Source organism: Asparagus officinalis, chromosome 6 (genome assembly GCF_001876935.1).
Source record: "Asparagus officinalis chromosome 6, Aspof.V1, whole genome shotgun sequence".
Taxonomy (NCBI): Eukaryota; Viridiplantae; Streptophyta; class Magnoliopsida; order Asparagales; family Asparagaceae; genus Asparagus; species Asparagus officinalis.
Genome location: NC_033799.1, coordinates 52772355 through 52829374, shown reverse-complemented (window position 1 = coordinate 52829374; position 57020 = coordinate 52772355). Strand labels below are relative to the sequence as shown.

Sequence of the window (57020 nt, the reverse complement as noted above, 5' to 3'; positions counted from 1 at the left end):
ATCATATTCTTGTCATGAGATGGCCCAATAGGCTATCCGAAATATGATGATTAGCACCGACTATCATGATTTGCACTCATCATGATCTATGTGTAGAGAAAATTATATGGTTTTGAAATTTTTAAATATTATTTTAGCTATGTGGAAAAGGGACGGCTATTAAGTTGTCTAAAAAATTAATATATTAAACTAGTTTGATTCGTATTATAGAAGACTTCAAACTATGTGACAACTATAGCATATATATTTGATGATATTTTGAATAAGATGTACAATACGTATCATGAATTTGATAACTCAATTAGTCCATCTTACAATTATAGATAGATAGATAGATAGATAGATAGATAGATAGATAGATAGATAGAGATAAAGAGAGAGAGCACAATATGAAGGAACTTGGTACTAAGTACTGTTATGGTATTCCCATTCGCCAAAATACAACTCCTCGTCAAATAACGGGTGGGTGTATTTCAGCAAGCAAAGCCCGAACTAGCTTGGTGGCCCAAGCCCAGCGAAGGTCCCAACTTGGCTGACTCGTCAAGTCAATACGTTTCATGACGACTCGAGAGGCGTGATCAGTTGACCCTCTTGTCGAAGTCGACTCGTCTGGAGTCTACTTGACCTTTTATTCAATGCCTTACCAGGACGACTCGATAGGCATTACTTCTCGGCTAAACTGGAGGATAATGTAGGCATTAAAAATGCCGAACTTCAAGATATGAGGAATGTTATCATAGGGACGAACCTCGTCTCAATCAAAGGTGAGACTCGCCACCCAGCAAGGATCCATATTAGGAACGAGACTCACCACGTAGCGAGTCTCGACGAAGCTCGTCATTAGAAACGAGGTTTGAAGCTAATCATTGGAAATGAGACTTGATATCAGAGATGAAGTTCGTCATTAGAAACGAGGTTTGAAGCTCATCATTGGAAATGAGACTTGACATTAGAGACGAAGCTCATCATTGGAAATGAGGTTCGAAGCTCATCATTGGAAATGAGACTTGACATCAGAGATGAAGCTCGTCATCGGAAACAAGGTTCAAAGCTCATCATTGGATACAAGGTTCGGAGTTCATCATCAGAGGTGAAGTTCGTCAATGAAAACAAAGCTTGTCATCAAGCTTAAAGCTCGTCAGTGAAAATGAGACTCATCAAAAGGAAATTCATAAGACTTGCAATGCAATTGGACTCACCTATCGAAAATGAAGTTCGTTAGTGAAAACGAAGCTCGTCAGACGAAGTTAGTGAAGACAGAGTTCACTATACTGCAAAGCTCGCCTTATAAGACGAACCTCACTGCATATTAAGGCTTGTCTAATCAGATGAACCTCGCCATGCAATGAGGCTCGTCGTCCATAGAAAATCTAGTTGTAACGGATTTGAAGACTTAGTCAGCCACGTGGGCTAAACTTCAGGAGCATGTTTCATCCCAGTAACTAACGTGGGCTAAATTGAAGGAGGTAGTTGCGCCCTCTACCGACAATTTTAGCACGTCGGTTACGTACTGAAACTCTATAAATAGCCATGAGTAGCTATGAAGAGAGGACTCTGGAAGATTTTTGGTTATCGCATAAAGAGAGATCAATATATGCATTCTCCTGATCTAAGCCGTCGTTAGAAGCTTTTGTGATCTTGATTTGATCGTCAACGAGAAGCAATCTCAGCTTGAGCATCGAGAGAAGCATCCTTTCGTCACCAAGATCCCACTTTTAAACAAAAGAGAAGTCAAATTAATCTTTTCTTCCTCTGTAATCGAGAGAGTGAGTGATTGTAAGGGATTCATACTAAGCGATCGAACACATTCTTAAAACAAGAAATTCAATCATAAATTTTTTAACCCAACAAATAATATCTGCCTTGGGCTTCTCCCTCCAGCCACGTACCAGCACCACGGTCAACACTGCATAGGTCCCATCATGACCCTAGCCCCAATAGCCTTTATGACTCATCGGACAACGTGGGTCACCGTCATATCGCCAATCACTCTCCACTCAATGCTGAATGCTGAAGTGATATTTCCCCCAACCACCTGCTAACATTTGTAAAGAGGGTGTTGGTGTAGCCACCAGCCCATACCTCACCATCACTTCTCTTACTCAAGCTAGGCATTCCAACCTACCTTCTCCCACAATATATATATATATTAATTAATTATATATATACTATTAATAATATAATATATATATATATATTATATATATATATATATATATATATTTATATATTTATACTATATATATATTCATTATAATATATATACGTATACTAGTAATATATATATATATAATATATATATATATATATATATTATAATATAGGTAACTTTCGCTTTCTACAGGGGAGGAGGGGGCTATTCGAAAAAACCATAGGGAGAAGAACTCTAAGTTCTGCTTCTTCTTCCACTCAAGTTTATCATCTAACTTGATCGTTGGAGGTACAACGGGGGAACCAATGTCCGTCCTCTCATGAGTTTCTACATATGTATATTTCTTAGTTTCCTAATTCAAGAATCAGACATAAAGTCAGAGAAGAAGGCGGTCCCTTCATCAATCTTCTCTACCTCATCGAAATAATTCTACCCTACATACTGATTGTGTATCACATATAAATCATCAACAGTTTAACACCCACTGTGGGGTCCCCTCTCTTTTTTTAGAAGATATGTCAAGTTCTGAACAAGGGCCTAATCAGTCTCACCCTATAGCTCGACCCCGAAGTTATGTCACCCAAGCTAAATAGAGCACAAATTTGTGTCACTCAAGCTAAGCAGAAAATGATCTTGGCTGAGAGGAATCGATATAATCGCGTCCCCCTACAGCTTTAGCAACCATTTGGGGGGTACCTATTAGCTAGCCATCTATAAGATGGACGAGCTCCATTACCTTCAAAAGCCTCTCGAAAGATGAGCATCATGTCATCTTTTTAGAGAGGTCTTCTTTGGTTGTCTTTTTAGAGAGAACAACTCCGACTCCTTGAATATCTTTCTCAGAACGAATTCCATCATCAAAGTTGCCTAGTATCAATTCAAGAACTCCGCATGACCCACAAAAACTTAAGTGGGGAGACTCTATTCAAGCTAGCATATGGTGTTGAGACAGTTGTTTCCGTCAAAGTAGGCATGTCGACCATTCGACTACAACACTTTGACAAGGATATGAACTTAGAAGGGCTCCGGATCGGCCTCGACCTCTTTGATGAGATCCGAGAGAAAGCACTCTGGACCCACGTCACCAATCAGCAAGGAATTGCCCGTTATTACAATAGCAGAATCCGACCAAGGAGATTCAACGATGGTGACCTCATCCTCCGCAAAGTGGCTTTTGACAAAGATACTCGATGAGACAAGCTAGCTCCCAACTAAGAAGGTCCTTACACAGTCCTAGAAGAGCTGCGAGTCGACACCTATCAACCAGCCCCAGACAGGAGAGATTTACAACATTCTTGCAACATCGAGCATTTGAGACGATATTTTCAATAACTCTATAAATTTTGTTTAGTCTTAATGAAATTCTTATTAAAACTAACTCAGTTGTTGTCTTGCACTCCTGTAGTGCTCAATCTAATGTAGGAATTGAAAGCCCTTTGTGCCTTTTCAGGAATAAACCCAAGGCACTCACCAGGTGGTCAATACCCATAGTCATCTTTCGACCACTTTGGTTATCTCGAAGACCCAGGTGTCTACATAAGACCTGGGCACCCAACCTCAGGGTTGCCATTTTACCATTTCCCCCCAGGGCAGCCCTCAGTAGGGAAAATGACCTAGTCAACTTCAGCAAGTCCTAGGCATAGCCTCAGGGTTGTTAAAGACCTACTCAACTTCAGTAAGTTCTAGGCATTCAACTTCGGTTGGTTATTAAGCCGTTGGTGCCTTTTTAGGAATAATCCCAAGGCATTAACCATAAGGTCGACTCCAACAGTTGCCTCTCAACCATTATGGGGACTCTGAAGACCCAGGAGTCTACGTAAGACCTAGGCACTTAACCTCAAGGTTGTCATTTCACCATTTTGCCCCCAGAGCAACCCTCGGTAAGGCAAAAGACCTAGTCGACTTCAGCAAGTCCTAGGCACAGCCTCAAGGTTATTAAAGACCTAGTCAATTTTAGTAAGTTAGGCATTCAACTTCGGTTGGATATTAAGTCTTTGGTGCATTTTCAGGAATAAACCCAAGGCACTAACCATATAGTCGACTCCCACAATTGCCTCTCGACCATTATGGGGATATTAAAGACACCTGGCGTCCACATAAGACTTGGGCACCCAACCTCAGGGTTGTCATCTTACCTAGACTTCCCTCAGTAGTTTAATGGCCCTCCGTAGGGTAAAAGACCTAGTTGACTTCAGCAAGTCCTAGGCACAGCCTCAGGGTTGTAAAAGACCTAGTCAACTTTAGTAAGTTCTAGGCATTCGACTTCGATCGAATTCAAAGACCTTGGTGTCTCTTCTCAAGGTAAACCCAAGGCACTCGCCATATAGTCGACTCCCACGGTCGCCTCTCGACCATCATGGTTATATTGAAGTTCTGGGTGTCTACGCAAGTCCTAGGCACTCAACCTCAGGGTTTTCATTCTACCGAATAGACTTTAGTGTTATTTTAAACAAACCCAAGGCTTGAGCTTAAGTGTTTGAATTTCCTTGACGACACAACTTTGGCCACACAATTTGCCAAGTCTCGACCATCTACATTTAAGTCGACATAATACAATAGGCTCATCACAGCCAAATAATGGGTTCTAGCAATTAGAGCAAAGTTGTAAACAAGTTAGTATAGTAAAAATATGGAGTGAAGACAGACTCAAAAATGAGAATAAAGTAAAGTTTTATTCTAGAGTGCAAACCTCATTACTTGTTCTTTACACAAAAAAAGAGAGTACAAATACAAGCCCCTAGACCTCTCGACCAGATCCAGGAGTAAGATTTAGGAGGCTCTCAACGGCAACAGAGTTCGCAGGGGCTTCAACGACAGAAGCTGAGGATGTGGGGGAATTCTCTTCAGGATCATCCTCTGGCTCGTCATCACCCCCAACATCCAGCACCAGATCCACGCCACCTCCACTCTCCTCGATCTCCTCTAAGAGATCAAAGTAGCAAGAGACACAAGGGGGATAACAACGATCGAGTCAGAGAAGAGAGCTAGAGGAGAGCAGCGAAGCAAGATAGTTGATGTTGGCCTTACAAGCCAATGCTACCTTAGTTTTTCCTAGAGGGCCATGGCGCCACTCGTCAACAACCTCCTTCATATGCTGTGCCGAGTCCAGATGAGCAAGCCGACCCTCCAAGTCCTTGACAATCATCACAGACGTCAGAGGAGTCGACCGCTTCTCAAGGTCCCGCCTTAGCTGCTCGACCGAAAGACGGCTTAATTGAGCGTCCTCCTCGGTCACCGCCTTCATACGCCTCTCGACCTTGACCTCCCTGGCCAAAGCGATCAGTCGACCATCCCACTTAGAAATCCCTTGCTGCAGACGACCGACCTCTCCCTTCAACTGGGCTACCTCCCACTAGATATCATCAACATAACCCAAGTGCTTGGAAACTTGGATATTATAGCCTGTCAAAAGCCTCTCCTTTTTTTTTATCTCCCGCTGCCAGACGTCCTCCTTGCCTCTCAGTTTGGCCTCTAAGGCAGCAATCCTCTTCTCTGTCTCTTCCTTGGCCGATTTCTTCTGGGCCAGCTCGGCATGCCACCTCTGTGCCACCTCATGCATGTGCCTTATCCGGTCGAACAGCTCTTGATCCAATAAAGCCCCTCAGACCAAATAGGCCTTGAGGGACAAATGCACGCTAGCACTTGGTATCTCCCTCAAGAGCCTCTTGCCCTTCAGGAGGGTAAACTGGGACACAACGTCGATCGAGGTAGTTAAGGACTGCATGACCAAGGACTCCACATCCATGGGTTCCTCTGGGAAAAACCTATCGTCATCGGTAACCTCTTTCCTAGGCGAGCTGGGGGTCAGCGGATCTCCCACCAACATGGTCCTCGCCCTCTCCCAGGACAGGTGAGTAAGCTCATCGAGCCCATGGCGGAATGACCAGAACTTATTCCGCACATCCACCATCTCATCCGACTTGAGCCCTTCCGGAGGTATTGTTTTCCCGTCAACACCCCCAGACATCGCGACAGGCTCCTTGCCAGGCCTGCGGAACTGTACGACTGTAGAACTTATCACGGCTGTCCCCTCGACAAGGGCCCCTAGAAATACCTCTTCGATAGTTGGGGCCACCCCCTCTGCCACATGAGGGGAAGAGTTGCCCATGGTGACGACCTCATTCGATCGATAAGCTTGGACAGACCTTTGCCGCCTCTCGGCCGATTGTGGTGCTTCAGCTTACCGCTGTATCTCATCGGGGTCGACCTCTGGCCCACTGGACCCTTGATCCTTCTTGGCCTTCACCTTCTTCAGCCTCCTTTGCTCCACCAATAGGGTGGCGACCTTAGCCACCCTTGACCTCAATCCGACCGCCTCTTCGGGATCGAGATCCCCTCTCAACCTTTTCTGAGGCCGAGAAGCCGAGCTTGATTCCTCCTCCCTCAAATTTCCCTTAATGCTTTTTTCGATGGGGAGAGCTAGCAGACTTGCCCTTGGTTGGTCGACTGAGGAGGACAAAATCATGGACACGACCACCGATTAGAGAGATGCCGTCTTGAAAAGATTGATGCTCTCCCGAGACCCAGGATAGGAGTGAATCTTGGCCCGTTGTCGTCTTTCCTCATTATTAAGAGGACACGGCCTCAGTACATCCTTAGCCACTTCGGGCCAATTAAGACAAGAAAGAACACCATCAGCCTCGAAGATCCACACAAAGCGCTCCTTCCAATCCCCCCTGGACTCTAGAGCGTCTGACACAATCTTAATATTTCCACTATAGTGGAAAAAGTAGTGCAGGTCCTCTTTCTTCGATTCGACGCCGACCAAATGTCCTAGCAGTCGTGTGGTCGGTGAGACTCCAACCAGGTAGCAAATAACAACAAAGCTCACCAGAGTCCCAATGGCATGAGGGGTAAATTGAAAAGGAGAAACTCTCAGAACAATGCAGACGTCCCTAATAAAGGGATGAAGCGGCAACTGTAGACCATACTCAAAATAAGCAAGGTAAAGCGGCGCCCGATCCCCACCAAGGTGATACACAGGTTCGCTCATACTCGGGGCGCCCAGTGTAAAATCCCTCGTAATGTCATATAGATTCTAATATGGCTCAAGCGTCCCCGTCAAGACCCTCGATCGGATGTTCCGAAGAAGAGTAATCCTCTCCTTATTGCGGCCTGCGGTGGAAGATAGGGAAACCATTGATTAATTTAGTTTGCAATGTAAACTTGTGAAAATTCAGAGAAATGTCGGAGATTTTTTGGGCAAGAACTCGTAAAGAATTCTTTTCCGCCCAGAACAAGCTATTTATAGTATCCCGAAGGGGCACAAGGATCAATTAGAATGGTTGTCTCATTTCAAAATAAACGAGCGAGATTCATCTCAAAATCTCAAACAGTTAGCTCAAAACTTGAAGCGATGTTCCTATTTACTCCATACCTCTCCACTCGAAAATTGAAACGACGCAATTACCCTAACAACTAGCAGCATCATTACATCATCCTCAGGAGTGACGTTTTGTCGGCCCAATAAAGGCCTTTGGAAGCTTGGTAACGACGACTACTAGGCAAAGTCTATCAGGCCCTAATCAACCCGCTACAGCTGACAAGTTGACATTAAGGATATATCTCGGACAACTCGTCCAATTTGCTCAAATGCTAAGAGCAAGAGCAGTTGATCAGATTGGTCTAAAACTTAGAAAAAATTAATCATTCGAAAGCTTACTTACTCAAGTTCGAAACGTCTCCTCTCTATAGAGGATGAGTCCTCTCGGGTTAATGCTTAAATCTATCAGTCCGCATTAAAACTAAGTCATCCGATAAACATTCTGAGATTATACAACACAAAAGTAATTCCAAAGTGATTCCTTATCATATTTCACTCTGACCCGACTAAAACCGACTCCAAGTGAAAGGGGCCAACTGTTATGGTATTCTCATTCGCCAAAATACAACTCATCACCAAACAACGGGCAGGTGCATTTTTGCAAGCAAGACCCAACCTAGCTTGGTAGCCCAAGCCTAGCGGAGGTCCTAACATGGCTGACTCGTCAAGTCAATACTCTTCATGACGACTTAAGAGGCGAGATCAATCGACCCTCTTATCGAAGTCAAGTCGCCTGAAGTCTACTCAACCTTTTATTCAATGCCTTACGATGACGACTCGATGAGCATTACTTCTCGGCTAAACTGGAGGATAATATTTGCCTCGAGCTTCTCTCTGGCCACGTGCCAGCATCACGATCAACACTGGACATGTCCCATCATGACCCTAGCCCCGATAAACGTTATGACTCATCGGACTACATGGGCCACCACAATACCCGCCAATCACTCTCTCCATTGGATGCTGAGACGATCTCTCCAATGCTGAAGTGATCTTTCCCCCAACCACCTACTGACACTCATAAAGAGGGTGCTCCCCCAGCCACTAGCCCATACATCACCATCACTTCTCCGTACTCGGCCAAAGTGTCCAATCTACTCTTCTCTCACAATATATATACAGGTACTATTCGTCTTTTATAGGGGAGGAGGGGGTGATTCCAAAAAAAACATTGGGAGAAGAACTCTAAATTTTGCTTCTTCTTCCACTCAAATTTATCATCTAACTTGATCATTGGAGGTACAACGGGTGAACCAATCCCCGTCCTCTCATGAGTTTCTACATGTGCAGATTTTTCAGCTCCCCAATTCAAGAACCAGTCATAAAATCGAAGAAAAAGGTGGTCCCTTCATCAATCTCCTCTACCTCATCGAAATGATCCTACCCTGGATACATACTGATTGTGTGATCATATATAAACCATCAACAAGTACAAATTTTTTGTGTTTGATAATGAGGTGGTTCATTCACATCCACTCGTGGTACCACATTCACATGGGCTGAGAGTGGATAAGAATGAGACGCCTCACTACTAAGCACAAAATTTATACTTGGTATCAAGTTCCTACATTTTTTTATTTTATTTATATATATATATATATATATATATATATATAAATATATATATATATATATATAATATATATGTATATATATATGTATATATATATATATATACAGTAGATTTCTCATGCGAACGAATTCGTACGAATCTCCTCCGTGTTTGTTAAAGCAGGGTGTTTTTTGAAAAATTGGCGACGACGAAAAATAAAAGGCAGGCACGAATCTCGAGCTGGGAATTGTTAAAGCAAGGGTTTTTACGAATAATTGGCGACGACGAAAGTAATAAGCACACAGCGCATTAATTTAATGATCTCGAGCTCGTGACCCCCTGCCTTCTTCTTCCCCCATTTCTCCCCCATTTCTCCCAAAATCAAAACTCCGTCTCCGTGTTGAATCAGCCGACTTTTTTATTTCGTCTCCTCCGTCAAGTTCCCCATCTCCGCCCACCACGAAAGCAGCATCGCCGCCGACGAAAACCGATCTTCCTTCGAGCTCGAGCGCTACAACGAGATCCCCATTTCGTCTCCTCCATCAAGCCACCTCCTTCCCCTAACTCAGGTAAGGATCACGGCCATCCATTTACAGGTTTTGATTAGGGTTTTTTTTTGATTTTTTTTTTCGATTTCCTGGTGCTTCAGCGTCCTCTCCCCCAACTCCGGGTCCAAGTCTCCACGGACGAGCTCGTGGTCGAAGGTACATAGCTCTGTCGGTCTTTTTTTTAGGAATCAATCTATAATCCTGGAAAATAAGCCAAAAACATGAGAGTTGGGATGTGTTGACGTTTTTTGAGTTTGGTTTTTATCCGTGGAAATTGTGTTATGGATCCTGATTGTATACCCGTTGCTAATCTGGTCTTTGATCAAATGCATTTTTGTAACGGGTATACAATCAGGATCCATAACACAATTTCCAGATTAGCACAAAAATGGGGATCTCGTTGTAGCGCTCGAGCTCGAAGGAAGATCGGTTTTCGTCGGCGGCGATGCTGCTTTCGTGGTGGGCGGAGATGGGGAACTTGACAGAGGAGACGAAATAAAAAAGTCGGCTGATTCAACACGGAGACGGAGTTTTGATTTTGGGAGAAATGGGGGAGAAATGGGGGAAGAAGAAGGCAGGGGGTCACGAGCTCGAGATCATTAAATTAATGCGCTGTGTGCTTATTACTTTCGTCGTCGCATTCATCCCGTGCTAAGCACGACATCCTTACAGATTATAATAATAACATCTCCATCACCTAAAACGTTTCAAAGTTCCTGATCACCGATTCCCATCCCACCTGAAAAAAAAATATCAATAATCGCAATACCAATTTAAGGTGTAAACATTGGGATAAACCATCGGTAATCACACACCCAAGCATTATCAGTTCACAAATTTTGCAAACTCGGTTTTCAAATGGTTCGGGTAATGAAGAGGTACACGGCCCACGACCCCTCATTGACGGGCGTCACCAAGCACCTTCATTATAAACAATTGACAATAGTGTCTCCGATGTTGGACTAAATTTTACAGCCTAGCATTCTCCTAAATCGGCAAGTGGCACTCAAAATAATTAGTACCCCGATAACAGACAAAAATTTAATTTACAGTCCTGGTCGGGGTCAAAACAAAATTCTCCCCTCATCCTACTCGTACTTCTGTGAGCCGTGTGAGGTGTGAAGAACACGTCAAAGTCTCACCATAAAAACCCCACCAAACATCCATTGTCAGTGGTACCTAACACGGTGGTAGACTTCAAATCCTTCTTTTTCTCGCCATCTAAACCCCCACGAACAAATTTTCACTGTAAACCCAATTGAAGTTTTAATTATCAAAATCGACCGTTTTTTTTAATTATCAAAATCAACTCGTTTTATGCCACGTAGGCTTAATCTCGTTTCCTAATTAGTCGGGGTTGCCAACCCAGACTGTTTAGAGCATTACAAATCGGGTTTTAAGGCTTCTAATTAAGGTTTAATAACTCCTAAACAGTCAGGGTTGGCAACACCGACTAATTAGGAAACAGGATTAAGTCTACGTGGCATAAAACGGATCGATTTTGGTAATTAAAAAAAACGGTCGATTTTGGTAATTAAAAGTTCATTTAGGTCTACAGTGAAAATTTGTTCAAACCCCCACTGCTTGTGGCATACGAAGCAGTAGCGGAACTTCCTTGAGAAAGTTTCATCTGGATCAAATCCAATAAAGATGGACTCTTTCTCAAGCGAAGACCAAGTGGGCTAGGTTCATCAAGCAAACCGCACTGTACAGATTGTGGAGGTACTCCTTCCAGTATTTGGATCCCACTGCCATGGAAATATAAGATTTGAGTATAAAACAAATGATAAAACAGCTTGGGAAAATTACTAATCATTCATGCTCTCATCACTAAGTACCACCTTATCCAATGAGGATAAGGAGAACCATAGAACATACCAAACACACAAATATGTTTATGCAAGATAACACTAAAAAACATAAATTTTACTTAAAAAGATTCAATGCCAAGCAAGTTCCTTCTTTAATATAAAACTTCTGTACATTTACATAAGCAATGTTCTTGGTGACATGAATAGGAATATGAAATAGTACTTATATAGTAAAAGAACCTTCAGAACCTTCAGAGGCCTCAAAGCAAACAAAATGTCCTTAAAATGACAATAACTATAAATAGTTAACTAAAATGAACCAAAACAGCTATATGTAAATATAAAAAAAAGCCTTTAAAGTGGTCAATCACCTAAGGGCTCTCAATATGTGCAAAATAAAATAAAGTAATTTTTTAGGTAAATTATTAATCGATCTCCAAGCTAGAGCTCTAAAGTCGAATAAAAAATCGAGATTTATAATAAGTTCCAATTCAAAATACAAATGTATGTTGAATTGAACTGGATGTCTTCATAGGCTTCTCCAAAAATATCTAGAAAAAAAACTACATAAGAAAAGAATCATTTTTTGTCCCTATTTATCCACTCTGCAGTCACGATCGTTTAATCATATAGTTATTTCAAACCCCAAAATTAAACCCCGAGAATCCTCAAAAGTGCAGTCACGATCGTTTAATCATATAGTTATTTCAAACCCCAAAATTAAACCCCGAGAATCCTCAAAAGCTAATCCCGATCCATATTAAACTAAGTTATTGAAAAAGAGAAAAGACCTAAGATTTTATCTTCTTGCTAAGAGGATCATGCTCTTCTTCCAATTCAAACCTACTATCGATCGAAAGAAGAGAAAAAGATGATGCTTCGATCGTTGTTCCGTCCTCTTCGGTCGACTGAGCTCCGGCGACGCCCTCCTATGGAACCTCGCCCTGAAGCATCGTTGTTCCGTCCTCTTCGGTCGACTGAGCTCCGGCGACGCCCTCCTATGGAACCTCGCCCTGAAGCTCCACTCCTCCGGCGACTTATCCATCGCCATCATCCAAGCCAACTCCTCGTAAGAAGACCAATGCCAGGTCTTTACCTCTCTTTCGGCGACCTACGTCGGCGTTTACGACGGCCACGACGGACCCGAGGCCTCCCGTTTTGTCAACTCCCGCCTCTTCCCCCCATCTCCAGAGTACGAACCCTAACCCTAACCTTCAAATTTCTCAGTAAAATGCGACCAAAGTTTCAAATTTCGTCAGCATCTCCTCCCCCTCCTTCTATCAAACCCTGAATCTGAAACAAAACCAATGAAACTGAGTAGAGATCGAGAGAAAGGGGTTAGGGTTAGGGCTTGAATTGGATCCAAGATCTGACCTTTGGGGGATCTGGAATCAGATCCGAGTTTGAGAGCGCGGGATCTGAGGTCTCGTTGCTCTCCCCTCTTAGAGCGCGGGATCTGAGGTCTCGTTGCTCTCCCCTCTTCGCTTCGCTTACACTCTCTCGTTTTATGTAAGCTTCGTTTTTTGAAGAAATTTTGAAACCGGCATGAGAACGTGAGAGTTACAGGAGGTGGGAGAGTTTGGAATTACCGGAGGTGGGAGTTGGTTATAGGAAACGTGGGAGGTTGAGTTACAAAGACGGTTGTGGGAAATTGATATTAAAATACGTGTAAAATGAAAAATTTTACTGTTTACAGTAAGATTTTCCTTTAGTTATAAAGGAAAGTATATATATATATATATATATATATATATATACATACATACATAAAAACCAATATAATGTGTGTGTATATGATATTGAGCTTAGAGTACTTAATACACATAATATAAAACCTAAACTAAATTGCCCAAGTTTGATGAAGGTCAAGACACATGAAGACTGGGGATAATATGCGCACCAAACAAACACGCATAGACAAGGAACCTGTTGGAGCAACTTTCCCCCCTCCTACTCCTTATATTTAGTCTAGGACATGAGATAGGGAGACATGCTCTATGTACCTTTCGTAAATCTCATGCCAAGTTTGTCATGTCTTAGTCCCTGCTGAATATGTCATGGGAGCATGTTGATGTCAACGAAATACTAGACTCCATAAAGACAGCCAAGCTTCGGTAAACAATCAGTAACAAAGTTTACTTCATTGTAACAACGAAACATGGTCATACTAGCATCCTGTAATTAATGATGCATCTCTCTCCATTTATCAAACAACTGCCAGTACTAGGGAGATTGCTTTAATTTCCAATCAAACTCACCAAACTTTTGAATCAAAATGGGCACTAGATGGGTACAAGCCACAGTCGGCAACGTGTTCAGCACCCATTGCTAGTGCATGTAAAGAGTTACTTGTTTCCATCCTATGAGCAGCAGAGAAATCAGATTTTGAGCCTTCAGATATGTTTATATCATTGTCCCCATGAGTAGATAGAATGTAAGATGGGTCTGAGCCTAACAGAGCATCAACATCGCCCTTGTTATGATGGGAGGCGGTCGAAACGGGAATCACATTGTGCAAACCCTACCTATGCTTTTGCTTTTTCGATCTGTGCAACTTGTTGGTTAGCAACTGCCCAAAAAAAGTCTCATTAGCTTCTACATTATATTGATCAAAAAGAGGACAGAAAAGGACGGAGAGAGGAAAAAAAAATTACGCTCTATGGGGTTATTTATTACCCCTGATATATAATTAACTTACACCCAAGTGTCCTTGTGTTGTATTTCGGGTGTTTTTATTGTTTTTTGTCCTTGGTTTTTTTTTATGAAAAATATGTGAAAATGGGTTGGCCGATGTTGTCAAGCTTATGTGCATATGAATGCTCATCTTGTAATTGATGTTTTTAAGTATTAATGAGAATTAATCTTGTGTTTGTTGCATATTTATTTTTTCTCATTTTAAAATTTAGCTTATTTTTGTTTAGTTAATGTCATCTTAGGATGTATATGAAAAAAAAAAATTGCTTGTAAGAATATGAATGCTTGTTGTTACTTGTTTTACGTGCAAAGTTTTATATGTGCAGTCAATAAAATAAAATGTTCTACAAGTGGGATCATTAAGGGTCTGTTTGGTTAGAAATTTTTTTCCATGAAAGCTTGTCAAAGTGTCACTTCTTTGGCAGGCTTTCAGCAAAATCGCCTCCTAAAAGAGGCGATTTTGCTTGAAAGCCTGCTAAAAAATGGCACTTTTGACAGACTTAGAGAGCATTTCCCTCAAAAACAGGGAACCAAACAGCCCCTTAAGTGAAAAGGTAGAACATTTAAGTGAAAAGGTTTACAAGTGGGGTCATTTAAGTGGAAAAGGTTTACAAATGGGGTCTTTCAAGTGAAAAGTTTTACAAGTGGGTCATTTAAATAAGAACTTTTACAACTGGAGTCATTTAGGGCATGTTTGTTTGCACGGAAGTAATTGTGAAGTAGCTGAAGTAAAAAAATTAGAGGCTACTTCTGCTACTTCCAAGCAAAAAAATGTGTTTGGTTCTCTGAAAAACTTACTTCCAATACTTCCCTAAATGCTTATGTGGCGCCTACGTGTCATCCTTACTTCCAAAATATTTTTCCAATCCTCAATACTCAGAAATAGCTCGGAAGTAGTTGAAATGCATATTAATTATGATATAAATAATTTTTTTATTAATATTTCCTTTATTAGTTACTTCTAACAACTTTTCATTGATAAAATTACTTCCTAATAATATTTTCAAATGTTATCCAAACAAAAAAAGTAAATGAAGAGGAAGAAGTTCTACTTCCATTACTAAGTAAATGAAGAGGAAGAAGTTCTACTTCCATTACTTCTAAAAATATATGAAACAAACAAAACAAATGTTATTTCCACTACTTCCTACTTCATAGCTTTGAAAGTTACTTCTATAACATACTTGTTACTTCTAATACTTCCATTATCCAAACGGGCCCTTAAGTGGAAAAAAACCCGTGAAACAGTAGGTCGTTTTTGTAATATTTAGCCTATTCAAATTTTCATGTTTGCACAATAAAGAGTAGTAACATGCCAATTTTAAATAAGTGGGATAAATAAATATTGTTAAAAACAATTGAGGGTATATATGTGCACAATGAGTGAAATTATTTAACATTTAAAAAAGATTATGGAAAACTCACTAGTAGTTGCTTTCAGGAGCAAGACTCCTCCAAGTATGAAGCACTTATGTTTGAAGAAATGTAGGATGGCGTAATGTATTTTCAAGGTCCACGTCATAAAATCCAACTAGGAGTATTAAAGATTCGGAACAAGAGGCTTCCTTGAAAAGTTCGGCCTAGCTTGTAGAGATTGTTGTTGCTTCGATTATCAAATGATCTGTTCCCACAGAGAAAAGCATCATGAAGCCGAAGTAGGATCCTTGTCACTTTGACATCTAAGTCGGTGATTTATAGGAGATAATCTAAAAAAATTCCTGTGTAGAGTTAGATCTGAATTCTCGTTCTTGGAACTTTATGGTTAATTGAATAGAATTATTTTGTATTAGGCGGGAAAGGAGCTTACTTATTGAGCATGATGTGATGAGGCAAGCTGTGAGATGGCAACGAGCACCCTGCCATTAGTCACTGCGTGTTAATCTCCATGCTTTTAAAAATGACGTAGAATGTTGGGCGTTGATGGTGTCGACAAATCAATCACACTAATACGGCGATTTGGACAGCACAATGTCGGCAGAGAGCATAGGATGATCGGTCCGGGGCATGCTAGGCTATTGTATTTGGCTTTGTAGGATTGTACATGTGAAATTTGAAGTTTTAACTTATTACACGCTACTCAGAGCGTCAAACTTGAGCTGCAATGACACTTGTACATCTTTGAAGAAAGATTGTAACGAAAAGAAACCAACTGCATCTATATGGAGAGAGTAAAAACATATCACTTCAGAACCATCCACATGCAAGCGGGTGGTTCTGTACCATTCTGGGGACAATGAAATTCTAAAAAAATTCTCACTGCCCCCATGAATGGTATAGAACCACCTATTTATGTGCGGTTCCCAAAATACCTGCAACCAAAAAATAAATTAAAAAAACCACTCCGACCGACAAATGAATTGTATAGAACACCCCACTTGCATGCGGGTGGTTCTAATGCAACCTGGGGTCAAGAGAGCAAAAAGAACCTTTTGACGATTGAGCCGATGAAAACCATCAATGAGCGAATCTTACAAATATGGCGAAGTCCAGTTAAAAAGTAAAGCCCGGGCAGCCACTCAACTAGTTATCAAGTGTGTTTTATAACTTCCCATCGAGTTGATAATCTGTACTTTATGACACTGATTTGGTACCCCCGTTAATATAACTAGATAAACCCCTGTATCTCATCACCATTTCGAAACAAAGTAAAATTCATACCGTTGGTCATCAATCTTGAGTACAAAAATATACATTTAGCATATCACATCTAAGCTTCCTGAAACCCACTACAACCGCTGCGAACCGTCTGGGCAGCAAAAAGAAGTTGCTATCTTCACATCTGTACATGCTACACGCAACCGTTCATAATCTTATCAGGCGAACAGATTTAACGGACAAGGTCAGCTGACTTCGACCAGAGAGAAACAAGATATGCTACAGGCTCTCCAATTTCATAATTGACATGTGCCGATTGTTTGCAATACAACTATAGCGCTATTATCCAGGGCGCACCTAGAAATTTCTTCAGTCCCTACTTCCAAAGTCGGGAGAAAAAAAAAACACAATAAGATGGGCCAACACGTGCAAAAGGATCGTGCTGAGCCAGAAACGGCGTTAATATATTCATTTTCCTTTATCATCAATATTCTCAGCACAACAGAAATTAACATGATGTCGTTGTTGTCCCCATGCCTATATCAGTTTATGTACATATCTCCAGGAACATGAAAGGAAAAAAAGAGAAAAGCTAACCATGGTTAAAAACTAGTGCTTTGCGCTGTTCACCGTCTTTGGTAACTTGGACTGCCTTGCTCTAGATAATCATCAGGTCCGTCTTCCTCATCAGAAGAGAGAAGAGAGGAGCCCATCCATGACTTGAATCCTTCATGTACACGTCTCTCCACTTCTGGTGTCACTTCTACAACGGTTTCTGCCAACTCTAACCCTAAATTCCTTGCAGAGAACTCACCCTCATCAAGAATGACTGCAGCTTTTCTTCTAAGAAAGAATGCGGTGAAGCCATACAACAACACCAAACCCAACGATGCAGTCTCATAGCACCAAAAGAGAGGGATTGAGCAGTTACTCCCAAGAGTGAGGAGGCTCGAACCAAGAAAAAGTGCCATGAGACCAAACACCACAGCAAACACAGTATTGAGAATGGATAGACATCGGACTCCACCTGCATGAATTTAATATAAACATTTAATAGAGTACACAGAACAAGGACAAGACAAACCACATGTACAGTAGGCACCAACTTTACTATGGGAATGCATTTTTATCTGGCTCTTTGGTTGCATCATTCTATAGAATGAATTTGGTTCCCTGTGCAGATATCTATCTTATCATCTCTTATTGGTTCAATCTTCTTGAATTTAAACTCATTACAAATCTAAGGGAGTTTAACACCCCTGAGTTACATGAGAATTGAGCTGAATGGTTTATCAGATAACAAATACTGGTATGCTTGGTAGTAAAAGAAGCTTCTTCTTCGGAGAGATTAGGTTAAGGGGATGCTGTTTGTTTATTTGTTAAGTTTCCAAATAGAGCCTTCAAAATCTGGAAACATCCCAACTTTGATTGGAAAGAAATTACACAATAATGCTGCTAATGGTAATTACTAGTTACAAGAAGTTACTGGGCCCATGATGTCTGGCATGGGGCTAAAGATCGGCTTGTAGGAGTGTCAGGTTGAAGTCTGGTTACGGCAAATAGGGGGAGACAAGGTGTCAAATGTAAGCTTATCCTTAAAATAAGGATTTAGCTAGTATACGCATTTGTCTGCAGGTAAACAATATAATATATATGACATCTATATGACTTCAAGCTTTTAGTTGGAAATTGCAAAATAATGACCACAATAATCAAAAACATATTCTGTAGACAATAAGGTGCTATAGCCCCCTTTGCACACCGATGGATTTGCCTTGAGATGCAAAAAGTCCATGCACTAATCTCTGCAGGTGCCTCTTTGTCTGATAATTTCTAGCTTAAGACATCAAAAAGTCCATGCACTGACCTCAGTGTAACTGCAGGCAAATCTTCGTCTGATAATTTCTAGCTCAAGACATCCTTGCAAAATCTATCTCATGATGTTATTCAAGGCAGAAAATATTTCAAGTGTACAAACTCATGCATGTCATTTTGGAGACAGATGGAAATACAATACTTTATTAAGTACTTAACACAGCATCATTCCACGTCCCTCTGATAGCTAAGATAAATATAGAGAACACATTATATAAGCTCTAGGTGATAATCATATTTTTATTACAATTTTATACCATCATTATCTATTTTTCATGAATAAATACACCACTAATAATTGTTTTTATCTTTAATTGTAGGTCAATGAAGAATAAAGCAAAAGAAAAAAAAATCTCTCTCAACAAAACCCATGAATTAATGAAGGATACAAGCAAGAGGCCAAGATCCAAAGCCAAAAGCCAAAGCCCAAGCCCAATAGAAGAGAAGAAATACGGATGACAATTCCAGCACAGATTGTGCTTTTTTGTATGAATATTGCTCATGATATGTTCCGATTTCAGAGATATCATAAATACAAAAGTTGTAGATCTCGTTCTCAGCTTTCCATAGAATGTTTATTCAGCCAAATCCGAGTTGATACCAGAGAGATATGGCCAAAACACCAGACATTACCAAGCTGTCCAGATTTGCATGATTTGTTTCCTTTTTCACCAAACTTCTTAATTTGTTCCTATAATTATCTTAGGGCTTACGTTTTGATCCAACGGCTCTCACTCACTATTGTATGCTATAAATAGGGGTAGATAGTAAGTGATTAGGGTGTGAAAAATTTTGTAACTCCTTTTTGAAGAGATGAGGGTTACTCTTGACTGAGAAGACCTTCCACTTTATAACTTTTGTTATAATTAATAAAATCTTTTTCCTCTTCATATTTTCTTCTCTTTGTTTGATGATGATGATGGAGATGAAGCTCAATTGGAAGGTTCGTCTTTTATTTTCTCTTTTTATTTTTTTGTAATTATTTCTTTTCTTTTAGTGGTTTAGATTTATATTTATGTATTGTAGAGTAGATTTTATTTTCTTGTTTTTATTTTATTTTGCCCTTTGTAGCTTAGATTTATTTTCTTGCATAGTTTAGATTTCTTTTTCTTTTCTTTTACAATTAGTTAGATTTATTTTCATAATTTCTTTTCTTTATAATTAGTTTTCCTTTCTTTTCTTTTATTGTTTTTCTTCCTTAAAGATGTGGATCTAATTCTTGTAGAAACCCTAGAATTGTATGAAGCTAGTTTTTTTTTTGGTGAATTATACACTTGCACTTTAATTGATCATGGGTAGGATAATCAACTAGAGAACTAATTGGTAGAAGAAGAATTTGATAATCAATGTTTATTTTGAGTGGTTTGATAGGTTATAATTTATAATTGAAATTAGCTAGTGAATTCAACTATAGATTCCTCATATTTCTCATTGAAACTTCCATCTTCACTTTCTTGAGTTTTCTTTCTCCTCAAATTTCATTGTTCATAATCACAACACTCATCATATCTTCCCCAATCATATTCAATTATCACTCCTAATTGTCACGCACACGACATAAGAACTGATTTTAATTATCTCTTACAGCACCTTTCTCGTGGGATCGATAACTTTTTTACTATATCTTGATTGGTTATGCACTTGTAACTTTTGGACATCATTTAGACCCCCATCAAGTTTTTGGCGTCGTTGTCGGGGAAGATGCATAAGTAGGATTTTAAATATTTTGGTTCTTTAACTTGTGTGTTTTCTTGTGAAGTAACCGTTTGGAGCTTGATGAGCACGGATTGGAGATTAAAGATTTGAAGATTTGCTTTCAGTAAATCTTCTTCCTAGTATGTTCAATTCCACCTTTTTAGGTAGTTCTTCACAATTAGAGACAATTAGGACTTAAAAAAAAAGATTTTCTTTTTTGTTGACCATAAATAAAATAAAAAAATTTTTATCATCCTTTGTAGTCGCTTTTAATTCATAAGATTGCATTGTATATAGTTAGTAGGAATTCACCAAAGTGATTTGAGCATCTTGATTTGACACACACTTGAAAATATTCTTAAGGGTAATACCCCCTAATCAAGATAAGCTGAGGGATTTCATCATCATTTTCTTATCCCACAAATCACTAATTCCTCACTACACAAACCCAAGCCTTTTAAAACTCATTAGACGTTGGCCTCTAAGGACTCGAGCTCAATAAGGAACAAGAAATCCCTAAGCGAACCGGTTTAAAAATTCTTGGATTAGTGGTGTCTAAGGTAAGGTTTAGGGGTTATGTAAAACGTTCCGTAAGAAACGAGGTACTTAATTGATCTTTGATCTCCCTTAAGTATTATCCTTACCTGACTAACTAACCGAGTAAAACTTTGATCGTTTCATTTAAGGAGCTTTTGATTAGGAGTTGGTCTAGCTGAGTTAGGCTTAACCCTAGAATTTAGAGTGATTGCAAAATGATTGTTTTTTATTTGTTTTAGTTAAGTTTTTCTTTTTCTCTTTTTTCCTCTCATTATCTTAAAAAAACACTAACTTTTATTTTTCTTTAAAAAAACTTTTTGGTGTATGCGAACGTGGGTTAGGGATAATACCAATCGCTTAATTCGCGTTGAACCAACTGTAGAAATAGCTAATCCACATGTTCTTCAAGATATGTGTTATCCCACTACGAATGCAATCCCTTCTTGCATTAGACTCCCCGAAGTAAATGGAACTAACTTTAAGCTTAGACCGTAGTACATAAACATGCTTTCAAAATTCCTAGGAAATAAAACTGAAGACGCTTATATCTTTATCTCTGAATTTAAAGAAGTGTCTTATGATCAAAATTAGAGAACTATCCGAAGACGCGATCAAACTCCGATTTATTACGTTTGCCCGTAAGGACAAGGCCAAGAAATGGTTGTATATTTTACCCACAAACTCTATTTCAACTTAGGATAAATTCATCACTGTTTTTTTTAAGAAATTTTTCCATATCCACAAAACGGTTAAGGTAAGAAACAACATCATGAACTTTAAAATTACCCCGGGAGAGCCCTCCTGGAAGTATTTTAATAGGTTTAAGGATCTTCTTAGTCAATGCCCTCATCACGGTCTAAAAAACTAACGATTGTGCCAAATCATCTATGAATGATTGGACTATTTTTCAGAAACTTCCCTAGAATCTATGTGCCAAGGGGATTTCATGAAGAATGCCGACAAAGCTTGGGAATTTTTAGAGAGTATCCGAGAAAACCATGCAGTGGGAACATTGTAATAATCAAGTTTTCATCAGTTCTCCAGCCCAAGTCCAGTGATCTTTCCTTAGAGCCAAACATTGCATCTGAAGCTAAGATGACTACAATCATGCGTAGGTTAGAAGCCCTAGAAGTCAAAGAAAGAACCCCAACTCAAATCAATCAAGTTTCTGTCTCAGATTATCATAACTGTCTTTCACCATCTCATGTCTCAGAAAAATGTCCTCTTAGGAAACAATCAACTATTTGCATAGGTTAACGCTGCATTCCAACGTCCTGTGAATGATTCATTCTCTCCAACCTACAATTCAGGTTGGAAAAATCACCTCAATTTTGCATGGAATCAATGAAATCTCTTCGGAAATTAAAATTTTAATCCCACTTCAAACTAATACTTTTCTCGGGGAAACATAGTTCCTTTCAGTTCTCCACCAAGTTTCCAACAGCCCAATCTGTCACTTCAAAATCAGCCTCCTCATCATCAAGCTGCAACTCATATTCCTCCTAATTCAGATCATGATAGACGTCTCAATGTCTTAGAAAAGGGGTTAGAATCCATAATTAAGGCATCTACACAAATCACAAATATGTTGACTCAAACATCTAACGCTTTAAATTCTTTCATGCAATCAACTAGACAAATTCTTAATCCAACACTCAAGTCATAACTCGATTAGAAACTTAACTTGGTCAACTAGCTAATGTCGTGAGTGGAAGAGAAAAAGAAAAATTTTTGAGTCAACTTGTGATCAATCCTAAGGACACAGGATCTAGTTCATCCTACGAAGCTCAAGTGAATACAATCCATTCTTTACGGTCAGCAAAACAGATTGATAACCACATTAGAGTACCACCAGATCAAACCCTTCCTCCCATCCAACACACTCCTTCTGATGACGTGACTCCTCTTGATGACTAAGAAACTAAACACGAGATTAAGCCTAATCTAGACAGGTGTAAACCCGTTGCCCCATTTCTAGGCAGGCTCAAACCTAGGAAGAACTCACTGTAGGTTGAAAAAATCCTAAAAATATTTAAACAGGTCAAGATCAACATCCCTCTTTTAAAAGCGATTGAACAAATCCCCTCTTATGCAAAGTTCTTGAAAGACTTATGCACTGAGAAAAGAACCACAAATGTCCCAAGTCTTTTTAGCTGCCAACCTGAGTGAACTTGTTTCAAAACCTATGTCGTTAAAATTTAACGGACCCCGGTTGTCACACAATTCCATGCGTCATAGAAAATACTCACATTGATAAGGCACTTCTAGACTTAAGAACCAGCATAAACCTCATTCCGTATTCAGTCTACCAACAGCTAAGTGTAAGAGAACTTAAACTAACAAGATGTACCCTACAATTAGCTGATAGGTCAGTAAAAACTCCTAAGGGAAAGGTAAAGGATGTTCTGATCAAAGTATGAGAGTTTATTTTTCCTGTTGATTTTATTGTCTTCGAAACAGTCTGTCTCCAATCTCAAAAGTCAAATCTCGATCATTCTAGGAAGACCTTTCTTAACAACCTCCAATGCTTTAATCAATTGTAGAACGGGTCAAATGAAAGTATCTTTTGAGAATATGACTGTTGATCTTAATATTTTTAACCTAGGAATGCAGCCCAATGATCCATATGATCAACCCATGGAAGTGAACTACATTCAGAAAAGAACAGAAGAAGAGGATGAGTCAGGTTTGAGTTTTGAGAAAAAAATTTTGAGGAGATGGAGTTATTAGAAAAAGCAGATCAGGTTTTTCTAAATGAGGAAACTATGTTAAATGCCTGCTCTTGTAACGCAACTTTTGAAGAATTCTTTCTTGATGAACTTAGATTCTTAGAAAATAAACAACTAAATTTTCACACATCATTCAAGAATCTTGGAATTAAGGAAGTTATCAAAGAACAATTGGTTGTTAGAGGTCAAACATTCACAAACCAAGAAGGAATTAAGGAAGTTATCAAAGAACAATTGGTTGTTAGAGGTCAAACATTCACAAACCAAGAATCTAAGATCAAATTCAAAATGAACAATTGGTTGTTAGAGGTCAAACATTCACAAACCAAGAATCTAAGATCAAATTCAAAATGCATGACATCATTAATACCTACCTCACATTGCTGCAGAAATCATTGACTACTTTGAAATGTTCAGAATTTAAGAACATCATTGATTATATCATTTCGAGATTATTTAAAATCTGAGGGAGAATTTTCAGCAATAAGATAGGATTCGATGTAGAATATGAGTTCATGTTAAAACCCTTCTTTCTACATTCTTTGTTTGTTTTGTATCATAATAATAATAATAATAATAAATTATTCTTCTCTCACTTGAGAACCTCTTGTTTTTCCTCTTCATAAAAAAAACAAAAAATTTAAAAAATAAAATTTTGTTTTCATCCTCCTCACACCAAAAGTAATTGCAAATTCTTTATCTAGGTCAGTCGGACAACTGTAAGTTGTTCAATTCTTATCTGTTTTACTTTGTGCATCATAGAGTTTGCATTGAGGACAATGCAAAATTTAGGTGTGGGGGTGGAAAGTAGTTACTTTTTCTTTTTTATTTTACCTTTTTGTACAGTTTTCTTTTTTTCCTATTCAAAAAAAAGTCACTTGCCAAGTTAATAGAGTTAATTAATAATTGATCTATTTGATAAATTTTAAATTTTCTAATCTCTAGTTGGTTATTTATTCAAGTTTACCTTTTAGAATAACTCTATAGAAATTTCTTAAAAATGATTTTCAAAGTAGTATGCTTTACTTAAACCCTAAGTTAGATTTTTAATTAAAATAATGAAATTTTTGCATGCTTAGCTTAGAGTTAAAAATAATTTTTCAGGTTGTCATGATTTACACATTTTTCCCAAAATTTTTAACCACCCATATTGCCTAGGGATCCTTATATTATATAAAAATGTGTTTTATATTAATAAATATGTGGCCACAAACTTTGGTGGATATCAACTTAAGTTGATAGGAGTCTTGCTCTCTCTCTCTCTCTCTCTATATATATATATATATATATAAAACTAACACCAAAACTCTTGAATTCAAAGTGATTCTATCTTATAAAACCTAAGTTGATCAAGTAATTAAGCCCAAGGAGTATCTCCATACTTAATAACCTAAGCCCAATTGAGTTGGGATTCATTGGCCCAAAACTCAATAAATTGTCACTTAGAATGCCCGATAAAATATCACCAAAGAGTAAAGAGTGAAAAAAATACTAACAATGTTTTATATATATAGTTATATTTGTATATATAGTCTTGAAAAATAATTTTTGATCAAGAGACTTAAAAATTATTCAAAACAAAGAGTTAACATGTTCTTTTCAAAACTTTTTAATTTAAATTTCTAAGTTTGACTTGGTTTTGTATTGCTATGATGAAAATATTTTCTGGAAGATTGACCTTAAGAGTTATTTATAAAAGCATTTTTTGAGTAATAACTAGCTATAATTAGATTATCTAAATATATCAAGTAAAATTAGCTATTGACTAACTTCTTTAAATTGACAAGTTAGACCGAATTTTGTGGGTAAATTCACTGCAAACCCTCACGAGACTAATACTGAAGAGATTTTTGAGTAAAAATTAGGGTTATCTCTCTCATAGAGAGGTACCCTTTTTATATAAGTGCACTCTTACAAATAGGTCCTTACCACATTGACCAATTACTATCTAAATAACTTAACACTCCCCCTCAAGATGAGCGATAGATATCAATCATCCCCATCTTGTTACAAAAGATATCATACTCTCTAGAACTTAATCATTTTGTTAAACAATCAGTTAACTGCTCTTCTGATTTCACATAGCTCAAAGTCAGAACTCCTCTATTCAGTTGCTCCTTGATAAAAAACCGATCAATCTCCACATGTTTGGTGCGATCATGCTGAACTGGATTGTTTGCAATATTAATCGCCGATTTGTTATCACACCAAAGTTATAAGGAGTCTCTTCTAAACAAACGCAGCTCAGATAATATGTTTTTGACCCACATCAACTCGCACAGACCAACTGCCATAGCCATGTACTCTGCCTCAGCTGTAGACCTAGCCACCACATCTTGCTTCTTGCTACGTCAAGATACGAGATTGCCTCCAACAAATACACAGTAGCCTGTAGTGGACCTACGATCATCCATACAACCCGCCCAATCAGCATCACAATAGCCTTCAATTCTCAGATGTCCAGAACTTCTGAACCACAACCCCTTTCTTGGGCTTCCCTTAATATATCTAAGAATTCTGCGAACTGCCTCCATATACCGCTTTCTGGGATCATGCATATATCTACTCACCACACTCACGGCATGAGTAATATCAGGTCTCGTATGGCATAAATATATAAGTCGTCCAACTAATCTTTGATATTGCTCTTTACTCACTGGGTCACCACCCTCGACACACATCTTATGATTCTGCTCGATAGGAGTAGATGCAACTCTGCACCCCAACATCTCTGTCTCTGAAAGAAGATCCAGAGCATACTTCCGCTGAGAAAGCACTATACTCTTTCGCGACCTTGCAATTTCAATTCCGAGGAAGTATTTCAACTACCCCAGATCTTTTAACTTCAAATTCCTCTCCTAATTTCTTCTTCAACCGTAGGATTTCTTCAACATCATCTTCAGTGATTACAATATCATCAACATAGACCGCCAGAATAGCGATACGAGTTTTGGAATGCCTGTAAAACACAGTATGATCCCCATTGCACTGCTTGTACCCCATACCGCAGACCGCTAACCTGAATCTGTCAAACCATGCCCTCGAAGACTGATTTAACCCATACAAAGACTTCTTCAACTTGCACACCTTCCCAGCTACTTGAGAAATAGCGAAGCCTGGTGGAATCTCCATATACACCTCCTCCTAGAGATCTCCATGCAAAAAGGCATTCTTGACATCTAGTTGATATAGTGGCCAGTTGAAGTTGGCAACACATGACACCAACACTCTAACAGTACCCATCTTCGCTACTGGAGCAAATGTCTCATCATAGTTAATATCATACGTTTGACTGTAGCCTTTAGCAACCAATCTGGCTTTGTATCTGTCGATCTTGCCCTCTGGAGTTTGCTTGACCATATACACCCACTTACATCCAACAACACGCTTCCCAGCTGGCAAAGGTACCAGCTCCCATGTATCATTCTTCTTCAAGGCCCGAAGTTCCTCTTGCATGGCACTCAACCACTTAGGGTGTTGCTTAGCGACCTGCCAATTGTTAGGTTCAGGCACTGAATGCAATGATACAATGAATGACTTATATGCAGGTGGAATAGATGCATATGAAATGTAATTCACAATGTCAGTATCCCAACTACCAAACTTAGCTGGAGGTTTTCCAGCATTGACTCCGGAGGTTCTGCGGGGCAAGACGGGAGTATTATAAGGTATCAGGGAAGAACTCGTTACCTATCGACTCAGGTGGAGAAATCACTGGAGAGGAGGGACTTGCGACATCAACATTTGTAGGCACTAGCATAGGCACAGGAGGCGGCTCATGTTGCTGTTTCTGTCTCCTCGTGTATACTCTCAGCTCTTCCTGACCTTGACTGTCACCTCCTGAGTCGCCACCACTACTCGGCGGTGTACCATCACTACTCGGTGACTCAAGAGGACATGGAATCATCCTAACCATGACGTCATTCTCATTCTCATTTTCATTCTCATTCTCATTCTCCCCCTCTTTACTAGCATCAGTAAAGTCATCTCCAAACAAGGAACTCAACTCCGTCTTCTCCCCATAAAAAGGTTCAAACTCCCGAAAAGTCACATCCATACTGACAAACAACCTTCTTTCGGTGGGACACCAACACTTGTATCATTTTTGGCTTGATGAGTAGCTAACAAAAATACATTTAACTGCTTGCGGATCCAGTTTACTCACCATCAATCTGTGATCTCTCACATAACATGTGCATCCAAACACTCTTGGTGGAACAACAAATCGTATGGCATAAATATATAAGTCGTCCAACTAATCTTTGATATTGCTCTTTACTCACTGGGTCACCACCCTCGACACACATCTTATGATTCTGCTCGATAGGAGTAGATGCAACTCTGCACCCCAACATCTCTGTCTCTGAAAGAAGATCCAGAGCATACTTCCGCTGAGCAAGCACTATACCCTTTCGCGACCTTGCAATTTCAATTCCGAGGAAGTATTTCAACTGTCCCAGATCTTTAACTTCAAATTGCTCTCCCAATTTCTTCTTCAACCGTAGGATTTCTTCAACATCATCTCCAGTGATTACAATATCATCCACATAGACCGCCAGAATAGTGATACGAGTTTTGGAGTGCCTGTAGAACACGGTATGATCTCCATTGCATTGTTTGTACCCCATACCGCAGACTGCCAACCTGAATCTGTCAAACCATGCCCTCGGAGACTGTTTTAACCCATACAAAGATTTCTTCAACTTGCACACCTTCCCAGCTACTTGAGAGGTGGCGAAGCCTGGTGGAATCTCCATATACACCTCCTCCTGGAGATCTCCATGCAAAAATGCATTCTTGACATCTAGCTGATGTAGTGGCCAATTGAAGTTGGCAGCACATGACACCAACACTCTAACAGTACTCATCTTTGCTACTGGAGCAAATGTCTCGTCATAGTCAATGTCATACGTTTGACTGTAGCCTTTAGCAACCAATCTGGCTTTGTATCTGTCGATCTTGCCCTCTGGAGTTTGCTTGACCATATACACCCACTTACATCCAACAACACGCTTCCCAGCTGGCAAAGGTACCAGCTCCCATGTATCATTCTTCTTCAAGGCCCGAAGTTCCTCTTGCATGGCACTCAACCACTTAGGGTGTTGCTTAGCGACCTGCCAATTGTTAGGTTCAGGCACTGAATGCAATGATACAATGAATGACTTATATGCAGGTGGAATAGATGCATATGAAATGTAATTCACAATGTCAGTATCCCAACTACCAAACTTAGCTGGAGGTTTTCCAGCATTGACTCCGGAGGTTCTGCGGGGCAAGACGGGAGTATTATAAGGTATCAGGGAAGAACTCGTTACCTATCGACTCAGGTGGAGAAATCACTGGAGAGGAGGGACTTGCGACATCAACATTTGTAGGCACTAGCATAGGCACAGGAGGCGGCTCATGTTGCTGTTTCTGTCTCCTCGTGTATACTCTCAGCTCTTCCTGACCTTGACTGTCACCTCCTGAGTCGCCACCACTACTCGGCGGTGTACCATCACTACTCGGTGACTCAAAAAGACATGGAATCATCCCAACCACGACGTCATTCTCACTTTCATTCTCATTTTCATTCTCATTCTCCTCATCTCTACTAGCATCAGTAGAGTCATTTCCAAACAAGAAACTCAACTCCGTCTTCTCCCCATAAAAAGGTTCAAACTCCCGAAAAGTCACATCCATACTGACAAACAACCTTCTTTCGGTGGGACACCAACACTTGTATCATTTTTGGCTTGATGAGTAGCTAACAAAAATACATTTAACTGCTTGCGGATCCAGTTTACTCACCATCAATCTGTGATCTCTCACATAACATGTGCATCCAAACACTCTTGGTAGAACAACAAAAACATTCGAGCCCAAGAGCATCTCACACGGTGTCTTCATCTCTAACACTCTTGATGGCATCCTATTGATCAAATAAGCTGCTGTGATGACAGCCTCACTTCATAAAAACTTAGACACATTCATTGTTAACATCAATGAGCGGACCACTTCAAGTAGATGCTTATTCTTACGTTCAGCTACCCCATTCTGAGCAAGGGTGTCTGGACAGGTGATTTGATGAAGGATTCCCTGACTAGAGATGAAAGCGGCAAACTCCTTATTGACATACTCAGTCTCATTATCTGTTCGGAGAATCTTCACTTGCACTCCAAACTGTGTCTTCACATAGGCCGAGAAGTCTTGAAAACATTTATAAACCTCAGATTTCTGTTTCATCATGTATATCCAGACCATACGTGAACAATCAATAAAAATAACAGGCCATCTAAAACCACTAATAGAGGTAGTAGGACATGATCCCCAAACATCAGAATGGACAATTGCAAATGGTTCACAACTTTGAAGACCAATCATTCTATAAGTAGAACGAGTATGTTTTCCAAGTTCACAGGCATTACAAAATAACTCTTTTCTATCCACCTTCTTCATTAACTCAGGTTCTAATCTATTCAAACTCTCAAAAGATAAATGCCCTAACCGACAATGTTAAAGCATCGCTTCTGCCTCTGGCCCTCCGCTAACAGCAGCAGCAATCATTGCAGTCTCCCTGTCCAAGTACCAAAGACCATCACGCCTGATATCAGTCTCAATCCTCCTCCCTGTTTCCTTCTCCTGGAAGACACAAATCTCGATCAAATAACATGATGCAATTTAATTAATCAATGAGAGAGCTAACTGAGAGTAAGTTAACTGAAAACGAAGGAACATGCAATACAGATGACAAAGTAACAGATGAAGTACAATGAACCGAGCCAGTACCCCTGATGGGTTAGGATGTCCCATCAGCGGTCTGAACTGTCTCAGGATACATATGCTTACTCGGATAATATAATGCAAACTCACTAGATGCTCATGTGACATGCCTAGATGCACCTGAACCTATGATTCAATCAACATGAGTTTTAGTGGATGCAAGTACCTGAACCTGTGTACCTTTGTTCGCATGAGCATAACCAATAAAGTTACCAAAGCATGTAGTGGTATCCGGATCCTGGGTGACTTGTCTCTTGCCCTTCAAACTCTCAGCCTGAAGCTTGAACAGACGTAGTTCATCTAACTCTGTTATCTCATCTTCAGTCATCCCGACAGTAGTCTGGGACTCATCTGTCACAGCTAGATGAGAAACTCCTCGGCCTCCACGTCCCCTGCCTCCTCGACCTGCACGGCCACCTCTCTGTCCTCTGCCCCCTCGGTTGCCACCAGTATTGCGGGGTTGAGGGCAATTGTAACTGAGATGCCCTTTCTTTCCACAATTATAGCACTTTCTATCATCTTTGATATGAGCATTTGGAACCACCAATGCCGAGCGGACAGCAGGTGAGGTCTCACCTGTCATCACCTTCTGTCTGATCTCCTCTTGTTCTATCGATGCAATAGCCTCATCCAAGGAGGGGAGAGATGACAGATGGCACATTGCTGCCCTCATTCCCTCAAACTTTGGGTTCAGGCCCTTAAGAAAATGAGTCACACGTCTACGCTCAAGGTACTGCATCCCCAAAAAAACATCTGCTGGGTTTTGTAGTGATAATGGATCATAGTGATCCAAATCCGTCCATTAGCTCTGCTGCATACTGGTGGACTGTCTTCTCCCCTTGTGTGGTAGCATCAACCTTCTCCTCCACTTCCATCATCATCATCACACTCTCAGCTCCAGAGTACATCCCCTCTAATGTCTTCCAGACATCGGCTGCACTTGAGATAGACTCCACCATCCCAGCTATAGTTGGAGACACAGAAGTCAACAACCAAGAAACCACCAGAGAATTAGTATTACTCCATGTGTTCCACTCAGCACTCACCTTATTCTCCAGCTCAGTGCATTCCCCCTTCACATACTTTTCAAGTCCTTTGATTCGAAGATTCAGCAATGCCCTCCGAGACCAACTCAGATAGTTTCTTGTCCCCTTAAGCTTGATGTCATTCGGTAGCAACTTTATCCTCTCCAATACTTGCGCCGACTCTGATGCGGTCATAGCTGACCTACTAGAATTCTCCTCTAGTTTGGTCTGAAATACCCTGACCACCCCCTCCAGTATCTCCTTCAATTCCTGACTAGTCACAGGTGTTCTCATCTTCACACTTGACTGCCCTTATCTCAAACCCAACACAGAAACAACGAGATCAAACACAACTCAACTAAGTTATTTAACTTCTTCTCTACCAGTCTAGCCTTCTAATCTATTAATTTCCCAGCATCAGATCCACCAGCAGTTTCCGAACCAAAAGAATCATTCTTCATCCTTGCGGCAGCAACAACAACAATAGAAAGACTAAGAAAAACACTTTCTCTTACCACCAAATCTGCTGGAGTCTTCTTCAAATGCAAATACCACTTAATCTTCAATCAAACCAGTCTAAAAAGAATCAGCAGGTCCAAGGAAGGGCCAAACTCAGCTAGTCGGACCGTGCGCAGGCAGCATCGGCATCGGGGAAAAAATGGTAGAGAAAAAATCGGTCGGCTCTCAGCAACGGATCTCGTCTTGACCGGATCTTCGTCGGATCTCGTCGGATCTGAGGGGGTCTTCGTCGTCTTGAGTCAGCGACAGCGGATCTACACTGGTCAGATCTTCGTCTTGGCCGGATCTTCATTGGATCTCGTCGGATCCGAGTGGGTTCTTCGTCGTCTTGAGTCAGCGACAGCGGATCTCGTCGGCTCTCAGCGGCGGGGATTTTGTCGTCTTCGTCGGAGGTGAGTCAGCAACGACGGTTCTCCGTCGTCTTGAGATCATGATCACGCCCAGCTCGCGAGAATGATTAGAGGCGAGAGAAGCGAGTGACGCCGTCACATGGCTCTGATACCATGAAGAGATTTTTGAGTAAAAATTAGGGTTATCTCTCTTATAAAGAGGAACCCCTTTTATATAAGTGCACTCTTACAAATAAGTCTTTACCACATTGACCAATTACTATCTAAATAACTCAACAATAACTCGTCCTTTAGGGGTAACCTAAGGATTTAAAAGCTTGTTGTATGCGTTAAATACAACCGCGATTCCTACGAAAGTGGGTTAGGATTTTTAATTTCTTTCTTTGCTAGAGAACTAGCAAAAGTTTAGGTGTTCGTCTGATAATTTCTAGCGCAAGACATCCTTGCAAAATCTATCTCATGATGTTATTCAAGGCAGAAAATATTTCAAGTGTACAAACTCATGCATGTCATTTTGGAGATAGATGGAAATACAAGACTTTATTAAGTACTTAACACAGCATCATTCCACGTCCCTCTGATAGCTAAGTTAAATATAGAGAACACATTATATAAGCTCTGGTATACAAACATTATATAGCTAACACGATGTTAGCTGATAAAATAATTTTCTTCCCATCTGTGCATCAGCTAGGGGAAAAACAAGATCCTTTTCAACTGGGTGTCGCAAACAACATAATGAGCAAAATACAAATAAATGGTCATGATCATCGTCCTCAAAAATCTAAGATACGAGCGCTTCCAAATACTACAATCAAAAGTCAATATAAGAAACGTCCAATTTCCAAAGCGGTTGGGGTGCATTCGCTGTTCAAGAACAACGATAACAATAAAAGCGCTGTCATGCCAAATTGTTGCAGTCTGGCTACATGAATCCTTTCTATCAATTCATATATGGTGCACCAAAAGTGTGAAGGTTGTAGAAATGAGAGATTGAGGGTTTTTTAGTGAAGAACAATATGTGTGGAGATTGAGGAGATGCTTTGTCATTGCCAGAACAAAGGAATAGTAAAAAGATAAAAAAGAAGGTATATACACAACCAACACAAGTAACTAATTACTTAACACATACAACCTGCTACAACTCTTAAAACAAACCTTATTCATACGATTTAAACAAGTGTTACTGGTTCAGGATTGTTGAATAGGACCACTAGGACAATAGTCCAAGGGACCGGGACCAATGACAGGATTTTTTTTTTCAGTTTGATTCTAAAACTAAAAGTTGAGTCTTGGAATTGAAATAGGATTATTGGATGGATTTGGATTTGGAAAGCTTTGTCAACATTAAATCATTATAATTAACAAACTTAGTGATTTTTTAATTCCTGAATTATATTTCAGTAAATCTTAATTTAATATGACATTAAAATAGCATGAAGTCAGCACTACATATTATATAGTCAGTTATACTAAATAGCATTGAGCACTGCACCTCAAGATAAAAACTGAGCTTCACTATCAACACAACAAAAGCTCAGAGTCAAGAGGCATTGATGCTCCATGCAATAACACTCAGCTCCCCACACTACCAAATTCAAATTTCTTTGCACTCATGAAACTATCTTAATCTTCAAACACACTTTAGATACAACAATACTGGATGAGCCAATGAGAACCGGCGTAAGTGATCGAGTGAGCAATTTGGATTATGTTTTCAGTGGCCAAAGTGAGTTGATAGTATGTGAGACCAATGGGCATTGGAAGAAGGATAAGTTCCTGCATGTATATTAAAATTCTCAAACTCAATACTCCGCACAGAAAAAACAATTACATTCATCATTTATGAATCCCTATATGATAGAAACTGTGCTTGGTCCCGACAAACACCTTACCAGCAGAAGGGAGGCTAAGAAGCAGGAGGACTCCTGTGATCAGTCCAGGGAGGAGTTGGAGTGGTGGGGAGGTTATAGGGTGAAGCAGGAGAAGGCGCCTCTTCTTCACCCTATTGGGGAAGTAACATGAGAAGGACTGGACATAGCTTACAGGTTGTCATAGCAAGCTAAGTGGTTCTGGTAGACTCCTGTTTTGAAAGAAGGGTGACGAGAACACTTGAAGAGGACAGGAGAAAGGAGAAACTCACAAAGCAGCAGCATGCGTTTGGAAACTTGTGGGAGTATCCGCTTCTTATATTATATATATAATATATATATATATATAATATATATAATATAATATATATACTATATATATGATATATATATATATTAGTATAATGAGAAAAATGGTATCGCTTGGTAAGCCGAAGCACAAATTTTGTGCTGTAGTGATGTGTCACATCCTCATCCCTTCAACTAAACCCATGTGAATGTTGTCCAATATTTGAATGAGTGGAGGGAGTGTGACACATCACTACAGCAAGAACTTTTTGTGGCTTGGTACTCAGCATACGCATATTGGCTATATATATATAATATATAATATAGATATATATATATATATATAATATATATATATATATAATATATATATATAGAGATTTGAACTTTGTAATCCTAGTCCAAGTCCCAATCCTAGATAACAAATAACATCTCAAAGGCTCAAACTCAAATCTGAATCTTAGTTCCAAACTGCTTACACATAAACTAAAAACCTTAAAATGTCCAAACTAACAATCTCAAACAAATAGCACCCCCTAAATACCATTTGATAGAAACAAAAGATATCCTTATCTAATCCTAACTAACTAAATAATTCAAATAAATCCAGATAAGTAGCTCACATTCTTCACACATTTAATATAGCTAGAACAGTCATCCCCACTTATCTACTCTCAACAGAACTTGCGAATTCAAATTATAGTACAAGGGGATACATTAACAAAATTTTGACTTTTATTGTGGTTTCTCAGTTAAAATCCTGATAATAGAGGTATAGACAGCTCAGCTCACTTGGGTGGATAATATTCAAATAAAAAATCAACTTTAAACTGATTTCAATGACGTAACTAAGTTTTCACGAAGCACACTCACAGACACACACGGCAGATATAACACAACAAGGTATTGTGGCACACCATCAAAATATACCACACAGGGAAATGACATGGCTACTTGTTTATGCATGTGCATGCATCATGTATTCAGAATAATAGTTTTCATTGGCTATACCGTTGTTATCCATGAGCATGCTAAACTATATGGAGATATCATTGCCAACATGAGAACTCTAGAAGCATAAAACTGACTAGTCAATATTGGCCTGTTAACCTATACACTCAATCAACCTACTCTATAATAAAAAGGGTTTGCACAACTATAGAGGTCTGAGCCCATCCAGATGTCTATAGACTCTATTATATACATCCTCTATTCAACACAATACTTTGTATTAGCTCTGAGGCAATTTAAGGACTGTTTCACGTTAGGAACATATCTCCATATGGTGGAGCATGATCATAAGTGACACTTATATCTATAGACTCAAATCAGCCTTATTCATAATCAAACAAGATTCATGCACAAAAGAGGTGTGAACCCATAATGATTATATAGGTAGTATGCATTTTATACCTATTAGAGTTGTTATATATTAAAAAAAAGTTCTTTTAGTCAAACATAAAAAAGGCAAAATAATCATATCAGTATATTTTGTTGACCCTATATATAAAGTTGGTATATTTTCTAACTCCAGCGACAATAAGGTATATTTTGTGGGCCATGGAGACAGGTAACCCTATTTTTTGGCAGGAGAAAAATTCCGATAAGATCATGTCATGTGACACATTCGTGTGACACATCATGTATGTCCTATGTGGCTTCCAACGAGGCAAGTAACTGGGCTCATTCATATAAGCCGAAGGGTTCTTTCCCCAAATTAGGGGTGATCTTCTTCCTCCTAGGGTTAAATTGGATTGGAGCAACTAATATTGGAGATGGATTCTTCAACATCAAGCTATAGCAACATAAGGTTAGTTTCAAGCATGAGCGCAGGAAGTAAACAAGGGCTCAATGGGATGATCTTCTTCCTCCTAGGGTTAAATTGGATTGGAGCAACTAATATTGGAGATGGATTCTTCAACATCAAGCTCTAACAGCATAAGGTTAGTTTCAAGAAGCATGAGCACAGGAAGTAAACAAGGGCTCAATGGGAATGATAACTTGGGTTAATATTTTTTTTATAATAACCGTTACTTAGATCTTGCTAACCCTTAGCCATGTAAGCCAATTTAAGCTACGTAGGATGCATGTGACGAGTCACATGATCATGTAGGAATTTTGCTCCGGCTAAAAAATCGGGTTACTTGTCACTATGGCCTACAAAATATATCTTATCGTTGCCACTGTAAGAAAATATACCTACTTGGTACGTATTTTCTACCAACTTGGTACATAGGATGAACAAAATATACCAATCTAGTAATTTTGCCTTAAAAAATATGTAATTGAATCATATTTGCTCCGCTGTAAATAAATCCCCATTGTGTACAATAAGTCACTTTTTCATCATAACATGGTATCAGTCACTTTTTCATCATAACATGGTATCAGAGCCAATTCAGATGCAGAAAGATAAAGGTAGAGAAGAAAGAGACAAGATAGTGGTTAGGAAACTGGAAAAGGTCATAGTAGAAATTATCAATATTCTGGAATTGTGAAATGCTGATATTAGCGAAGGTAAAGGTGCAGAAGGTAGAGGGGAAAGAATGAGAAACTAGGAGGAGTTCTCAAGTTATTTGATCAAAGTTGAAGCTTTAGTACCAAAAGATACGCAAGGGAAAATGATTTAAGCTTAGAAAAGAAATGATGATATTGTTCAGAAGTAAGTAGTAAAACAAAGGACCAAAAGAAACTTCAAAAAAACATTACAAAAACTAGCAAACTTGAAAGTTCTAGTTGCTCTTTTATAGGAAAAGGATCTTGCTTCCAAGGAATATATGCTTAAGTGAATTTAAAAACTAAGAACTCATTTTAAACAGGTCCTACAGATATTTCTAATTGAATCTGAATTATCAAAATCCCAAATGGTAGCAGTAATTCAATATCTTCATACCGGAACCCATCAACTAAGCAATAACCATAGGCTCTACTTCCGACAAGCTTCTACATAAAACTATCACACCAACCCTGGCAGGTATCGTGTTGTAGAAATGAACCAACAAGTATGTTGTATTAACTACTAAGTCCAGTTCAAAGCAACCACTAGTATAACTAAGCTTATTTAACCGTAACAATTAGTCAACTCAACTTTCTCCTACAGATACATCACGTGAAACCTATGAATCTATGCAGGTTTTGTACATCATCAAACTCAGCATTTTGCCATACTCTCTGTATAAGAGCAAAGGTAAAAATACTAATGACCTAAGGAAATATTTATTGGCAAGAATTTTACAAGTTACAATTACTTTTAGCAACAAAAAAATAACAAAAAGAGTCCGAATGGAACAGCATGTACCTCTTTTTGATGCACAGAAATTGTTCTCAACAACCTTGAGACTCGGGTGTCTCATTGGAGCAGAGTATGCAACAATCATTCCTGTGACAACAGTTAAGCCATATATAAAAAGGCAAATTTTAGCTATAAAAAACTATTAACCCAATCAGAATGAAAATAAGATTTCAATAAATCATTAAACATCATAACAAAAGGAGAATGGTTTCATAAAACCAAATATTTCAAGGATTACTGTAAAGAAAATATTAAACAATTGTATAACCAGAACTTCCGGACAACAATTGCCTAGACCAGGTGACAGTATTTGACAGCTCAAACTGCACTTGGTTCTTGGTTAGCATAAATGAAAGTATGAATCTGAAAGAATGGAAGAAAACTGATTGCACAATGATCATATTTTTACCCTATTAACTACTGAAAGTCACCATTTGACACGCAAGCACACTTTGGTGTTGGATTCAAATGCCACCAGACTCTCTTCTGAAACTTATATAGAACTCAAAAGGAAGCAAAAAAGCAATCCCATAGATGGTGCATTCTTCCCTCTTCACCAGGAACCAACCTTCCAGTGATGGAAGGAAAATCTCACTAGGCCATGTCCAGCGTCCATGTGAGTGGATACTTTATTTCAGGGTTGGGTTGACAACATTGAACTGAAAAACTTGGAGATGACATGCTGACACATTTATATATAGAACTAAGACAAAAAAAGTGAAAAGAAAAAGGCTGGAAAGAGAAGGAAATAAAAATAAAAATCCTTAATTGACTTACAATTACAATTCACTGTAAACACGGGATCCATCCATCAATTGTTGCCTAGACCTTTTCCTAAATGAAAACTGCATATTAAATAGTGAGTCGAAAATAAAATAGAACTACCTACTATTTAAGTTGATCTAAAACAGATAAACATAAATGGCCTTAATACATCTGGCATTGTTTTAAATATCCCTGACATGGCCCGATATATCCCCCGATATATCCTTTTACAGGGCTTGCCGCAACCGATATGGTCTTTAAATATCCTTTGCCGCTTTTTGGTTATTTTGAGTGATAAATCCCCGATATGACCGATATATTAGTCGATATGTGGACCAATATATCTTTTTATATAGCTTGTTACAAAATAATATACCGTGTTTGGAATTTTTGGGCGAGATGTCAAGATTTCCCCATTATATCAAATGACATTTTGCCCTAAAAAAGCAGATCGAATATTGCAATGTTGCTTTGCACTTTTGTTTGTTTTAGAAGGTTGATTAGTGATCCTAAACATATATTATTCATATTTTGTATGCTAAAATTTTATTACATACGTTGAGATTACATTTTAACGCATTATACTATGTATGCAAACATTCATTATGGCATTCCGATATTTACCACATATCCTCGATATTTCCCCGATATCCGCAATCCGATATGAATTTTTGCCATCCGATATTTCTCCGATATCCGATATTTAAAACCTTGACATCTGATACAGCTTCGCATTTCTGAGAGATACAGCGACAGTTTTGCACAGAGCATGTGATACATTACTCAGTTACTAATACTTCAGCAGCTACAATTTTCATGGCTCACAAATAGGTATGCACATATATACTGATATGATAGTGTCCTCGCATCTCAATTTTGATAAAGCCTCATGCCAGCCACTCGTCTATGTGTGTGTGTGTCTGACACAAAGTAAAGCTATTTTAGCCTAGGAATAACTCCAATCTAGTAGAAAACTATATGATGTAGGAAATACAAAACTTTCAGTTGGTCACACAATAAACACGAGGCAAAGCTTACACTTTTTCGTACTTGTATGATTCTATGATGCAAAATTTGTGGTAAGATACAGCAAAAATTGTGGTAAGATGTTGGAAAACTGAACTTTCACATACATATAGGATAAACCACTTCCAATTTATGCAGGATCAATATGAGTTAAATTTGTTAGAATTTATTTGTTTAAATATTTTCTCAAATAGGTTTAACTTTTTAATTAGGTTTGTTTTTTGAACTCGTTTAGATTGGAATTCAGGAGGGGATTAGATAGAAATTTTAGATTTTACTTTAATGTTGGACTTACCAACAAAAGTCTGTAATATTTGCATAAGATCGGAATTCTCACACGAATAATATTTGCATAAGATCGGAATTCTCACACGAAAAAGGTTAACTCAAATAGTGCTTAAGACATCAATTTTTTCAGTCAATGTATTATATTATTTCTATTATAATCTCTAATTTGATCAATAGCATAACTTGAACTCAAAGCCATTCTACACAACTATGACCTGGTATCGGCTTAGTAATGGTGCATGAAAAACAAACTTGGAGGAATTGTGGCGAATTAACAAGGTTTTACATATCGGTTATCGGGGATTTATCGGACGGTCAAAATCCTTATCGGATAGCGAAAATCGAGAATATATTGGGGCTAAGTAGTATTTATCGGAATGATATACCGTATGATGTATATATAATATAATACCCCAAATTGTAATCTAATCAGACTCTCTTCTTTCATTCTCTCAACCTTCACTAAATAACTAGAGGAAAAAAATATTATTTGTTGCTACAACTTCAGAAGTTGTGTTGAGAGTGTGGCATCGATGGCGAGTCCAAGTCGAACTGTCAAAGTCATAGTTGATGATGGCGTCGATGGAGACAGCTCGGCATCGATGGAGAGAACTCAGCGTCGATGGAGAGCTCAGCGTCAGTCAACGTCGTCTAGTCGATCAGTTGATGATGGAGTCAGTGGAGAGAGCACAGCGTTGGTCGAAATCGTCAAGTCGATGAAGTTAACATTGATGAGAGAGCAGCGTCAAATGGTCAAAGTCGGTAGCGTTAAGGTCAACGGAATCCGAAGAGGTGCGAAAGCGAGCGTCGGAGTTAACGGAGGTGAGCGTCAAGGTCGACGGAGTTCAAAGAGGAACGGAGATCAGAGGATTAGGGCAGTGGGCATAGCCGCACAAATGAGGGGAGAGAGAACGGAGAATTAGGGCTACAAAATCGGGTTTTAAGTTTTATTACAAAGAATGGGTCGGATCGGGTTTCAGGTTAAGTTAAAAACTACCCATTACCCAAAATCACAACCTAATAGTGTGGCCCGATAATTCTGATTTTTAGAGCTGCTAATATTGGCCGATAATCACCTTTATCGTCGCATTATCACCGATAAACCCCAAAAAACAATAACTGATTTAAATTCCAATTTATCCTGTCGAAAAGCTCCCAAAACCGATAACTCGGGGATAATGTCAGATTATCGGCTGATATTTAAAACCTTATGAATTAACTCTTAAATTTCTTTCATTTTTTCCTTTCCTTCTTCATGCATGATTCTCTTTCAATGGCTATAGTCCCTCAAACCGTTCTGTAGAGAAGAAGGAATTACTTTATAATAATCTAATAGAAGGGAGATTAAAGTGAGAAAACAAAGATTTCATACATCCCTTTTTCTTTAACTTAATGACACTATCACCAGGATAGAGATCTATACTTACTATATATTAAGAGAAGCCCTTATTCAGGTTTGCGTGAGCCGCATTTTTAGAATGCGAAAACTCCCCCACACCTCAGAATACTAAGGAAATACCCTCACACTTGGAGAAAGAATATAAATACCTTTGCACATGGAAAAAATATGGAAATGCCCTAACACCTTGGGCAAAAAATCCAAAAAAATCTGCCAAATCATTCATTACTTTTAACAATTCGACTATGACACTCTTCCACATTTTGTGTCATGCACATACCGTGTGCACTGGGATACTAGTACTGATCTATATAAAGCACCAATTAGATGATACATATTGAAGTGTGGACGACTTTGTGGTACGTCTTGACAACATGAAGTTAAAATTTTACTCGCATTGATCATCCTATCGTTCATCACCATCATTTCATGAACTAACACCGCATCGAGTATGTTTCACTTGAAGAAGCAAAGGAGCAAATAACGGCCACGCCTCTGATCGTTCCTATCAAAGATACTTACCAAGAAGGATAATCATAAATAGTTTCTTCCCTGACCAGATTATTGGGTTAGAAACTGAGCACATCGAAATAATTAAGTTGGACAAATCATCTATGTCTATTATTTTAGTAATTGTCATATAAACAATTTATTACTTAATGACAATTACTTTTCTTAATAAGTTTTATTAATTTAATGTTACACTATATTTTTCAAATCCTAATCTAATCCAAAAGAATGCTAGCTCAAATTGTCAAAAAATCTAGTTTAATCCATGAATCCAACCCGGAAGCCTTAATACTATTAATCCCAAAAAGAGGGATAATTGGACAATTGTCTTTGTCACATCCACTTGAACTAATAATAGCATAATATCCCTTAGCTCAAGAGATCCTTCACAGCATGTAAAACAATATATTTTATTGATTGTTCGCTTAAAAAATAATCCATCTAAAAGATGATGCCCTCGTCATCTAAAGAGTAACCCAAAACCGTTTCTGGGATATCAAGGAAAAAACTCACCTTAAGAAAATTATTATCTAACAAATAAAAAAAGCAAGTTAGTTAAGAATAAAGAAGCCAAATCACCTCAATCTTCTTAAGTTCTAACCTGATAATCTGATAAGAGAAAAGTTATTATCACTCTTGATAGAGGACTCTATAACAGGAATTACAGGAATTACAAGAGGAGTGTTGGTCATAGGCACTTTTCTTCTTCTCAATGTTTTGTGCCATATAACCTTGATGATTGCAGTCATATCGTGCAAGGTGAGCAACTCAGTTTCTCTCATTTAGTAGTTAAAGACAAAATGAAGTTATGAACAATATGGCATCTTTCAACTTATCTATACTACTCCTTTATGTTTGTATTACTCAAATTAGCAAATCCAATTCATGCTATTTGTGTACAACCATGAAACATCAAATGTCTTCAAAATCAAATAACTGATTTTCTCTACTGGGTAAATCATGTTCAGATCCAATGGTCAAAGCACCAACGCAGTGAAAACCATTAGCTTGGAGGAGCATACAAAAATATTAATCAGTTATCTCCTTGAAAATAAATTTATTTAAAAGATGATGCCCTCATCATTTAGAGAGGGGCAACGTAAACTGCTTTTTAAGTTATCATGAAGGATGGGAACTTTGCCACTTTAAGAAAAACTGTAGCTGAAAAGTAACACAATGACAATTTAGTGAAGGATAAGGGGGGCAGACCCTCTTGCTCTGTTCATTTTCTAAGCTCGATAACCTGAGAAGAGAAAAGATGTCTATGTTATCTTCCGCGATGGAGGTCTCTCTATGATAGGAGGTAGACGAACAAGAGGGGTGTTCGTCATTGGCTTCATTACTGCTTCTCCAATTCCTGTGTATATATCCTTTATTATCACAATGCAGTCATATTGTGAAAGTTAAGCATCTCCATTTCTCTCATTTAGTAGTTGAAAAAGAAAATAAACAATATGGAATTTTTTGACTCAAATTTACTACTTTGGTAGGTTCATTATATTTCAGGACGTAGTCATATTACTCAAATTAACAAATTCAATTTGAGACATCTGGATACAGACATCAAATGTCAGAGAGATCCACTTCCTACTGTTTAGTTCATGAAAAGGAACCGACTTTCTTCTAGGTAAATCACAAGCAAAATAAAAAATTAAAGCACCAATGCAATTAATAACAAAGTCATCCTAGCTTACTTATTAGATGCATTCAATCCATATGAACACAAGGTAAGAACCAGAGAAAAATTTTGAGCTAGAATCAGTGAGTATTTTAAGAAAGAACAAGATTGTCTTAGTTGCTCAATAGCGTCTAGAGAGAAGATACCTCTATTCAAGAGGGATTGTATGGCAACAGAAATACTGCATCAATTTACTCCACACACTCTCATTTAGATAAGTATGTACTAGAACTACTAGCAGTCCTTATGTCTATCCATTAACAGAGATCATGGAAAATCAATATCAAATATATCAAGAAAGTAGCAAGCTAGCATTTTATAACTACTTTTCATCGTAGCATCAGTCTGTACATCTGGAACCAGGCACGCATAAACTCAAGAGGCCCTTACAGTAGACCCTAAGAGGGCCAACTGGCAATTTGGTAGGTCTACCTTTTATAATCATAAAACTTAATCTCAAGCAACCGGGAAGAGGACCTCCTATACTAGTTATAATTCTAGACCTTAGGAGGGATTACAAGATTGGCATAAATCTCGCCAACCTCTGAACATGATGTACGCCAATAAACCAGAAGAAAATCACATCAGTTCATTCATTACAGTTAGCAGCCTCATTTGCGCACAGATACCATATTTCTGAAAATTCCAATTTTACTGCTAAGCGTTCTGTTCAGTAAATTATGTCCAAATCGAAAAATGAAATCTCCAATGCAATTACCAAACTCTTAAATGCTCACCAGAGAATAGATATGCACTTGACACCAAAAACACAATAGCCGATGGCAGGAACACCACCATCCAATAATAATCAGCAGCCTCCTCATCAGTCAAATAAAACGCCCCATGATACGAATCAGCAGCAGCAGCGACATCCACGGTCACATTCCCCAACCTCAGCGCCTGGATCCTCCGATCTCTACAGAACGGCCCTGCGGCTCGGATCCCCAGGGAACAATGGCGTAGGCTCCCGTACAACAGCGACGACGACGGCGATACAAGAGAGATCGCGCGCGGGAGAACGGATCGAGAACGAGCCTCTGGAGGCGGCCCCAAGCCTTCTGCTCCTCTCGGAGGCTCTCGTACTCGCGCTTCGGCATGAACGCTTGCCGGAGGGCGTCGCCGATGATGGCCATTGAATAGAAAGAATAGCAGAGGAATTTAGGGTCTAGGGCTTTGGAATTTGGTTGGATTTGAGAAAGCCTAACCCTAGTTTTTGATGGGGGTGGAGGGCGAGGAGGTTGAAGAAGGGACCGACTCACTTTGCGTGCCAGTCGCAAAGGGCAAAGGTACCACATCATGCAGTACTTTATTTTCTATTAAAAATTCGTCAGAGTCCCGTCATTATGTCGATTTTCAATTTAATTAATTTTTGGGGTTTTTGATGTTGGTGGATGCCGAGTCCAACTCATGTTTGGTCGGTGAACCTTACTTTTACAAACAGGTCAGTTCTTACGAGGGAATGTATTGAATATTGATATTTGCACTTCGATAAAACATTAAGATATTTGTTAGGTTAATTTTAGGACAAATTTTCAAAAAAAAATAGCCCTATTTGTAAACTTATTCCTCAAAAACGACCTCTTTCAAGTTTATTTATCAAAACCAACCTGGTTTCAGCACTGGAACCATGTCGGTTTTGGCGAAACAAGTTCTCAAACTTCACGGGACTTCAAGTCCCGTGAATTTTAGCAGTCATTTTGTTACGCTGCTAAAGTTCAAAAAATAAAGTCCCGTGAAGTTTTGTTTTAGTGCTGAAACTTCACGGGACTTGAAGTTGAAGTCCCATGAAGTTTCAGGCTCATTTTTCGGAGAATCGCGGCTCTGGAAAATAAGAACTGTAACTTCACGGGACTTAAAGTCCCGTGAAGTTGCTTGTTTTAAAAAACACGCACAGCAGGTTGTGCATGTTTTTTATATACACAACGTAATCACAAAAGTTACACATACAACCCAAAATATACATGAAATTTTCGTCATGAATCAATCGATTTACATGAATCAAACAATATATACTGAATCAAACAATAATCACGAAAATACACCTGTGAACAATAATCGATCTCATATACACTGAATTACAACAATATTCTTAAAATTCAGCCACGAATTAAACATGAATCAAACAATACTCACGAAGATCACATGTATAAACAATAATTGATCCACAAAAGTATAGTATTTAAAAAAATCATAAAAGTTACAAATTTCAACAAAATAAGATCACATACAACCCAAAATTCCTCCTCTCCTTCCTCTCCCTCTCTTCCTCCTTCCTCTCGCTCTTCCCCACCCCTGCATCCCTGCTAATGAGCCTCGATTATCTGAGTATCTGATTGTGTATGAGGCTGAAAAGTACCAGCTCCATCAACATGCGAAGTGTTGGTTTCATCGTCATCGTCACGTGGCCTACATCGTCGCGTGTACATTTGCCCAAATGATCGAGACCTGTGCTCATGGCCTACAAACTCGTCGACATGAGTCTTATGAAAGACATGTGCTATTATCTGCTTGATCCTGTTGAAGACCCCTAACGCTGCCAGATCCTGAATCTCAAGCATGTGCTCATCAATCTCAGCTTCAATGTTATCAAAAGTACGAACCTGTGAGTTAAACAATATATACACAATTTAGCAAATAACATCTTAATAAAAATTTATTGTTTTAATTTAGCTTAGAAACTTACATAATCTCTCTTGATCATCCCACTAGGGATGTAACTATATGTCGGTGGCCGTGGCAGGTGTCCAGCTGATGGATGTGGGTCATGCGTGATCCATCTATGTGTGACATCCCAATACCAATGCATATACGCGATATAGTCAACAACTGTGTCTCTCATATCATGTATGAAATCTCACTTGTGAATCCACCTGTCTATGTAGGCTGCCCGGAGTACGGCCAGTCCGTACGATGTGATGTAGGTCGTCGCCTACGATCGATATGCTCGACAGGATTCGGCACATGCTGAGAGAGCAGAAGTTGTTGTAGCACATGGTTGGGGACATGCATCTACACAATCTCCCAACAGATCCATAGAACTCTGGTTCTCTACAAGTCGGGGCTATCTCGACAGATAGGTGCAAGAGTATGCATATCGAGCTCCGACGGTGAATAGGGTGTCCACTTGAACTGAAATAAGATAAAACATTTATCAGTATCAACAAACAAAACTATAATATTCATAACGACTTGAAATTTATATTTAGTTGTTCGTGTTGGAGGCCATCAAGCTCATTACGATAAAACTCACGATGTCGCGTCGCTGATTTGTACTTAGCGCACCACATGTTATACCTATTTGGCATAAAGAATATATGAGTACAAATTCAATTTGAATAAAAGTGTGTGGACAATACTTGCATGCCAAAGGAAACTGGTCCTGTAGGTCACGGTGCACAAGCAAAGTAGGTCGTCTAATATGAATGCGCTCCCATGGCCAAAGTTGTATTAATGTGTAGCATCTCTTGAAGTCTTTATTCCACATCAAGGATACCTTACCCAATTCTCTATATAAGTATGCCAACACCGTACTGCCCCATGATAGTGCGCCGCATACACCAAAATCCTCTAGCAGTGGTAGCCATCGTGCATGTACAAGAGTCTTACTCGCATCAAGAAATAGCATGCACCTTATCATGTGCAATATATACACACGAGCATAAGACTGAAGCGTCTCAATGGAAGCATCAGCTGGTACATCTCCTTGAGATGTCGTACGAAGCCACGATAGCTTCATCACACCACTCCTTAAGTCGGGAACCTGACCAAGAAGCCTAGCACATACTTCAGCCCAATTATGGTCATCGGTGCCCGTAACTGCTGGGCCATCGATGCGGAGCCTAAGTATGACGGCTATGCCCTGTAATGTGATAGTACACTCCCCTATATGCACGTGAAAGGTGTTGGACTCTGGTCTCCACCTCTCAATAAGTGCACTGATAAGCGGCCAATCAAGCCTAATATATCGCACTGCCGAACACTCCCGGAACCCAGCTTGAGCTATCAACTCTAGTACTCTCTCATCCTCAATGACCCAAGCCAAATGACTCTGTGAATGATCGACCATGGTAATGTCTGGTACGGGCTACACATTAAACAAACTTGATTAAGTATATTGAGAAAAATTAAATTTAATGCCAAAAATAAGGAATATTTTTATATATACAAAAAAACGTTTTACCTGTCCCGAGCCAATAAGATCTGAACAATGACTCGCCTGGAGGTACAAAACATCGTCATGTCTCAGTCCCGGATCCATAATAGATATAGCTAAGATTAACATGTACAATAAACGAATGTGCAATGTGAACCAGGATTAATTAGAAATAAAACAATAAAATTATATCTCAAACATAGAACAAAACGCTACATATTATAAATACGAATGTCACATGTGAACAAACATTAACATTAAAAATCAATGCCTAATCCTAGCTAGACAACTGCTTTTGTTGTATCCCGGTTGATCGCATCTACTACACGTATTTTTCCTTCTAATTCCTTCTCGACCGTCATCCATAGAATTTTTAATTCATACCGAACAAGGGCGCCCAGCTGATCTTTTATACAAAGGAGGTAATATCCGTGGCCCATCTTGTGACCAATGTCAACTATCATATGGTGGACGAAAACACTCTTTGTACGTTTGTTGATAGTTGTAAGTTGAATATCAATTTGTGACGAATTTATAATGTGAAATCCTCACACCATCCTATAGATCAGAGCAAGCTACGACAACATGTGAATAAGAAATCAATTGTAGTTGTGATACATTGCAAGTGCACATACACATGTGATCCACTAGCATATTGACTTTGTACTGTAGGCGTTAAAAATTGCCTATAAGGTATCACGCATAGCTCAAGATGAAGAGAAGGTGATAAACGTCATTATCTAAGTTATAAAGGATCATCCAAAGCCAAAGGTCAACCAAGAGATGCCTAATAAGTGCATCACATAAGTTTCGAGGCACAAAACGTGTCTCAAAAATTATGAGAAGACTTATAGTTTCCGAGACAGTTGCGGCTATCTCGGGAACTATGAAGGTAAATCATAGTTTTTGAAATACTTGCGGCTATCTCGGAACCTATAAAGACATAACATAGTTTCCGAGACACTTGCAACTATCTCGAAAATTAGAGTGGACTTGGCAATGGTTTTCTTGAGTTTTGTGCGGTCCACGTGGCTTCATAACTGATGGGGATCATCCATAAATGTGGGGGAGCCGTTACAAGCAAAAATAAAGCCAATAACTACTAAAAATAACATTAAAATGTGGTTGAAGCAGTTACAAAACGACTGGAAACGAGCTCTATTTCCGAGACAGCTGTGAGTGTCTCGAAAATAGAAGTTCGTCGACACAACTTCTTTTCAACTCCAGACTTTAGTTATGGTTCTTAGAGGTTATAAATACCTTCCTAGGGTCATTACTGATGAGGAGGAGAGGATACCAAGGCAGATAGAGAAGAAACTTAAGCACTTTGGTGAATTATGAGCACGAAAGAGAGTCTTCATCAATTTCAAGCACATCCGAGAAGCCTTCGACATTTCCTCTAGATCTAACCTTTGACTTGATCTTGAGAAGAGTGTTTTATCTTACTTTGCTAAGATATTCACTTCTATCTTTTTTTCTAAAACGAAACATCGACCCTAAGCCTTCTTCACGGTTCAAACTAGATCTGTGATTTGGTCGTCCATGAGCTAACGTACCCTCGGCACAGGTAAAGATCCTACACAAGCAGCGATGCAACACGATCATGTGTGTGTTTCTAGGGAACACTCTTAAGTTGATTTTGTTGTAAAGAGTAGTTTTTACAAAGCACAAGGCTCACTCTTTTGTATTCATTATAATCGATAAATAATTATAATGAATTCTACAATGAAATTTGTTTCCGACGAAAATATGCTGGCGACCACAGTGGGAGCCAATGGTCTCACTGTAGAGACCGTCGTGTCGTAGCCGATCAAGATACCAGTTGAATCCACAGTCGAATACAAGTTTGACCAAGCAAAGTTTGAGGAGTATCTGTCATCCTCAACTTTAAGATCTTCTTTGCCTCGTAAATGCAGGAAGATTTCATCTTCGAAGAAGGTTTTCCAGTCTTCAACACTAATGAAGGCTACGGGTGAAGACTCTCGCCTAATTGTTGTTGAGGCTTCCTCTCACAACGCTTCTTCAGTAATCAACAAGGCCAGAACTTCTGTTCACAATGGATCTTCTACAGTTAAGGAGTCATTGAATCAAAGTCCATCGGCACTGACTAAGAGGGCTCATCAAAGACAACGTCAGCATTATGCTCGTTAAATGGCTAAGGCTTTGGAACAAGTCGACGGGGTTCGCTATTACGCGGATCTAGAGTCAAGGAAACAATGAGTGGTCCAGTTGCCTCAATGACAAACCACTCGTATTTCTGCTAAGTTAATGGCGGAGGAATGGGTTCTCGTCAAAAGATCCCGTTCAACCCTTAAAGAGCGCATTCAAAAGCATTATGCAAACACCGCTCGTGCTCGTTCCCTCTTGCAACAAACACAAGAAGGGGAGAAGGAAATGGTGTCTACAGAATCACAGAGAATTCACAAAGTTTGGACCCTAAAATCTGAACTTGTGCGAAAATCAGAATCGTAGGATGCTTCCTTTAACCGAGACACTTGCGAGTGTCTCTGACAAAGAGACCTTATCCGAGACACTAGCAGTTGTCTTGGAAAAGGAAGCCATATCCGAGACACAAGCATGTGTCTCAGACAAAGGCTATTTCCCAAGGGCTCTCCTTCGACTCCATCGACGTCTACTCCTCGCTCGTCTGCTACAACCACATCCGCTACACCACTAGTGAAGGTATGAGTTAGTCCTGACCTGTCAAAATTTAAGATCACAATGACAGATCGCATTGGTCCTTTGCACGAGGATCGAGGTAAAGCTCTAGTCAAAGAACGTTTGGGTCCAGTGATTAGGGTCTTATGCTAATCTAATCTGATTTAATGCCAATTAAAATTAATTAATAAGTTATCCTAGCAAGTATGAAATACAACAATGTATATGAGCTAGGATAAGTAATATGAACAACAAGATATATCCTAACAAAGAGATATAGGCAATGTATGTGCAAGGATATATAAGCTCAAGGGTAAACAATCTAAACTAGATAGTGGGCAATATAATCAACAAGCAATATACAAAGGCGATATAAGATATAAACATAAAAGTAAGTGCGTCAATGCAATCACAAACAAACAATATGATTACGGAGTTCGGTCCCCACGACCTACGTCTCCGCTCCTCACCTCGAGGAGATCTCCACTATCACAACCGGGTTTTCTACGTTCACCCGAACAACGTTTACACCCCACAATACAATCACTATGCAATCACACCTCACACACTAAGTGTTGGTCCTAGCCCGTGTCCTCCTCCTCAAGTGCTCGGTTACAACCTCTCCCTAGGCACGTCAACCGACGCCACTCTTCTTGGATTCGACCCCGTCTCTCACCACACACTTCTCTCGGTGTACAAGTGTATTACAAGTAAATCCTCACAATTAGGCTCAATACAAAGTGTTTGTTCTCTACGATGAATGAGAACGAATTATAAGCTCACTCTCTAAGTTACACAATCACACAACCTAATTATACTATGAATGTAAATACAATAAGCTCAAATGGTTGTGTGTATAAACATAGAGAAAATAAAATCAACTAAACTCAATATGAATACTAGCTTAATAAAATGATAATCAAACAATATGAAATATAAAGCTAGATTGAGTTTAGAAAACTTCTCAATAGATGACAAGAGATGGAGGGAGAATAGTTGATTGCTCAAACTCTAATAGATGATCTCCTCAAGCTCTTGTGGAATTGAATTCTCAAACTCAAACACCCAATTGCTTAAAAGATTCTAAACAAACTTAAACCCTTGTTTAAAACTCTTTAAACTTGTTTAAAATATTTCTTGAGTACCTTTAGAAGTATGAGGGCATGGGGTATATATAGGCTCATGAAACAAGTCCAAAAACCAAGAAAAACACCTCCAAAATATTAAAATAAACAAAAAACAGAACTAGCAATTACTGTAGCAAGGGTCGGCTGCTACAGTACTTCGGTCGACCGGTACGGTCGACCGAGAGGCATATGCAAAGCTGAGAAACGTCCAGAGACATTTCCGGTCGACCGGTCCGGTCGACCGGAGTTACTGTAGCAGTGCGCAGCTATTTTGTAAAATCACTTTAAAATAATAAATGAACTCCAAAAATTATGAAATTTTGTGGGAATGGTCTAGACATGTAGAATAACATGTCAGAGAAAGAATTTCTGAAAAATATTTTCCCAGTTGATAGAAATAAATATTTAAACACAAATTTACAGTTTCTGAAAAACTGTTAACATATACGATTTTGTAAAATCAATTGGGCACAGTAAATCAACTCTAAAAATAGTAAAATTTTGAGGGAAGTTTCTAAACATGTATATAAACATGTCAAAGAAAGAATTTCTTGAATATCACTTCCCATTTATAAAAACTCATCTGTTTTGTAAAACATGCACGAACATGCACGAACGAAAAACATGATTTTATAAATTCCATTAAACATAACAAATCAATTCCAAACTTGATGAAACTTTACGAAATGTTTATAAACATGAAAACAAACATGTTAGAAAAAAAATTCTCAAATTGAATTTCCATTTGTGTAAACTCATATATTTTGCAAGTATGTCCAAAACATGAAAACCTAAAATCATGCATGTATATATATAACTATATATATACATAGAAACCAAATATGTGTGTGTATATTATATTGAGCTTAGAGTATCTAACACACATAATATAAATCCTAAACTAAATTACACAAGCTTGATTGGTCTTCAATAAGCTCTACTTGGTAATCTCGCGGATGAAGCTTGAACTTGATCTTTAACTTTGAATTGCAAGGCTTCACTGACATTCGGCCAACCTCCTTTGGATATGATCATTGAAGCTCTATTCCATCCATCCTCCAACTATGTTGTTTGTCTACAATACATAGGAAAACACAAATACTAGACAAACAACATTAGTGATAAATTGTTTGTTAAACATCATCAAAACAAGAAGGCCAACAATCTTCCCCTTTTTGATGATGGCAAACAATTTACAAAAAGAAATATATGCATGAAGGAAATGAACATATACAAGATAATACACATGCATATAAACAAGGAAAATTATATACTCACAATATTTCTCCCCCTTTGACAGCATCAGAAAAGGGGACAAAAGAATAAGAGAGCGAAAGCTCCCCCTATCAATAAGCATATGTGAGTATAACACATAGAAATATATAAGGATTACTCCCCCTATCAAAAAGCCATATAGAATATATGCAATAAAGATCAAGGTAAAACATGTGAGCAAGCATACATGAATATGCTAAAAATTTTGCTCACATACATGAGAACATATATAGAAATACCAATATGAAAATAGTGTCTCATAAAGAACATAAAAACATCAATATGAAAATAGTGTCTCATAAAGAACATAAAAACATATATAATAGTAGATTTATGAAATCAAAAAAGAGGAACATGAGAGTTATGCTATAATAGTAGATTTATGAAATCAAAAAAGAGGAACATGAGAGTTATGCAAAAAGTTTTCAAATGAAAATAAGTAAACCAAAAGAAATAATAAATCAAGATTTGAGTCCAAAACCCATGTTTGATCAAAAATAGAATCTCCTTTGTGGGATTTGATCAAATCACATATGGAATACATTATAAGGCACGAATAGATGATCCATAAGCACAAACATATAAGTATCATTATATAAGTGAAATATAATGAATTCAAAGCAACAAATCAAAACAAAATCTTTAACAAAAGAATTTCAAGAGAGGCAATAATATATCAAGCTCTAAAGCTTGTTCTAACCCATATAATCATTCTAGCATCCGGTAAACATGATTTGGGAATAAACACCCAATAAACTCGGAGGGTTATATAAATGCAAACCTCTCATTAAAGCAAAACCAATGATCATGAAAACAAAAGAATTTAGCCAATAAAAGAAATTGTTTTCATAAAAGTTTAAAATGCATTTTTCAAAACCAAGAAAGAGAAAAATAAAAACACTAAAATTCTTGGTTTAAAAATTATTTTGACACCCAAGCAATTTTGGTGCCGGATTGTTTAGGGACATGACCCCTATCAATAAAGCTCAAAGCCCTAGAGTTATGAACCCTCTTAGGTGCATATGGTGCACGAACACGGTCATAAAAAAAATTACTCAAATGACCCTTCCGATTATAATAAGTACAATGGAAAGGAATCATTTGCTTATGTTGACCAAACGGTCGTGCACGGGGAAACATTAGAAACATTTGCAAACATGGATGGTCTTTTAAAATTGTTTTGCAAATGTGAAACTTTCTTTAAATCAAAACAAAATTTGGTCAAATGACCAAATCTACCACAATGATCACATCTATACACATGAGTATGCTTGTGATGAACTTTATGAGTGTGTGCATGTACATGTGTGTGTGATGAAGAAGCTGATTTTATAGGTTTATGTGCATCATAGCAAAATTTAGACAAATGGCCTTTACGACCACAAATAGTGCATTTATAAATTTTGCTATACATGTGTGCATGATGTGTGATATGTTTAGGTGTAGTAGCATGAGACTTAGCACACATGTTCATAAGCTTATCATGGTTTACCATACATGTTTTTTAGGTTGAATCTAAACAAGATATGCGATGTTTAACTTGACTCAACTCAATATTTTGCATACATGTATAGGAAATAGAAGTAGATGAAACATTATCATTTCTAAATGAATTAAACTCATTTCTAATAGTAAAATTTTGAGGGAAGTTTCTAAATATGTATATAAACATGTCAAAGAAAGAATTTCTTGAATATCACTTCCCATTTATGAAAACTCATCTATTTTGTAAAACATGCACGAACATGCACGAACGAAAAACATGATTTTGTAAATTCCATTAAACATAACAAATCAATTCCAAACTTGATGAAACTTTACGAAATGTTTATAAACATGAAAACAAACATGTTACAAAAATCCATTTGTGAAAACTCATGTATTTTGCAAGTATGTCCAAAACATGAAAACCTAAAACCATGCATGTATTTATATAACTATATATATACATAGAAACCAAATACGTGTGTGTATATTATATTGAACTTAGAGTATCTAACACACATAATATAAATCCTAAACTAAATTACCCAATCTTGATTGGTCTTCAATAAGCTCTACTTGGTAATCTCGCGGATGAAGCTTGAACTTGATCTTTAACTTTGAATTGCAAGGCTTCACCGACATTCCGCCAACCTCCTTTGGATATGATCATTGAAGCTCTATTCCATCCATCCTCCAACTACGTTGTTTGTCTACAATACATAGGAAAACACAAATACTAGACAAACAACATTAGTGATAAATTGTTTGTTAAACATTATCAAAACAAGAAGGCTAACAAACACTTGATTTATATCAAGTCTTATTTGGGTGTGATCTCTGGAAATGAAGCTTTGATGGTCCGGTCATTCATTGGCACCCTTCGCGGGGCTGCTTTCGATTGGTACCGACATCTCAAGCCTGGAAGCATTAATAGTTGGAATGATATGGAAAACTTATTCCTCACCAATTTCTTCGATGACGACACTGAAATATCAATTAGGACTCTGCTGGTGTCACGCCCCGCTTCCCAAAATACACAGGAACCGGAACGTGAACAAGCCCGCGACGTATTAGACTGAGAAGAGATAAGTGCTAGACCCCGTCTTCTCAATCTAATACGCTAAGCGTCAAGAAATATAAAGCGAAGGTACAGGTCCCTGGTCACAAATAGCAAGAATATAATGAACAACCCAGAACTGAAATAATCCATATCATAAAAGAAATATCATCCGAGACATAAAAATACGGGTCAAACATGCCCTTATACATATCTGAACAAAGAATACTAGAGAAATGTAAAATACAATGATCCGGCAGAAAAGAAATGCTACAAAGTAAACTGAAGGAATAACTAAGCTTCAACTTGTTCTTCTGCTACGTCTGCAAGGCACTCCTGCTAAGAATCCTCTGGCTCCTAATGATCTCCCAGGTGAACCTGTTCTTCATCTAAGTCTGATGTACACCAGAGAAAACAGGTGTACGTCAGGTGCATGACGTACGACAAGACCCGACCCCACAAAGAAAATAGAACAACGAAAATCCAATGCGAAAAACGATACGATAACCGAAATGACGAAAGAACGTACAATTGGTAATCCAACAAAATCAACATGCAATCCACTACCAAAACATGATAATCCTAAGAATCCGTAAATCAATCGGGTAACGAAATCATGCAGCTAGCGATCAGAATAATCATCCAAGCAATAAGGTCATACAATAGATGGAATTAATACTTAAAAATCTACAACTCGAGACGTAGTATGTCGAGCGAAATAATCCAAACAAGGAAACCCTCATGTATATACCATATGTCTCAAATTATAAATAATTAAATATTAACCCGATCTATGTATGAAAAGAAGTACAACCAGCCTACATCTCACAAGAATCATACTTAGCCAAGAATCGAGGTCATGTAACTAACTATCACATCACTCATCTCAAATAATCAACAATCTCAATATCCCTGCTCCTCAGACCCACCCCAGGCCGAAACAAGACGCTGGCGCGAGCCTGGAAAACAAATAATAATCTCGATATCACCTTACCTCAGACCCACCCCAGGCCGAAACAAGACGCTGGTGCGAGCCTGGAAAATATATCAACAATCACATATCACGATACCTCAGACCCACCCCAGGCCGAAACAAGGCACTGGCGCGAGCCTGGAAAACAATCAATAATCATAACCGCTCACATGGACCAAAACTTCTCACCTTAATTCTCGTAATTCCAAGTCAACTACACACAATGTTCTAGATCCTAACTGTGTCATACGGGTCACTATAGTCATAAACTCCTAATGATTCTCAATCACAACATGGAGCAATCAATCAATGCAACTAATCATGTGTAATAATATCATAATATTTCAGATAATCAAAATAAGAATTATAAATCATAAACAGCAGCTACATAATCAAAAAATAATCCTTTTCTAAATTAATTCGTTTAAAATTATTTTGCTTAACAATTAATCTAAACTAATTCATTTTCCAAAATAAATTCTTTTAAATTATTATAATTATCTAAAAATGATTCTTTTGTCGAATTAAACTTATAATTATTCTGAAAATGTCATTTATCACATATCCATTATGTAAATCAATATTATTTACCAAACAATCCACGCAGATAAATACGACACAATTAAACTATGTAAATAATTCATAAAAAATGTAAATAATCAAACTACGAAACAGGAGAGCGGAATCTTGCCTCGGGGTCCGTCGAACGGATCGACGCTGACGGTGGGATCTGATCTGAGTGCGTGTAGGAACGATGGGCTGCTGGCTTGGCGTGGCGACGACAGCTCGAGAGGGGTGGCAGCGCAGGGGGGTCGTCGGGCGGTGAGGCGTCGACAAGAGGAGAGGGGGGGCTGCTGTCGGGTTCAGGCACCGGCGAGGAGCGGCCTGGGCATGGCGGCGGAGCTCGGGGAGGAGAGCTGGGCGGAGCTCGCTGCAGGGCTGGTCGGCGGTCGAGCTCGGGGCGCTGAGGGACTGGCGGAGCTCGAGTGGCGGCAGGTCAGCGAGATC

The 57020-nt window shown here is 38.7% G+C and overlaps 1 protein-coding gene across 1 annotated transcript; it reads right to left on the bottom strand.

Moving 5' to 3' along the window:
- Positions 17113-44604, bottom strand: LOC109844976. The gene is given in 5 exon segments (XM_020414160.1): positions 17113-17702; positions 37625-37705; positions 44022-44211; positions 44213-44284; positions 44286-44604. Coding segments are annotated over 5 exon segments (1041 nt in total). The 5' UTR covers positions 44583-44604; the 3' UTR covers positions 17113-17301.